This window comes from Harpegnathos saltator, unplaced genomic scaffold, assembly GCF_003227715.2.
Source record: "Harpegnathos saltator strain DR-91 unplaced genomic scaffold, Hsal_v8.6 scaffold694, whole genome shotgun sequence".
Classification (NCBI taxonomy): Eukaryota; Metazoa; Arthropoda; class Insecta; order Hymenoptera; family Formicidae; genus Harpegnathos; species Harpegnathos saltator.
The window spans coordinates 85,001-145,394 of NW_020230531.1; the positions used below are offsets into that span (position 1 = coordinate 85,001).

Consider the following 60,394-nt stretch of genomic DNA (forward strand, 5'->3'; position numbering starts at 1 on the left):
CGCGCGCGAATAATAAAGCGAAAGAAATAAATATTACCTGTCCTCCTGCGACTCCTGACCATTGTCCGCTGCATCGCCGTCGCCCATGCCGGCACCGATGCTGCCGTTACCATTGCCGCCGTTGCCATTGTCGTTGCCGCTGCAGTTTTCCGCCTCACCATTCTGCTCGAAACTTTGATCGGCGATATCTTCGCTGAAGTCCTTATTCTCTTGATCAGCCATTGTGCTATTTATCGATTTAGTACACGATGTTGAAGCACGGCGTTGCGACAAACGTTACTAGCTCGAACACACTGTGGTGCGGAGTTCGCTCCAGCAACACTCGGAGCGTACGTGTCTTTCGGCTGCCGAACAGAGAAGAGAGCGGCGCACAAAGAACGGGCTCGATCCCACCGTGTCCCAACATTGACGCGCATGCGCAACTACGCCACTTTGCCACGTGACCGAGTTCGGCAGACTCGTGCTTGGGGTGTAACGCGAGATACGCATCTTAGGGCTTGTGCACATTTCTGTTTATTTCGCTGCTACTGGTGCCAATGACATGTAACATGTGTCCGTGTCGTTGAAGAGATCGTTGAATTTCCCCATCCATATGCGATATGTATGCGATATGTGTGCAGTATTACCGAAAATTGCAATATTTACTCGATAGTTAAATCCACCTCTAGCACTTGTCTCAACATTTGCCGCTCCTTCGTCTTAAGGGGTCTAACAATACCTACTATTAGTGTGAAGTATGTACGCGATTGGAACTGCTAACGTTTCTCTTACAGCGCATGCGAAGAACTTTTCTATCATCCTTCCTATTTCCATTTCACAGGATTCCGATCGGCTCTTTCGCGCGTGCAGGCAAAACGCATAGCGACTGTAAAAGTCGCCATATGTCGTAATTTTATTTAAACATGATAATTCTACACACACAAGATTCTACACGCGAGACATTTTGACAAAACTTGTGCGAATGCAAATTGTAAAATATACATTTGTATTGTATCAAAATTAAGTATCGCACTCTGAGTATACATTGTACACGCATACATGCTTATACATATGAAAATAAACGATTTTCATTAGAAAATTCACTTTTTCAATCATTTCTTCCAATTGTCTTGAACGCATCACTCCCCGCAATCAATTCTTGCCTCGATGTAAATTTTTGCATCATTTTGTACCTAAGATTAAATTTTCCCAGTCTATAATTTTTCCGATACGATCAATAACGTCATCAATATATCACACAACATCGAAGAAATCACACAACATCGAAAGGCAGACACACACAGAGACAGACAGAGAGAGAGAGAGAGAGAGAGAGAGAGAGAGAGAGAGAGAGAGAGAGAGGGAGAGAGAGAGAGAGAGAGAAAGAGAAAGAGAGAGAGGGAGAGAGAGAGAATGAGAGAGAGAGAGAGAGAATGAGAGAGAGAGAGAGAGAGAGAGAGAATGAGAGAGAGAGAAAGAGAGAGTGAGAGCGAGAGAGAGAGAGAGAGAGAGAGAGAGAAAGAGAGAGTGAGAGAGAGAGAGAGAGAGAAAGAGAGAGTGAGAGTGAGAGAGAGAGAGAGAGGTGGGGAGGGAGAGAGGGAGAGAAGGTTTCCTTTTCTGTACGCACACACACACACACACACATTTTTCTTTCTTCCGAAAGAAAAATATGCTAGAAATTTGACTCTTCGCTGAACTAAATCGCACTTTTGGCTTTAAGGCGAAATAAGTGGTTTGTTCTTTTTAGCTGCACTGCTAAACTAGTGCAATAAGTTAGAGTGAGACAACTATATTTTTTCTCACTCTAATTTATTGCACCGGTTGAGCAGTGCAGCTAAAAAGAATAGACCCAAGTACCTGACATTGGCTGCGTTCCGAAATTCACTGCCAGTACTGAAAATATACAGTTTGTGTCACGTATACTATAGAATTTCAGTGCTGGCAGTGAATATCGGAACGCAGCCATTGGTTGCACTCAGTGGGTTCTTTATAGCTACACTGCTGAACTAGTGCAATAAGTTTGAGTGAGAAAAAATATAGTTGTCTCATTTTAACTTATTGCACCAGTATTGCAGCAGTGCAGCTATAAAGAACAAACCTAGTATTACACCGCTCACTGAGCGCTAAGTAAGCTCTTGCATCTAATTAGCGTATATTTTTAAATGCAAAGGATTTGGACCAATCAAATGTAAAAGCTCACTGAGCGCTGCTTGCACCCATTGAAAGAAAAAAGAACGAAAAGTCCCAGTTAACGTAATTGGTCCAAATTTAGGGATCTAACAGTACAGACTAAAGCCAGCGGCACATGCTTGTTACATTTCCGGTACATTTCCGAAGATGGATGGAAATGCACCAATCAGAACGCAGTATTTTCATCATTTCAGCAAGCAATCCAGCACGAAAACAAGCACCGTGTGCCGCTGGCTTAATAAACCGCGGAGCTCACTGATCGCGTTGTACCACTAAACACAGCCAGTGCATCTGAAATAACGGACGATCCGCTAGATCTGTTAAAACGTGACAGTCTGTTTAGCGCCATCTGACGGTATTATAGATATACTCGTTGCACCACAATGGATTTGCGTCTCGACCTAGGATTTGAATCTCAGCTAAATAAACCTATTCCTATTAAACCTGTACTTTTGTTAGTTTCGAGAACTCCGCTACAAGTCGCCACCGTCTCTATCGGCATATCAAAGTCTCATAATGCGATTCAACGCGCAAGTCTCAAAGAAACTTTTATTTTCAAATAATGTGTGTGTGTGTGTGTGTGTGTGTGTGTGTGTGTGTGTAGTTCTTTGGCTGGACGATATTTTGACTCTCAAATAATACAAACTGTCAATAACAAGCAAAAAAAAGGATTTTTTCACTTTGAATCGTTTGATATATTTAATTTATTTTCAAATTATGAACTACAATGACGCATCGGAAAAATCTTCACTAGTGAATAAGTGAACAAATCTTCACTAGTGAATAAAAAAGTATAGAATTTGTTTACCTCCAAAATGCGCACAGAACGCGTATACTTTTTTTCTCACTACCATTTCTCTCAAGAGAGAAGTCAAACACCTGACACCTTCGACCCGACAATGAATTGTAGAATTAACGCTAATGTTAATTCCACCTATCGATAATATTTAAACCAATCAAGAAATTGCTCATCCACACCGATATTGATATAGTATAACTGTTATCGTATTTACATTGAAATGTTAGAAATAATGCGAGAGAGAGAGAGAGAGAGAGAGAGAGAGAGAGAGAGAGAGAGAGAGAGAGAGAGAGAGAGAGAGAGAGAGAGAGAGAGAATAGGGGATTACTACTGAAACAATACATGACCTCGGTGTCAATCACTGGTTGATAAAAAAATTTTCTTTTCTACTCTAATCCGCAACTCGTAAGCAGTTCTACGTTGTTGACGCCTCACACGTGAAATTATTGTTTAGTTCAACAACAAGAGAAAGAGAGAGATAGGGATTCTCTGACGCGTTCGATCAAGTTAATAATTTATTTTGATTGGAAAAACACCCCGTCCCCCCTTCCCACTGTCTATTTCTATTGAACGATATATTTCCCAGTCGAGACTGTTGAAACTATGGAGATTATATATATTCTCTACATGTCTAAATCAAACTTGCGACACAGCAGCAATCGCGAATAATGACGTGTCGTTAAAATAAGATGACAAGTGTGTTGAGCGCGAGTCGGCCCAACTTTCGAAAGACGACACCCCGTTTGTGATGTACTACAAGTACGTGATATGAACCAAGAGTCACGACCTCGTGCCACCCTCCTATAAACCCTGGTGGAACTTGGACTCTCGTCGTATCCAGTTACACAGAGACACACGAGCGCACGTGCGTATCGTCGTTCCTGGGTGCTTCACCTGACACGTGGCCGACGAATTTCAATTCATCCTCGGTCCTCCACGGATGTAGGTGCTTGACTTTGCGACGACTTTGCATCGGGGTCGCTCCCCGGTGCAATTCACTCGACAGCCACCATGGTCTCTCGTTTTTGATCGCCCCTGAATAAAAGCACGCAACTCCGCAAAAGACGATACACGAGTCAGAAGGTTGATTTAATTTACAAACTAACGAAATTTATAATACCGTAATAAATATCCTGTGTGTACCTGCCCGCACGCGTGCGCGCGCGCGCGCGCGCACGGAAAGAAATAGGGACATTGTGACGGGTCAAGCACACAGTATCGACCATGCGGAGGAAGTAGAGGAGGCCAGGGGGAATTTTGCAATCTATCTCCTCGGTGTCTCAATATGGACTATTCTCGTAATTATTTGTAATACTGTCCATCGCACTATTCCATCGCACGAGAGATCGGCTATATGTATAATATATCTCTCCGTCTCAGCTTTCTGCTGACCTCTGTGACAAACGTTCTTTTGTTACTCAGCCACTAATAGCTCTTCTCTCTGCCTCGGTCTCTTTAGTTTTGACGTCAGCATCGTTAACTCGCACGCCGTAATGCTCGTACGTTATTCTCGACGCTCGCGTATATATTGACGATCCCGAAGCTTCACGGATCATTCCTTGACACATGATGGCAACATAAGTGCTTTGTACACAGTTGAGAACGTTTCGCACTTTTGTTAAAATTTTGCGTGTGTGGAAAGTTGCGTGTGTTAAATTTTTCACACAGTCGTGTGTTGATTTAACGTATCGTTGTTGTTGTTGTTGTTGTTGTGTCACTTAGACTTTCTTGTGTTAAAGATTAAGATTAAATATTTTCAAGTGTTAAAATGACATTTTCAAATGTTAAAATAACACAATTTATATGTGTAAATGCATGAATTCTTGCTCTGACATATTTTATATGTCATTTTAAAGTCAACACATAAAATGTGTTAATTTCCTCATTATAACAGTTATCATGTGTTATATTAATAATATAATAAAGATTGGATTTTTAACACATAGATTATAGTCAATCTAACATTTTCATTTCATCAGATCACAGATCATTACTTTTCCCAAGTGTTGAAGTAACATTCATTGTATGTCAATTTAACACAAACTGTGATTCTTGACGGCATTCGAATGTTAAACTTTTTGTGTTAATCCTTTACATATTATGCATGTTACTTTTTAACATATTTGCTGTATGTTAAATTAACACATAAATGAGAGTGGATGATTTGAGACGCATGAAATATGTTAAATTTAACACATAATTTCTTACAGTGTAGAGTAAGTGTAAAATTTGTAAGCTCGCGGTCTCCGCTCGTGATTCGCTTTAATAATACGAGAATACCTCTGCAAAACACGGTTCTCTTGCATTACTTTATTTTAGTCTTTCCATTTCAAACGCAAAGCTTCCCCGCTGACTCGAAAGTGTCATACATAATTCCCATACATAATTTTTGTCCTATACTAATATTAGAAACGACAAACAAGTGAGTGAGTAAGTAAGTATGTTATCTCGCTGAAATAAGATACGCTATCCGCTAAAAGTGCTCTCTTCTTGGAATAATAATCAGACACTGTGACCACCATGACAGACAACAAAGCCTTGGCGGTATCGTCTCTTCGATCATAATTACCGAATTATAATAATTGAAATGTTGGGCGTGTATTTATACGTACGGTACGTACGGTGTGTACGGAGTCGGTCTGCTAATACGGTGTGCCTTTCTATCTTATGGAGTCCTGTCAAACTACCACACATGCGTCCGCGCACACCTCCGCAGAATTCGCAATGTTGCTCAACGTACAAAAGCATACAAAGACGTCAGCCCTAGAGATCCGCGTCGGGTCGGGACTCGTGCCAGATCGGTACCCTTTCGGTAGTAACGGTAACTCTGCGAAATTTCACGATTGGCGAGAATTTAGCACTATTCGTGAAAATTTGCATCGGAACAATGGCCGTTTTTCTTTTTCCTCCCAATCTCGTTCCTTCCAATCTTTATTTCATGATCAGAAACTGACGACATCAGAAATACACGACATACACGGAATGCAAAATGTTCGCCAGGAAATAAGAGCGACATGAGCGACTCATTCCTCTTTTCCCGGAACTCTTCATCTCCCGGACGACCTTGGAGCAGTTTCCCCTCAAATTTCCGCTCACCCGTTTATCGTGAGAAAGAACCAGGTATAGAGGATGGAGAGAGCGAGAGCGAGAGCGAGAGCGAGAGCGAGAGCGAGAGCGAGAGAGAGAGAGAGAGAGAGAGAGAGAGAGAGAGAGAGAGAGAGAGAGAGAGAGAGAGAGAGAGAGAGAGAGAGAGAGAGAGAGAACAATCTTGCTCACAGGAACGTCGCGACGTCGGAGGCGCAGACTCGCGATAACCAGAATCAGTAGTCCACGCCCGCCGCTTCGTCCTCGGCGGCGGGGGCGTCGAGTCCACGGAAGAGCAGAGAAAGACAGGTACGAGGAGGGAGGGGGAAGGTCTCCGGGGGAGGTGAAAGAAGAAGGGGCGACGTGGGGTTGGGTGCTGCGCACCCCCGCGTCGTGACGTCACAGGGGTTGAATCAATATCACACCATCGAAAGGACGGCAGACGGTTGGCCGCCTCAGTACGAGGTAGCCTCCGCGACTGTACGGAACGTACATACCGGTAGCCGTCGTTTCGACGACGACGACGACGACGACGACGACGACGACGACGACGACGACGACGAGGACAACGACGACGACGAGGACGACGACGACGACGACGACGACGACGACGACGACGACGACGACGACGACGACGATCTCGACCGCAACTCGACGGTCGTAACCACGAGCCCACGGGAACGTCAAGGGGACGACGTGGCTCGCCCCCTCGGGGACCAGTGACTACTACGCTTTACGACTGCGTATCTGTCCGCGTCGCTGGTTAAAGTGGTACCCCGTACAATAAAGTAGTCACAACCGCTTCGGGTCTGACTGGGGAATCGTAAGAAGAGATCGGGAGAACCCTAGCTCGTTTCAAGCTCGTTTCAAATCGTGAGTATTTGCCTGTAGTGCTACCTCTTTAGAAAAAAAAGAAAAAAAAAGAGAAAAAGAAATATTAAATTTGCTGCTCTATAGATAGAGGTAATTTCTTTTACGGTGCGATGGATGGAACGCGCGATGGAAAATTCACCCTTTGATCCGTATAATGTGGATCAATAAAGTATTACTAATTACTTGGAGAACGTAGAATTTCGTCAGGATATTGCAAACGTGTGAAAAGACACGAAAGAAGAATAATTTGGAGACTGAAATTTGGAGTACTGAATGAGGAGAATACTGAATGAGGAAGAAGCTCGATGATGATTCATAAACGTAAAGTAAACGTGTGTAAAATGAGGAATTCGCGCGTAATACCGTGTGGATATACAAATAGAATTTATTATTAAATATAGAATTGAAAAAATGTGAAAAAGTGTCTCGAAAAAAAAAGATAATTCTGTAATAATTGTCGCACACGTTTGCCAGTTGACAGTTGTAGGGAAAGGGCAATCTGCGGGGGGGGGGGGGAATATAATTGCAATTTCTCTTCGATAAGAATAAGAATCGACAACGATTCCTCTCCGTCGATCGTAAAGTAAATGCGAAAAATGTACCGAGCCGAACCGAGGCCGTTTCGTTCTCTTTTGCGTTACTCCGCGTACTCCCCGCGCGGGCGCGGGCGCGGGCGCGGGCGCCCCGACTCCCGACACCCGACACCCGACACCCGGCACCCGGCACCCTGGCGGGACACGGTTCGCTCTTTCAGGTGAGAGAACGGTTCCTACACTCGGTCGCGGGCAAGAGGACGCAGGGGCAAGAGTGGGAAGGAATAAAGCGAGTAGAGAGGAAGCGGACTCGGTGAGTTGGGTGAAAATCGATGGCCATCAGCGCCCATGGGCGGCCTCGCGTTTAGAACAAGGAACAGCCCCTCCCAGAAGACCTCGCTCCGGTGGGGTGACTGCTGCCCCCCAAGTCCCAAGTCGGCGTCGTTGTCGGCCGCCTGGAAGAGCCGTCATCAGGACATGCCAGGACGGCCGGTGCCCGTGTGAGGCTGCCCCCCGCTGTTGCGTGATTGTACCTCGCGGGGATCTCAGAGGTATCCCCCCCGTCCCCCTATTTATCCCTTTTATCCTCGGGCTCCCTCCCGCAGCCAAGCGACTCGGCGACTCGACGAATTCTTGGCCTTATTTCCTTTTGCACTCTTATTACGGCGGAATCTCTCCCCCGCGTCTTGTAGACTCACCCCCGCCCACCTCCCAAGTCTCCCAAGTCTCGCAGGACTCGCTCGCTTTCTTACATTAGCCCGTACGTAATGTAATATTTCGTCCGCACACGGGAATAGCGCACACAGTGGACACAGATGATCCGAGATGTTCGAGTGGCAGTGGCAGTATTTAATCGAGATTGCATCTTTCTCGAGTCGCGCGCGACTTGCGCGCGGCGCGGCTAGGCCTCGGGGATAGACCACGCCTAACAGGATTAGAGGGTGAACTCGGTGGAGCGATTTAAATGCCCCTCGGGTAGGAGCACAATATTTGCGCTTAGCTGCACTTGTCGGCTGTGACGCGAGCGTGACAAGCACGGTGTTGATGAAGCGAAACGAACTCGATATACAACACACCCTACTGCACAAAATTGATAAATTCCTTGGTAGGACCTGGGGGCAAAGGGTCTTTTTCGCGACGTTCGTTCGAACGAACGAACGAACGAACGAACGAACGAACGAACGCGAAAGGAGTCCTCGCGTCTTTGAGTTTTCGCTGCGCTCTGCATCGAGGAAAGCTCGAGTAGCCGAGCTTGAGCTTGAGCCTGAGCTTGAGCTTGAGCAAGGAACGTGCGGGAGGGAGGATTCGTGGGGGAAGAAGATTCTCACTTCTACAGAGAGTAAAGTTGCCGGTAGGTATCCGGAGGATCCTAGAGCGCATCAATCGTCGAACTTGCCGGATCTACGTCTCCGTCAACTCGAGCTCGCGCCGGTGGACCCCTATTCCCCGAAGATGATCAACGTTGCAGGAGTGGTCTCGATCGTTCTGTTCTACCTGCTGATCTTGGGCGTGGGAATATGGGCGGCCAGGAAGAAGGAGGCTGGCAACGATTCCGAGGAGGAGGTGATGCTGGCCGGCCGCTCGATCGGGCTCTTCGTAGGGATATTCACGATGACGGCGACCTGGGTCGGCGGCGGTTACATCAACGGCACCGCCGAAGCTATCTACACGAGAGGCCTGGTCTGGTGCCAGGCGCCCTTCGGATACGCCCTCAGCCTCGTTTTCGGTGAGTTTTCGTTTTCGTTTTTTCCGAGTGCCGGCCGCGGCGCATCGGTCGAGATCGAGATCGAGAGAGAGAGATTCTCAAGTCTCGAGTATATAAATACGATCATTGATATGATCCGCGCGCTTGGCGTGCTCGCGGCTCAACTGCGCTCCGTTGAGTGAGACCAAGCGAGGCCGAGCGACCTCGACCTCGAGAGGAATAAACCTACAAGTACCTATAAGTTGACCGGATACGGGCATGATGGAGCGCGCTCGACCTGGCGCTCGGCGTGTCGTGACGCCAATGACAGGTCCGCTCGATCCCCCCCCCCCCCGCCCCCCAGCTTCCCTCCCCAAGATGTCTCGTTGATTCTGCCGCAGGTGGTATTTTCTTCGCGAACAAGATGCGACAGCAGGGGTACATAACAATGTTGGATCCGCTTCAAGACGCATTCGGCGAGCGGATGGGCGGCCTCCTCTTTCTGCCCGCACTCTGCGGCGAGGTGTTTTGGGCAGCGGGCATCCTCGCGGCTCTCGGCGCCACGCTGGCGGTCATCATCGACATGGATCAGAGCACCTCCGTCATTCTGAGCGCCTGCATCGCAGTTTTCTACACTCTCTTCGGCGGTCTCTATTCCGTCGCTTATACCGACGTCATTCAGCTCTTTTGCATATTTATTGGTCTGGTAAGCTTTCCCCAGCAGTATTCGAAGCTCGACCCATCATACGTTGTTGTTTATTAATCTTTATCGATATTTGTTTTCGTCAATCTCTCTCTCTCTCTCTCTCTCTCTCCCTCTCTCTGTACCAAAACTACTACTACTCAACTACATGTGTCTCGACAAGATCACCAGCGGTGTTTGTTATCAGCGGTGTCACCGAGCTTGTCTTGTCCAATCACCTCTCTTTTTTCCCACCAATTCTTTTTTTCACCGCAGCATAGGCTGCACACAGTGAAACTCCAAGAAATATCGCGGCGTAAAACATGATCGCGAACGAACCTTCGTTGCGATACAACGGAGCTGATCGACATCACGCGATTCTGCCACTGCGATCATCGTTTGTATCACCGATTTTGTACTTTGTATATTGTGTATCATGTATATGCGGTGCTTGCCCGCTTGCCGAAAGAACGCCGAATCGAATTGTTATTTCCGCGAAATTTATCGAGAAGGTTTCCATTGTATTCCAGCAAGGATATCGAAAATTCCGAGTTAAAAGAAACCTCACTGCGGTGTATCGCTGGTGTATGTCGCTGGTGCATCACCGCTATTTCGAGTACTACTCTCCACAAATTAGTTACAAGTCCCTGTTGTATGCGCAATTCTTTCATTCGGCGCTCGTGCCCTTCCTTTTCCAATCCAAATTCTCGGATTCTCGGCAAAACTCGGAAAAGAGGAAGACTGTCTCCTTCTCTCTCGGCCTAACGAGACCATCGTCCATTAACTGTGCTGTGATTAAGCGCGATAGAATCGGATCTCTGGAAGATATCATCAAACTGCTAAAACGAATCCTCTATCTGAAAGAAAAATCCGCGACCGCGGCCACTATGCGGCATCTTGCGACCACCAGTCGATCGACCGGTGTGATCGACTGCGTCGTCTTATGCAAAGTGTTGCGAGAGATATACATGAATTTTCATCAAATTAATTGATCATTCTAATTAATTAATTCTTATTGCTTCGTTTCGAGTTCATATCTTTCGTTCGTCTTAATCCGTTAATCGTGTAAAGTCCCCTGCGCGATTATTAGTCTTGTGCAGCTTAGTGAAAAACTGAAGAAAGCTGAAAATTACGCCGTTGATCAAAGGCAAAGGGCAGTGCGATTTCAATATCTTTTGTCCACAGTGGATGTGCATTCCTTTCGCTTGGACCAATCCGAAGGTACAATCTCTTAGTTCTATGGACGTCGATTGGATCGGCAAAGTAAAACCCGAAGAATATTGGTTTTACATGGATTACGGTTTACTCTTGATATTCGGCGGCATACCTTGGCAAGTGTACTTTCAACGCGTCCTCTCGTCGAAAACCGCGGGGAGAGCTCAGATATTGAGTTATGTAGCCGCTTTGGGTTGCATTCTCATGGCCATCCCTCCCGTTCTGATTGGAGCGATCGCCAAAGCGACTCGTGAGTATCACATATTTCATTCATTAGCTGCACTTTACGCGTTTCTCCAGTTGTGAGATGCGAGAACCTAGAGACTGCACCTCTTGGACTCACACTTTTGTAAATGTATATATCTGAGTAAAACGCATCGAGATCCGATATGTGGCTGCGTATTCTCTCTCATTATCTCGGAAGAGAGAAAGCGGGAAAGAAGCGGCAAAAGTTGGGGATACCCAACTTGAATGATGATTAATAACGAAACGACGCGACGTGGCGTCTATCGCTTCGTTCTCAGCCCTCTCGTCCTCGTCCTCGTCCTCGTCCTCGTCCTCGTCCGCTCGCTCTCGCTCTCGAGGGTGCACCCGTTGCGCCCTCTCTTACCCTCTGCTCGATAGGAGCTCGAATTAAGGACCAGGTTACCCAGGTCGTCCCACGTTTCTCGTCGTCGTGTTGCAAGACTACTTGACATTTGGTGGCACGACAGAGAGAGAGAGAGAGAGAGAGAGAGAGAGAGAGAGAGAGAGAGAGAGAGAGAGAGAGAGGGAGGGAGGGAGAGAGAGAGAGAGAGGGAGAGAGAGAGAGAGAGAGAGGGGGGAGAGAGAGAGAGAGAACTCTACTGGTATTTACAAGCGGCCCAACGAACAGAGATGGTGGGGTGGGATGGCGCGGAGGGTGCCGAGGACGGGGGTGGATGATCGAGGGGTGTTGTCCCGGTGCTTCGCGACGTGCACAATAGCGTGGGACTTGGCCATGTGGCGATGCCTGCACGAAAACGAGGGTAACGCAAAACTCGCCCGCTATAATGCGCGAGAATGCGCGACAATTCCGTTGCCGGCATTCAAATTCGGCATACCGTGGCGATACGTTCCGTGGCGGTGTGTTGAGAAAGAATTCGCCAGCAGCAAAGCCTGGCAGAGGGAGCAAACGGGAAGAGTTGAGAAGGTTACGGAGCGGGGGGAGGTGAATGGGCGAGAACATGCGAGAGATCGTAGATAAATAGGGGTGGGCTTCGCATCATGTAATCAGTCAAGAATCGCGCTGGAATAGAGACTGAATGAATAGACGGACGGGAAAGAGAGTAAACTCTTGCTCTTCTCCCCATCTCTCATACTCTTTGCTTCGGTCATACCTCCTCCCCCCCCCCGCCCCCCTCCCCTTCCCCCCAACATTCACATCCGCAAAGAGAGTGAGAAAGGAGCTCTCAGACACGCGCAATCTCCGCACTTTGACATTACCGCGATTCTTTTATCCGCCGGATCGACTCGAGGGCGGCGGGGCAGTGGCGAGAGGGATCCCTTCAACATCCCGGGCTCTTTGTTCTCGTTGAGAAAATAGACGAGATCCAAAAGGGCTGTCCGTCGTTATCGTCCGAAACGTGACTTTGCATGTTGCAGCCTGGAACGAGACGGGCTACACCGGCGTTTATCCGTTCACGGAGACGGAGACTAGTATGATCCTGCCACTGGTCCTGCAGTACTTGACACCAGACTTTGTTTCCTTTTTCGGGCTGGGTGCGGTATCGGCGGCGGTGATGTCTTCTGCGGATAGCAGCATCCTCTCTGCTAGTTCGATGTTTGCTAGAAATGTTTACAAATTGATCTTCCGCCAGCGGGTGAGTTTCCGCGCGGAGATATATGTCGCTTGCGCGGCCGCGATCGCTCGCGTGAGTGCGAAAGCACTCACTCGACTCGCGCGAGGCGGGCTCGAGCGGGCTCGAGCGGGCTCGAGCGGGCTCGAGCGGGTCGCTCACGACGCGGACGTGTCGATGCATACGGGCCGTGCCACGGGGCCGTGTTTCTGATTCCCACTCGCGCGATGTGAACTCTCTCGATGAGCCTCTCGAGCAACCTTCCAAGCAACCTCTTCCACGGAAGGTTCCTCCGCTCCTCGAGGAGTATCCCGAGGAACCCGACTTATAGAAGCGACTTATCGCTCACTCCTGACGGGACTGACGGGACTGACGGGAGAATTCGACGCCGTTACCCTTCCCTTTCGAGAAGAGCAGATTGCAGATCGCTCTCTTCTCGCTGACTCGTCTGACTGTTTTGTTTCATTAGACCGCGCTGCGACATCAGCAGATTCGATGGAATCAGATCGATGAAACTCTCTGAGCGCCGCCGTGGGCGCGCGCGATCTCCGCGCGCGTGCGTCTCGTTGCAGGCCTCGGAGATGGAGATCATCTGGGTGATGCGAGCAGGGATCGGTGTGGTCGGCGTGCTCAGCACCGTGATGGCTCTCACGATACCGTCGATCTACGGCCTCTGGTCTATGTGCTCGGATCTCATCTACGTGATCCTGTTCCCGCAGCTGCTGATGGTGGTGCACTTCAAGGATTACTGCAACACTTACGGCAGTCTGTCCGCGTACATAATCGCCTTTCTGGTGCGCATCAGCGGCGGCGAGCCGATGATGGGCCTGCCGGCATTGATCCGCTATCCGGGCTACGACGAGGAGTCAGCTACGCAGATGTTCCCCTTCAGAACAATGGCGATGCTGCTGTCGCTCGTTACTCTCGTTGGCGTGTCATGCGGCACGCAGTATGCCTTCCTGACCGGTCGGCTGGCGCCGGGCTACGACGTCTTCAGGTGCGTGGTCAATATCCCGGAGGACGTCGAGCGGGTCGGCCCGGATCCTGCCGAGGGGGAGCAGATGGCGGTCCTAGCTGCGGGCGTCGGCAAGCTCTACGGCAGCAAGGACGAATCGAACGGCCGAGTGAATCCTGCGCTCGAGCCGGACTACGACATGGAGCCGGGATGTACGATGGTCGGAGTACAGGATGGTGTAGTCGCTGGTGGTGGCGGCGGCGGCGGCGGCGTAGGAAGCGCCGGAGGACACCTGGTACCCGGCGCACCCCGACAACCACAATCCAGCACCGCGTTCTAACTCCTGGTTCCGTGATCGGATGCTGTGACCAACAATAAGTGCGGCGGTGCGGACCTCTCAATTTTTCGTTCTGTCCTCCTCCTTCAACTCCTCCGGCCAGCCTCTTCTTCTGCCGTTCTACGATGCGAGTGTTTCCCCCTCCCCCCCGTCCCGGATTTCTTTCGACTTCACTTCGAAATCATATTGGTTATTGTGATTAAACTCCCGCTCCATATCGATTTGAGATTTCTTCGCTTTCTAACTCCTCCCTGAGATGACGCGCGCGCGCGCGCGTGCGATAGTATAAATTTCTCACGATACGATCGGGCGTCTCGTTTTCGTTTACGCGCGCGTAAAACATGACACAATTTAAATTATTATTTAAATTAAACGCGACAACTTTTTCTCTCGCTCTCGGATCTTTGCGGCATAACCGCCACACCCACGCCTGAGAGATCCTTAAACTTTTTGTCGTCTAAATGTCGTCTTAATCGACCTCTTCGCATCATTACGTCACTCAATCGCGCAGATGCGTGACAAAGATAACAACCGGAGCAACTTTCAGTAATGGCGTTAGCCGTAAATTATCCCGCTTGAAATTCTCCTGATCGACGTGGAACCGTTTTTGACATTTCCCGATCGTTGCGGAAACATACCCTCGGAATATCACCCCACTCGCTGTCCAAGTCCGTTTCTCCTTTTTCTATCCGCCCTACAACCTCGGAGCTCCAAGACGAGCCAATGCGGTAGCCTGCGGTAAGTCCGACAGAAAGTTTCTTTCGTACTTTTGTGCGCGTGTGTATTTATGATTGCGTGTATGTATGCCTGTTGTCTGCATGTGTAAGCGCACGCTGCTGGTGCCCATGTAATGACCTGTACCTGCCCGCGTCTGCTCGCGCTCGTGTTTTCGACGTTGCCCCAAAGTGACCGATAAATACATAAAAGTATGAAAAAAGTAGATGGAGGGAGAGAGAGAGAGAGAGAGAGAGAGAGAGAGAGAGAGAGAGAGAGAGAGAGATCATAGGGATGAAAAGTATACACGAAACGAGCAACAAGGGGATAAGGGTAACGTTTTCAAACTGAAAGTCGGAGCTTCGGACGTACTCGGGCTGGGCATCCCTATTCCGCACCGCCAACTAGGCCTAGTGTGTGATTTCCTTGTTTTTTTTGAAGAAGTATATATATAAGCATATATATATATAAAGATATTACATATACACACATATATATATATATATTTACAGTTTATTACAAAACTGCTTAAGAGAGTTTCAAAATACGAGCGATCTGTCCAACCTGACACAGAAGAGAGAGAGAGAGAGAGAGAGAGAGAGAGAGAGAGAGAGAGAGAGAGAGAGAGAGAGAGAGAGAGAGAGAGAGAGAGAGAGAGAGAGAGAGAGAGAGCAGATCAAAATTGCGAGATTTTTCTCCACAACTCGATTGACATACAGCTTGTTCGTTAAAAATCAACCAAACAGAACGGCGAACATGTTAACGTTTATACAGAATTATGTGTACGATGTTATATAAGTGTACCCGGCATTCTTCCTCTCTCGATTCTGAATACATTAAACACCGGGCGAAAAGAAATCAATTGCTGTCCAAAATCATTGTCCGAAGTCAATTGAAATTTTCAATTTTTCTATAGACGATGCAACTTTTATTTTTGTTTGTGTCGGAAAGTGTTTAATAACTGAAAGTATTAATAACTAAAAGTTGAAACTTTGTTATAGACATTTTAGAATTAGAATTTAGTAGAGTTAGAAGAGTTTTAATATAAAAGATGATGAGGAAAAATAAGCCAACACAAAACACGTTTCTAAGAAAGAAAAGAATGAGTTGAATGAGTGAGTGAGTGAGTGAGTAAGTGAGTGAGTGAGTGAGTGAGTGAGTGAGTGAGTGAGTGAGTGAGTGAGTGAGTGAGTGAGTGAGTGAGTGAGTGAGTGAGTGAGAGAGAGAGAGAGAGAGAGAGAGAGAGAGAGAGAGAGAGAGAGAGAGAGAGAGAGAGAGAGAACACAGATAAGAATCAGAAGAACTCTGAGAAGAACGTTACATGTTGAGAAATTATTAATATTGACGTTACGCATAAAATCTTCTGATCAAGATTTTTAGTATTCATATTTTAATATTAATATTTTTCATATCGACGATTCATGAATATTTTTCACTAGACATTCAGTGATATTTTTATGTTGATATATCGACAATGAATATCAACTATATACGCACATACGCATACCCGATTACTCTTTCAAGACTTACTAGAAGAGAAAAATCTTATTCACCCCTCCTCCTGCCCGCGGTATGCCATCCTTCCATCGCACCTCTCGCTGTAATTAATTCTCGCTATAATTAGTTACAGTGCATCATAATGTCGAACGTCCATATTGATGTTAGGAAAAGTAAAACGGAGCTTTTGTACTTGCGATCGATCGTTCTTCCCTCGCTTCGCTCAGTCGAACGTACAGGTGCACACAAGATACGCGTCATATAAAAGCATATACACATACCAATGATAAATGTACAAGCGTACAAATGCACGTGTGTAGATATAATGTTAGAACAGCGTGGACGATAATCTAGTACGATCGCTCGTTGTAGAAGAAATATGATTTGACTTTGCGACTCAAGTGTGATCTCGCCATAATGAAACTAAATACCCATCTAATCGTCCCCACCCATTGCTGATGACTTCAATTTTTATCGTTTCCGAAATTTTAAAGACACTTATAGTTTTACGTTTACGGTAAAAAGCGCTATCGATATAAAAAAGAAAATAAAATAAAAATGAAGAAATATCACCGATTATTTAATCATTAAATGTGTTGTATTACTTTATCGCATAGTTCACCAATGACAGTATTGTCATTCATTCGAGTATCAGACATGAGTCGCAGAATCGTATTAGACAGATCGCTCGTAGTCCAGAGAGAGATTCGTTGTGTTTATCATATAGTATATATGTATATATATATATATATATATATATATAAAAACATGCGACATAATCATGAGCAGTTGATGTGGTAACAATGAGCAAAGTGAGAGATGAATGACACAAATATACACACACACACACACACACACACACACATGTACTCTCTCTCTCTCTCTCTCTCTCTCTCTCTCTCTCTCTCTCTCTCTCTCTCTCTCTCTCTCTCTACACACATACGCAAAAAGACTAAATCCATAGATATTAATATCGCAGATACGAATTATCGTCGTTATTGTTAATTTCAAGAGTTGGTTGTTGTCACATTGTTGACGTATATTGCGCCGACCGACCGAGAAAGTTATGCAATAAACGCTTAGGAAAGTAATATTACACTTGTTACATATCCGATTGCTCATATATCGTATCATTGTTTACCGCCAAAAAAGCCGTAGCGCCGTGCTTCGAGAGCAACGTTGTCGTTGCGCCAAGACTAGAGCCGGAAATTGATAATTCTCGGACAGTTTCGCCAAGAATACGATGATGCAACAAGATTATTCAGAGAGGGAGAGGGAGAGGGAAAGGGGGGGAGAGAGAGAGAGAGAGAGAGAGAGAGAGAGAGAGAGAGAGAGAGAGAGAGAGAGAGAGAGAAATGATGCGATACGTTGTATAATTTTGTTTTAAACTTGACAAGTGTTGAAATTTATTTGACAAAACCTTTCTCGCCCGACCTATTGCGAACCCGAAACTTGAGTTTTGTCAATTTTTTAATACAGATTGTATCTATGTGTGTGTGTGTGTGTGTGTGTGTGTGGAAGGGGAGTAGGAGGAGGGAGGGGAGAGGGGCAGGAAACCCAACATTTTCTGTTTTGAAACAATATTAAGCGCACCCCCGAGAATTTTATTCTCGAATCTCGAAGTGCGACGCCACATAACGCGATAAAATGAGATACTTATAGGTAATTTCATAGATTGTACAATATTTTTCTACTTAGTTCTTAATCACTCGATGAATTGTGATAAGCATCTGACTTTGTAATTTTACGCTCTCTGATTTTCCTCACGAATGGCAAACAACACTAGTGAATTGATCAAACCGTCTTATCGTTTCCGTCATTTGTTTCTGCAAGTGTCCGAGTTCAATTGATCGTTTCTTGCTGAGAAAGCCGTGAAAGCGTTGTCACTTTCGTTTCTTTTTTCTTTCGTTTGAAAAACACTTTATTACAGGAAGGATTTCACAAGTTTTAAAGATGCTAAGCTAAATTACCTTTGCGTTTGCTTCGCCCTGAGAAGCGAATCGCGAATATAGTGCTCCTCGTTCGTCCTCGAGCTTCTTCTCTCTAGCAAGGTGATTCAATGAAATCGGAATCGGAATCGGAATCGGAAGCGGAATATCGACCAAGCCGAATCGACCGAACGAGAGAGCTCCTCGCTAATAAATACGTACGCCGTACGCCATACCGCGCATCGTATAAGCTGCCCAAGTTGAGCTGCCCAAGCTGCCGCTCCGGATGAAATTACGAGCGCGTTACTTACGATGCGGCGTTGGCGAGTAAAGCGAAAGATGCGGCGCGGAAAGAAGAAGCTGAGAGAGAGAGAGAGAGAGAGAGAGCATGTCCCGTCGGCGTCGTAGCATGCATTTACCGTGTACTTCCGTCTGTCCGTCGGTCATTCAGCGGTAGACTTTCACTCGGATATTAGAGACGATGACGAGCGAGACGGCTGAGATCCTCCTAGAATAACTCGTGAACAAGCGCTAATAATTCACACGCTAAAATTTGCCTCTTTGTTATATTTCTCTTGTTATAGTACGAAAATAAGTTACGAGTATGAGTTACTTTTGCACACACGGTGCACCGTGAAGGTGACCTTCCGATCGTTTGTGTTTGTGATGTCCTTCCGACTAATTTTTTGGTCAGGTCGTGTTTGTCTTGACCCGTTCACGGCTTATACGTATCTCTCTACAACGTTTGCTCTATCGAGTGTATCCAGTTTCTCTCTTCAAGTGAACGATGGTAATATGTACGACACGATAGCGCATCGTATACACAGTAGATTCGAACGTGACGAGAATCTAGCGTTTTTAAGTATAGCCCTATACGCGCGCCGCCAGCCGTGATTACGCCGTCATCACATATTTTACAATTTTCGAATTATCTGACTTTGCCTCCTCGCCTTTACTCAAGGCTTTCTTGTCGGCTTTCAACCACCCCGTTCTCTGCGTTCTATCGCAGTTTACTTTTCGACAAAAACTTTTACTTTACGTACAACCAATCGCAAAGACAATATATGTTCTCGTAAGGATTTTTTATTCGCAATCGGCGGTACAGATTTGTGATATCGATTCTCTTTTGTTCTCCTTTCAACAATTGGTCATGGGTTGCTGGCGCATGCGATATATCCAATATATTTTTTCCCAACTGATATCTGCATATTTTTTTGGCGAAAAGAGATTAATATCGAACGTTAGATAGATAGGTTCTCACGCTACTTGTACAGATACGAATCTGAGAAAGGAGGAGGAGCCGTAAGTTGAAGCGGTAAACGTTATAGCTTATGAGAGAGATTCTCATAAGACGGCCACATATCATCTACATATCAATCGATCAACGTACGTACGTTGTGATCGACGACGCAACGAGAAACCTATACATATCATAAAGTGTGCTCTATTTAATACTACTAGATGATTAGTTTAAGACATGGAGAGCAAAGTGCGTAATAGAATAAGACTATGAATTAATGTACATATAGCGTGTACCCCCCTTTTTTTCTTTCTCCTTTTTTCCCTTTTTCTTTTTTTTCTTTTTTGTCTTCTTGAGGAGCGAACGCGTTCGTCGATATCTCTGTTAAAATTGAGACGAAAGAAACCGCGCGGGCACGTATGCGCGCGTATCTTCTCCTCTTCTCTTCTTTTCAACCACGAAGCAGCGAGCGTGCGTGCGTGCGTCTTTTTGTTCATAATCTAGTGCGCAACTTTGTGTATATTTATTTGGTCATTTATTATTTGGGCGAAAGTGTTTTGGCCAATTTTCGATGGTACGTTAACACAGGCATGTGTTCGATCATCGATCTGTATTTGAACACGCCGCAAAATTCGCATCGCGAAACAAACGTTGCTTGTACGTATACTGTATGATCGTAAAACTTACACATTTAGCGAATATCTAGTTGACATTTCAGCTAATTAGCAATGAGAAAGTCATTTTCTCGTTATTCATTTTATATCATTCCTCTTTTTCTTATTCAAAAATGCAATCCCATGTAAAAGAAACGTTGCTCATTCGAAATTTTATTGATTCACGCGGAGCGACGTGAGATCACAGAGAGCGAAAGAGAGAGGGAATGATGGAGGAGAAGAGAGAGAGAGAGAGAGAGAGAGAGAGAGAGAGAGAGAGAGAGAGAGAGAGAGAAGGAACGAAACGAAACGAAACGAAAACCGAAGATGGAAATCGATAGACTCTTGGTGAAAAACAATTTCCATCGTCTTCGAATAAAACGGTCGATTACTTTCCCACTTGGAGACCAACGACGACGAACTTGATGTTACGTGTCCCAAACGCACGGGATGACTAATTAATGTAGAATATCATTAATAATGTATAAAACAAGTCCCTACGCGCGCGGAGGATTAATCTCCCCATCAATCCCCTTATCCCGCTCAGAAGAGTATATCCATGTATATGTATTGCAGAAATGTTATTGTATTATATGATATTATACGTGTATAATTGACAAACGAAAGGGATGTTGATTGTAAATGTTACAAATAAACAATGTACAAAAATACCGGACGATTCTTATTACGGGCGTACCTCGGCGTGCCTGCACGGCGTGACGATTTTCGAGGCTTTCATTGAGTTTGTAGTTGCGTGATGAAAAATCCTATAAGATAACTATCCAAGTGCCGTCTAAACTTATCTCCCTCGGAGCTCGATCTAGAGCGAGCTTATTTACCTACTCTGCTTTGCACGTCCAACTTCTCTCTCGGGTGTAATCACTAAACTATAAATACCATTCCGACATTCGACATTCTTTTGCATTTTTCGCCATTTAGAGGATACGAGTTGAGCTCTGTTTTACTCGAAACATTGAACAATTTCATAGCTTTAACATGTAGAAATTACGGATTAATCACACAATCAGGACAAAAGAGACAGGATTTCGAATGAAAAATATGTATAAACTTTGATGTAATCTTGCGTCGTAAGGTGCGCTCATGAGCAGCATTGTATTGACAACATATATGTGCACACGCATATTCAAAGGTAATTCGAAGGTATATGCATATATATATATATATATATATATATATATATATATATATACACGATTCATTCAGCCTCACGATACAAATTATGACGTAAAACGTCTCCAGCAGTCTGAAAACTGTGGGAATTGTCCAGCATTTTCATCCTCGAGTCTGTTTCAATGGGAGTCTGCGATCCAAGCAAACGCGGTCACAGGCACGCGGCGGCACACACACACACACACACACACACTCGAATCGAGCCGGCCGAGACGAAGGCCGGGGAGCTTTTGACATCGATGCGCGCTTTTAGATACGGCAGGAATAGAAAGAGAGCTCTTATTTATTCATACTTTACTGATATCCAAGCCGTGGGGATCGATAGATCGACCCGGGCCGACCGCGCGTCGACCGACTAACCTTACTGCTGCAAGCTCCACGACCTCGCTTCGAGTAGTCGTCATCGTCCGGGTGTTGAGGAAAGAGCCTTAAGAGCTTAAGAGCTCGACGCCAATGTGCCATTGGACATCGAGATAACTAATCGGCGATAAATAAGGCGAAGAAGCTAATCCCTTTATCGAATTAAGAGAGAACGGTGAATAGTTGCGACAGTTGAAAGAAAATAAAAAAAAAGAAAGAAAAAGGAAAGAGCAGGAGAGAGAGAGAGAGAGAGAGAGAGAGAGAACGACCGACGAAATATTGCCTCGTATTTTCTTCTCCTTTCTCCTTTCTCCCAAAACTTGTGCGAGACGACGGCCGCCTGAATATTTGACCGTCTGTTGTACAGATGTCTGAGAAACAACATTTCTTATTAGCGTATAGCGGCTTTATTATTAGTATAAAAAGCGTCTTTACAAAATAAATAAGTTACAGGGTCCAGATATAGAATCTCATTCATATATTCTCCGGCTTCATCCTTCTTCGCTGGCACACGTCTTTCGATGTCGAACGGAAGACTCCGTGAACAAACACTCTTTTTAGGAAGCGCGTGAAAGTAATAATAATAGCTGAAAGAAAAGAAAGGACAGGAGGAGAGGAAGGGGGAGGGGATAGGGAGAGAAGAAATTTATGCTTCATTTTTTTGGTTGTTCACGGATGCACGATCGCCTCGATGAGGAATAAGGGATTTTGTCACTCGTAACTTTTCCATTCGAGAAACCGTCGTTGCGAAACATTTAACAGAAATGTTTCGTAGATTTATGACGCGACGAACCGTCCGTCTTTGTACTCTGTTCCTGTCGGCTGCCGGACAGGAACCTTCCCACGAAGGACGCATCCGCACGAGATTATTCTCACAGTTATCAAAGATTTTATACTCGCGATTACGACAACGACAACGAGACGTGCTTATGTAGTCGCGGCGTAAAGGTCTCTTCGGTTGCTCCTCCAGCACCGAACGGTATCGGGATTTACTCGAGATTATTAACCATGTACAGCTGCCTTCTCGAAGCGAGGATCAGAGGATGCGTTTTACGACACGACGACCTGATTAGTTAAACCGATCGAGTCGAATGTCGTAATCAGAGAGAGAGAGAGAGAGAGAGAGAGAGAGAGAGAGAGAGAGAGGGAGAGAGAGAGAGGGAGAGAGAGAGAGAGGATAGATATCGTGCAATCCGTAAGGCCGCTGGAAGCCGACGAAGCGATCGAGCACAGAGATGTTCGTCTCGCGTGAGCGAACACGTGTCTGGTAATTAATATTGGTATCCTCCGTTGCTAGCGTAACTTTGTCCACCCCCACCTCCGCTGCCAAAGCTCGGCGCGCCGTAGCTCGAGGATGGTCTGCCGCCTCCACCGCCACCGCCTCCGGAATATCCGCCGGAGCTGAGAACAACAACGCAACGAAGCACGATGAGGAAAAATGATTTCACAGTTTAATCGTTAAAACAGACCCCTCTCGCGCCCCCCCCCCTCTTTTTCGCCCTTACCCGCCGCTAAAACCGCCGCTGCCGGAATATCCGCCCCCACCTCCCGAGGACGGTGCTCCGTAAGTGGAGGACGGTGGCGCTCCACCGCCACCGCCGGAATAGCCACCGCCGCCGCCGCCGCCGCCGCCGCCACCACCGGAGTATCCACCGCCACCGCCACTCGAATATCCACCGCCACCGCCGGTATTAGGTGTTCCGTAGCTAGTCGAGGGTCTGCCACCACCGCCATGCGACGGAGCTCCGTAGCTCGTGGAAGGTGGTGCACCGTAGCTCGATGAGGGAGCTCCTCCACCGAAACCACCTCCGAAACTGCCACCGCCGGACGGCGCGCCGTAAGTTGAGGAAGGCCTGCTTCCTCCGTTGGAAGGTGCTCCATAGGTCGACGATGGTTTACCACCGCCGAAACCACCGCCACCGCCGAAACCGCCGCCACCGCCGAAACCGCCGCCACCGCCGAAACCTCCGCCTCCATTGGAAGGCGCTCCGTATGTAGAAGACGGACGTCCTCCGGAAGGCGCTCCATAGCTGCCGGAGGGAGCACCACCACCACCACCGCCGCCGCCGCCGCCGCGAGACGGGGCACCGTAGCTGGGAGAAGGTGCTCCGTAACTGCTAGAAGGAGCACCTCCTCCGCCGCCAAAACTACCGCCGAAACTACCGCCTCCTCCACCGCCGCTGGAGGACGGTGCCCCGTAGTTCGTAGAAGGAGGCGCTCCGTAGCTCGAGGAAGGTCGACCACCTCCGAAACCACCGCCACCACCGCTATATCCACCGCCACCGCCACCACCGCTATATCCACCGCCACCGCCACCGCCGGAAGGTGCACCGTAGTTTGTTGATATTCCTCCTCCTCCTCCCCCGCCGCCTCCTCCTCCTCCTCCTCCTCCTCCTAAGTTAGGTGTGCCATAGTTGGTAGACGGTGGTAAGTAGCTACCCGAGACAGGTGCTGAAAATATCGCGCGATGCGTATCACTCGGGATGCGTAATCTCGCATTCATGTTCAACTGAATCAATCCTCAATTGAAATATTCCTTTCACCACGCCGCCCGCGCCGATGCGTTTCCACCAGCATCCTGTTTCGCGGATCTCGGATCCTCCGTCCGAGAAACGCGATATTATCCGTTCAAACTTTTATCACTTAGGCAGCAACGGAGTAAATAATAGTCGTTACGCGCGAAAGAGATACCCCCCCCCCCCCCCGGTCTGTCTTCTTTACAAATTATTATTATCCTTCAAATCCTCGAATCCGCTCTTGGCGCGCGCAATGCAACGGTTCTCACTTTCTTGCGCACATAGTTGTGACGGCCTATCACCGTCCGGTTTGCATTGTTCCGGTGAAATTACCCCGTCGTTAATGAATAAACCCCGTTGTTTATCGGTAATTTTGCGGTGACGTGACGTTAGCGATGAGACAGTGAATAATGAATGCCGCGGTGGCAATATCTCGCGTCTTTTCAGCAATTTCGCGACTCTGAAAGCGGAAGTCTAAAGCAATTTGAAAAGCAACTCGAATCTCTCCTCCAACGTGTAATTCTTATTAGATAGAAATGTCCAGACTCTCGCAGCCGATCGAAAATCGCTCGCATTATGATCAGTGTGAAACTCTCGCGCGAAATTATCGCGCAAATTCGCGTCTCAAATTGTCCGAAATCAGTGTACAATTCCGAAACATGGTAGCGGTTAACAGTGACCGTGACGATTTCCTATCGCGAAATCTCATGCCTGCTCGGCGTGATCATTGGCCGAAATTTCAAGTCGCCACCGAATAACATTCGGTCATTTGATCTCTCTGAGGTCTCTGAGGTCGTTCTGATACATTCACGACGATGTACATAATAGCGAATCTATCGAATTTTCAACAAGCATCAACGTCACCGTCGTCGTGCTCGCCGTCGAGTCATGCGCGTGGATGTACCGGAATAGTGCGCAAACAGCGCGTCCGATTTGGATTTATCGCGCGAACGTGATGCGCGAACGGGACGAAGGAGCCGCGAGAGAGAAATATCGGGAACCGTCGACATCAAACGTAAGAGATAACGTAAATGACGAGAAACTCGTCGAGCAGACAAAGAAGGACGCGGAATCAAATGTATCAAGAGCGTATAAAGCGTAACAGGACAATAAAAAGATCAATCAGTCAAACGATGAAAAGTCTGTCCAGACTCGGTTCTTCATCCGAACGTACTTGAACCAGGGAACATTGAACCGAGTTAAATAATGACCGTTTCTCGTGTCTCCGACTCGAGATGTTGCACGATAACTAAAACATAAATCGCACGCACGTCACTCGAAACAATAGAGACTAGAAGCAGGAAGCGACGGAGCACGCGGTTTATGTGCGTCTAACGACATCGAAACAATCGGCATATATATACAAGTCGCGGGCATCGTATTATGACATTAATAAAATTACGGCTTGAGCTAAAATGCGCGAAGATTGCACGAGTAATTTGTCTTGAAGACAACTCACGTCTCTCTCTCTCTCTCTCTCTCTCTCTCTCTCTCTCTCTCTCTCTCTCTCTCTCTCTCTCTCTCTCTCTCGTCGTAATATCTATTCTAATTCTATTTCAGGTCCGCCACGCTCGATTTCTCGATTTCTCTTCATGCATCCTGATATCAAAGGTATTACACACACACACACACACACACACACACTTGTATACTACGTTGGAGATAAAATGAGATGAAATATTTACGGTAGACTGAAGGTCGAATAAAGTGTGAAAAATCGTTCAGAGTTAACTCGTTATGCGAAATATTAATAGCGAGAACACAAATCGTCTGTCGTTTGTCAACGATAACAGGCCGATACGATAACGATACGTGAAACTAGCAAAGCAGTATGTCGAGTAGTACGCTAACAAGCAAAACTCCCCCCCGCCTCCCCTCTGAAAAACCTCATCTCTGAGACTTGTATATGTGTGGCCGAGACACGATGGGTTTTGTGAAACCCGACGCTCTCGGGTTAGGTTGATTAGAACGCGGACGTACATCCGAACGCGGAGACTCTAATAAAGAAAAACGTCGAGGCAGCAACGGAGACAGACAGAGGGGAGGAGGGATCTGACCGGCGGAACTTAACGATTAGAAATTGCACATCGCGTCATGCACTCTCGCTTTGCACAGTCATGTGGTGTAGTGTGTGCCGGTAGTGTGCCTACCGGAAAAAAAAAATCCAACGCGAGACACGAGACGCGGTTGTGTTGCCGAAGCTCAGTGTCTCGACGAACTTTCTAGCGACTTCGCTGTCGATACTCTGACTACAAATTGCACGACGTGCGGCACACGACGACATACATTAATTACTCTTTTATTCTTTAATAAAGAAAGTTGCTGTGTCAGATGCGATCTCTTTGAACCCTCTTTCTCTCTCTCTCACCGTCCGCATGGATAGGCCTCAGCAATAAGGCCGTCGCGGCCAGCACGGTTACTGCCAGAGGTGCCCGACTTCTCACGGATCTCATGGTATACCCCGTGACGTGGTCGAGATCTGCTCCAGTGGCCAAAGCTGCTCCGGAGTCCTTCGGTCCTCTCTCGCCAAGTCACATGCACGACCGTGTATTTGCGTGTGTTCGCGTTCCTCGCGCTCGACTGAACCTCGACCTTCGGCAGGTGCCGCGGCAGATACTGCAAGCAAGATACTTGTCCGCGTACGAGCGAAGAATCGAAACGTAGCGACGAGAGAAAGAGAGAGAAAGAGCACGTGGCCTGCTCGACGTGGCACTCGAGCGGTACGATTTTCGTCTAACGTGCTTCAAACAGCGTGCATCTCGCTTATATATAGTTGGCCGTCTTTCGGAGAAAGTCCTCGACTTGCGGGAGTGCAGGAGGATGCTACCGCGGTGAGCCAGGTGAGCGAGGCTCCCGCAGACGTGGGAGGCAGCGGTTGCCAGAGACTTGTGAGCGAGAGGCGACGAGGGGGAAATCGCTCGCTCGCACGCGCGCTGGCCAGGGGCGATCGGACGCTCTGTTTGTCGGCTGATTGACCCTGGTCGGCCCTTTTCTTTTCGCTGTGAGAGAAATCGCAGTCTGTCGGCCTTGCTGTCGTCTAATATCGCGGGGATAACGGCTCGGGGGTTGGAAGCGGCGAACGGAACGGATTCCACGATTATTCGCGCGAACGCGGTGTGAATAGCGTGAATAAAATGAGTGAAACGGGGTGTCCTTGTCGAGTTCTTTGGAAAATTGGAGAACGCACGGTCCTCGCGCATCGGTTCTCGTCCGATCGCGAGCGTGTCTAATGTCTGTCTCGTTTTGAGGAAAATTCATCGGGCAAAGGTCGAATTTGCTTCATGCCGCAATTCGCGAGATACAGGCGAGCGGTGTCAGCTGCTGATAAGGGATCGCTGAAAGCGGCATGAAAGCGGCGCGTGTGTGACATTTCGACAAAGCACGTGAAAAAGTCCTTTCTCCGAAGTTAAGTCTGGCCGCGAATCGATCGGCAGGCGGGAGACGTGCGCTCGAAAATTGCTCGTTCGTTTATTCGTCGCACGTTCCCGACTCGCGTCGCGCCGCGCCGCGCGCGCGCGCGTTCCGTGCTAGGATAGATAGCTCGAATCGACCACCAAGGATCGAGACCGAGGCATATCCGGCTGACACGGTCGCGGAATATCCGTCGCGAGAGAAACGCGATCGATTCGGCGATTCCATTCTTTCGGACAAGAGACAAAAGTCGCAAAGAGGCCGCGGTAAGGATTAATTAATCGTCGCGAGAGGAAGAAATCCGTCTCTCGACGAGCGCAAACCTCACCGAGTGTGTGGTCCCTACACACCTACGACAGTCTCTCTCTCTCTCTCTCTCTCTCTCTCTCTCTCAGCGATTGCTGAAAGAACGTCGTTGCTAAATCGACGATTTATTATTGCACGTGTAGCAATAAGGCGAGCGTGCGGCTGAGATGTGTCGAGTATGACAACGTTGCGCTAATACACGGATCACTGGCCCGATTTCGAGTGTCAGTCGATCGCTGCAGGTCGTTACGACACAATCACGACAGTGGTGCGACGGTCGCGCCACTGTCGTGAAAAATCATCTCTTCCGATGGCATCCCTTACGATGTTCGACCACGTTCGGCCTCGATTCGACGACGCATGGACCGGTGCGAGTAGATACGAGTAGATTTCGTACTGCGATGGCGTGAGCATTTTCGCGCCGACACTCTTCGCCGCTTATCAGCGTGGAATTGCGTGTCCAAATGAACGTGACTCTAAATTGCGCTTTCCTCTTTCGCAATCTCTTTATCCTTGATCGCGCTTCGCAATTCCGATCGATCGTGACGGGGAGGTTAGGATGGTCGCAGGAAGATCCGCGTCCGCGTCCGCGTTCGCGTTCGCGTCCGCGTCCGCGTCGAGCGACGATCCCGCACGAAGGCGCGCGCTTTTATCCGGCACGGTCTGCAATTTGCATTCGGACTCGGCGGCGAGCAGTTTTTACGGCTACGCGAAATTATAGAACGGCTATTCGATGCGTTCGAGGAAAGTGCCGATGTTTTCGCGTCGGAAAGAAAAAATGAAAATGGGAGGAAGAGAGTGAGAGAGAGAGAGAGAGAGAGAGAGAGAGAGAAATGAAAGCCACGTCGCGTGGCTTTGCGCGGTCACGCGCGGTCGAACGGTGAGTCAAATCCTTCGCCGAGGACCTATCACTTGCGTTTGAACGACAGCGAAATCTTTCCTGACTCTCTGCAAGTCCAAACGACCAAACACCGATAAATTTAAGACTCGTCTCGACGTCGACGTCGACGTCGACGTGCGAGATGTCTCCTGCGGTCTGCGGATGACTCCTGTGATCTCTGTTCGAGCGACGACGTGAAAATCTCCACCTAGACTAGACTCGACGTTAGAAAAAACGACTCGTTGGGACTCGAATTTTCTCGAGTGTGTCGAGAGCTCGGAAAGAAAGTGGGTCGCGGCGAATCGCGCGACGAGTGGCGCGTGTGGCGTCATGTTGCTCGCCTCTAGTGACAAAAGTACGAAGGAATGCGTCGGGAGACGCAAATGCATCTTTCGGCATAATCGAGCGGGCAAGCGCGAGCGCTTCCTTGTTAGCACAAGTGTTTCGCAAGTGTGTCTCTCGCTCTCGCAAGAGGAAAGCGTCGTCTTTCCAGCGGCGGTGCGCAGTTTTTCCAGTGTTTAGGCATGCCTCGCAACCGAGCGAATGCAACAATCGCGCGCGCGCGGCCGCTGATAGACACGGACGAGTATAGTAGGAAAAGCGAAAGTCACGCCGGCGGGCCTCGATCGTCGAGCGCATTGTGAGCGCATCTCTGCCCTAGATAATTAATATCCGTGGTCGAGTAACCGTCATTTTCTCGTCAGCGCCCGCTGCAGCGCACCGCGACGGCGCATTCGTCTCGCGTGCGCTGCGGCGCGGTTACCTCATTTCTCGCCGTCGAGCCATCTAATTGATCAAAGGGATCATCGGGTGGGTTGTTACGTGGCGACGGCGGCGGCGGCGGCGATGAGAGCAATTGTCTCGTCCATCGCTATCGTCGCGTCGATGACAACCGAGCCGACCGAGTCATTTCGCAATGACGAATCGGCACGGCACGGCACGGCACGGCAAGGCACCTGCGGTGTGTACCGATCGACTGGACCCTCCGACTCGGTCGACTTCCAACAACTTCCGGAATCTGCTGTGTGTTGTATTATACATGACGAAAACTATAAGAAAGCACGAGAGAATACGCTCTCCGCTCTCCCGTGTTCTATTTGCATAATTGAAGCTCTTCGACGAGCGAGTCGAGGGGGAAGAAATTTTTCTCCAAGCGAGCTCTACGTGCGTGTATATATACACGTGTAATAATGATTCATACGTGCGTAATAATAACGTGCGTAATTAAAACGCAATCCCCGATGAACAAAGTACGCTTCGCGGTGGCGCAATATTTTTACTCTTGAGGAAGTAGCACGTAGAAAGCAGCATTTAGTAGAGGCGAGCATCTTCCGCGATTCGAATCACTGTAATTATTATTCAATTATCTCGACTAAAAGCTATAAAAGTGTTGGACAATATCTCTGCGCGCGCGCTTTGTGCGCGCTCGATGTTTTCCGTGAGTGCGCCGCGCCATAATGTTTGACACTGTACATATATTACATGTACATGCGACCATGCAGACGCTTGTTGCTAGAGCCTAACATCGGAACGATAAAAAAGCGTTCACGTTTCATCCAAGTTCCTTTGTTGTCGAAAGGGAAAGTCATACCCCCCGTATGTCCGTGTGCACGTTTCGCGTATGTAATGTACGTCTTTGCGTATACGAATAATACGTCGTTTTCGTACACGTATTGATGGCTTTATCCTTGCGGCCTTGCGCCGCAGTTGAAGCACCGAGTGACAAATGGCGATCGTTCATCCAGAGACCTTCGCGGTTATCCATAGTCTATCCATAGCCCATATTCATTACATCCGTTACATCGGAATCATTGCTGCGATGTGCAATTCTTAAGCGTCTCGAGCGAGCTTCGTTACGAGCGAGAGATCCTCTCGCAGGAGGGCAGGAGGGAGCAGTGCATCGTAAGCGTATGAACGCTTACAGAACGAACAGAACGTGAAAGATTGCTTCGAAGGATCGTTGTGTCCGAAATTGATCAAGGCCACCTTTTACTCGGTAGAGTAACCTCGTTCGCGACTGTAACTGTCCGAGGACGCAAGAACGCGAGAGAAGAGAGCCTCGAGAGGTTCAAGGACCCCCCCTTCCCCCCTTTCCCCCCGTTCAGAGTCAACAATCCGCGAGGAACCGTAATAGAGAGAACCTCTCGCACGCCCTCGCGCTCTTGCGCCGTCTTGTACCGTCGTACATGAGCTAATAAGTTATATTCAAACATCTCTGAAGTATTTCACGCCCTCGCTCTCGCATATACGGTAGCGTATTGCTAGCTACGAGCGTATATAAGTGTGCGTAAAACACACACACTGCTAAAGTAGCTGTGCTCGTGCTCACAGCCACAGCTTTACATCGTCGAGCTTACGAAAACACGTTCGTAATTTGAATTCTCCCGCGCATCCGCAAGTTTCTTTCTCACAGCGCGCGCTCCTTCTCCTGTCAGCTCGAGTGCTCAAAGCTAGTTCTTTGAGTACGATTTCGCAACGGTTTGACGGTTGCGGCACGACAAGGCCTCGTCGCGAGCAATTAATGCGAAAGGTCAGCCTCCCTCGGTCATAATAGCGACGTAGCCGTCGCTGGAACGAATCTATCATTTATTCAGCCGGATGAGCGAAGCGACTCGAAATAGCTCGATGTACGTCGACCTTCCTCTACACCCGCTTCCCGCTTCGCGGACTCTCTCCTAGTCTTATTCGAAACGTAGTTGATCCGCATGGAACACCTCAATCGGCTTACCTCATCGGCAACGCATCGCAGCTTCGCAATTGACCGACGTCTCCTGTCCGCGATACGCGACCATGTCGCGTCGATCGCGGACAGGAGCGGTATTCATCGCGATCCGATGAAGCGAGCGCGGAGGACGCGCGCTCCACCTTTTTCTCTTTCTTCTATGACGACAGTTTAGCGAGAAAAGATGGTCGGATATATATATATATATATATATATATATATATGTCGCCGCTTGATTACGATGCGACAAAGTCGCTGTGTCTAGAAAAGTCCCGATGCAACTCCAGTTTGACAAGCAAGGATAGCCTCTAGATCGCGCTAATATCGGAAGCGCATGTACTAGCAAACTCGCTGCGAAGGCAATCGCTCGTCACGCGTGGTCGTTGGTCACGTCGGTGACATTGCGATATTGTCACGCAGGAGAGAAAAGTCGTAATTACGATTGTCCGCTACGACCGCTACGAGATTTCACGGTTACCACGTCCGTCGCACGTCTGCGTCTACGCGGTCTGCGTAATCGCTGCGGATGAGATTGTGCGGCGTGCGAATGCGGCGTTCTCCTCGTGTCCTAACTGACAGAAAGCTTGTCGGAGAGAGACGCGGCGAATCGATGAGATCTCGCGACGCATGAGATCGCACGTGCGAGTCGGGGAATCAAATTTGTTGAAATGTTCGCTGGAATTCGCAGGTTGGATTTCTATGCTTCGTCTTATGAAAGAAAAAGTAGGAATGTCCTACGTGAAACGTTTCCAAAACCACCAATTAATTGGTAATGGAAAAACAGCCAATTACTACTCGACTACTAACTACTACTACTACTACTACTGCTACTACTACTACTACTACTTTACTTTGTCACTCGATTGTAAATGCGAAAGGTCGTTCCTACGGTTCCTACGGTTCCTACGGTTCCTACGGTTGCACTCGCCTGTTATAATCGTTGTTACCGTTAACGAGCATCGCGGAATCCAAGTCGATATTCCGCGGCACGCTTCGTGTATAGTATACGCGAGAGCGCAGGAGAAAGGAAATTTCCCTCGAACATCGTCGCTGCATCTTCTTCAACTGGTGCACCTCGCTGTCACGTTCCAGATACGCACGCACACGTGCTGATTCTCAAATAATTGAATAGTCACGAGCAAGCTACAACAGGAGAATCGAGCAAACAATTTACTGTACTGTAGAGAATTCCCAAAGCTTCTTGAGAATATCGATTGTGCAATCAGTTCTTTTCGTGCAATTACTTCGTTTCGAAACGGTTATAACATCTTTTTTACTCTTACATATCGTAATAACCAAGTCGTTTCTCATGAAGAAATCAACGCGCGACGTTTGAAGCGCGTTATTCCTCACTAGAATATCGTGTCTAGACAAACGTAATAAACGTACAAAGAAAAACAACATTTACAACATTTACAACATTTACAAGAGGCAGAGAATTGAAAAATTCAGCTGTCGGAAAATTTGCGTGCTTGGCCGCAAGATGCCATGTATGCTGTGTATAGAAAAGAAAACGAGAGAGAGAGAGAGAGAGAGAGAGAGAGAGAGAGAGAGAGAGAGAGAGAGAGAGAGAGAGGAAAAGGATAAACGCGGCCCGGCACAATACGCGACGTAATAATACACGCGAAAACGTCGGGCTTAACGCGCAGATACAGCCGTAAAACTCGTGACGAACGAACGGACTTGTGCTTTCACTCGCGCAAGGCGTCTTGCGAGCAAATGTTAGTTACTTTCTTTCGCTAACGTAAGTAATACAAAAGCACGTCCGCGCATAGGATTGCCAAAGGCAGAGGTCGAGAAGCGAAGCTCGAAGGCGAGGCGATTTCGACCGAAAAGGTCTAGAGATTGAAAGCCAACTTCCGTAACTCACCTTGCGGAAAAGTTAACATGCGTGAACATGCAACAGTGAAGATATCTTGCGCTAAACTAATATTTTAATTAATATTTTCACACGCGTAAAAAGTAAGGGCGAGCAGACAATTTGTCCGAGCGTGGATTATGGTATACGATATCGCGCAGCCAAGTCTGCTAACAGGCGCGAATTTCCCCGCCTCTAAACCGGGATTTCACATTTATACCTTCCAAATCTCATATAAGCTAAAAGGATCTCGCGGATTCGTGGTATTACGTTGGAAAGCTGACTTTCGTCAATGGCATGCTGGAGAAGCGTCTTGTCTAGGTCTAGGGATCTCTTGATCGCGCTACTTTTGATCGTGCCTGCGATACATCGATGATGAAAATATCGCATTGAGCAATTTAAATAGAAACGATCCAAATAATACATATATATATATCATGTATTTTGCAGCAGACAGCGCAAAAGCAATCGCAAAAGCTTCTATGATACAGAGAGCGCAGATATTTTACGTTACGAGTTTTTGGACACGATGTAAAACAACAGAACGTAGCGGACAAAATAGATCGAATACCTTTATATTTCTGCTATCCCCTGTCGTCTTTCGCATCCTTCCGTGCCGAGTTTGTCCAGGCTAGAAAGAAACCATTATGCCAGGAGCCGACTATCTACCAATCGCAAGATCTGTGTTACTTTCTCCGGTAAAGACGTCGATACCCGAAGATCGATCAGTGAAAGCACACGATAATTGATCACAAACACACAAAGAGGACCGTGAGAGGAACGATGGCAGGGACCGAGGAAATGCCGATGCAACAGTTTCTTTCTGGAAAACGCAAAGGCAACAGTTTCTTCCTTTCTCTGAAGGATACAAAGCGCTCATATCAAAATGCACAGCGACATTTCCGTTTGTTTTTCAGCACGGTAACACACACACACACACACACACACTCGTCAATCGAATGATCAGCAACCCCCGCACCGTCGATTATTTATCCCCGACGTTGCATCGAGTTAGCCGGCAGCACGGCATAGAGAAAAATGGTTTGTTTACGTATTAATATTTGAAACGTTGTAATCGATAGAAGATGACGAACGCGCGTTATAACGCGCGTTATAACGCGCGAGTTGTGACCGTCGGTTGACGCAAACCTCCGCGGAATGGCATTGTCGAAAGAGTGACAAGTCTTGACATTATTTGGCAGCATATTGCATGAAAAGAATCATTTTCATTCGTGATTAATGATTCCGTCCGGATGAATTAATCGTCACTTTAGACGTCACAAGTACCATGCAACGGTTAACCTTTATTATTACAACTAATAAAATATACACATACGAGAACGAGAGAGCGGGAGAGCGGGAGAGAGAGGGAGAGGGAGAGGGAGGGAGGGAGGGAGGGAGAGAGAGAGAGAGAGAGAGAGAGAGAGAGAAAGAGAGAGAGAGAGAGAGAGACAGAGAGAGGGGAGGGGGGAGGGAGGGGGAGAGAGAGACGTCATTTTTCAAAGTTTCGAAAGGGCCAAGCTTCGAAAGGGACTGCGAGAAAAGCGATAGAGGATAAAGTGGCAATATGACGATTCGAGTCGCACAGACGATACGAGATCGTATCGCGCGAAAAAATGGCACAACAGGCTAGACACTGATAAAAATAGACAGGTAACATCAATTACAAAAGGGTGACGCGCGCATAACCGATTCCCGTCTATGGGACAGCATTACGTATGACAGCGTAACTTGCGCGACGCCCGAGTTTCACTCCATGACGATATAAATAGCGCGCGACTTTTCATGTATAACCACGACGCACGACGCGGCGTTCTCGCGTACCCACTGACGTGGAAACTGACGGGAAATATGCGCTTGCTAACTCTGTTTCGCCCTGCGCGTTTCTAAGAATAGAGATATACCTGCGATCCTCGGGCGCGCACATTTCACTAGGGGCTCGCGACGAAAGGCTCCTTCCTCCTTTTCCTCGGTAAGAGAGAAAGAGAGAGAGATTGCCTGAGATGATTGATTTCTCTGAAAATATCGAAAAGTTGTGCAACGCGGACGAAAAGTTGTACAAGAAGAAGACGGTATGGATATAATATCGACTCGTCGTGAGTCAAAAGGTGTAATTCCTCCAACTCGTCGTTGGCGCGAGTTGGTGCGAGGCTCGTCGTCAATCGTCGGTGTAACTGTCGGCCGAGTTGGCGCGCGCGCGCGCGCGCGCGGGGTGAATATCATAACCGCTTCGCTTCGCTCCGCTTCGCTTCGCTTCGCGACGGCGCGGGGATGTGTCCGGGTCCGGGTCCGGGTCCGAGTCCGAGTCCGGGACAGCGGTGGGTGCACTTGGCGCGAATTCCGGCTAGAGAAGAGACGCGAGAGACGGGGGCGTGGGCGTGGCGTACGAGGATGAAAAGGCGTGGTTACGCGCGATCAATAAAATCACCCTCCTCTCCCTTCCCCTCTGACCTCTCGTGCTCTTCGAGCACGCGATATCGGCAATGTCGGTGGAAAAGTGGGTGCAGCCGGCGCGGGCGGGGGCAGGTGCGGAAAGACGACGCGCGATGTACCTCCGAAAAGCGAGTTTGCTGGCCAGAGACCGCGTCCTGTGGGCGCAGAGGGGTGCATAGTGTGTGTGTGTCGGCCACATGGCCGAACACACCACACCACATCGATCCCTCTGAACCTCCCTCACCCTCGCGCGCGCCCTCGTCAACTCGAGCTCTCGCGCGCGCGTCGTCACCACCTAGCACCATGGCCTCTGCTGTTACGCGGGAGACTTCATTCGCGAGACGTCCGCGTACAACCGGACCCCATGCAGCCCCGCGCACGCTGGATCACGCGAAGATCGGATCACGGAAGATACATTCGGCTCTGGAAACGGAACGAAAAATTCATTTCATCATTCTTCGATCTTCGAAGATGACCGGCAGAGAGACCGTCGCGAAATATGCAAGACAATTTTGTCACAAAGATTTCGGGGTCACACTTCCATCCAGAATACGTCGGACATCGCGACTCTCCATGGTCTTTATCCAGCAGAATCCACAGCAATTGCCTATCGTATCGTACACATAACTGTCCATTAACCGCTACAGACTGGAAGAAGAGTGTATTACGTGATTAATATGTCCATAGATGTTGGAAGGAGATTGGTGGACAAAATTTCTACTCGATAAAGCAGTCACGCAAGGAGATGGGAGGGTGATTTACGATCCGTCTCTCGTACACAAAATGAGCACGAAAATAGCGTTGACACAGGGTGACATCGATTTACATGCGTTTCAACGTCTCAAATTGAAACTGCGACATTGCGTTTCTCCTCCGCTCGCAATTGCGCTCATGACGCAATATCGCTCAACATGTTACCTTTTAAGCCGACTCCGGTCAAATCGTCGTTGTCGTTGTCAAATTGTCGTACCTTTCGTTATATTTGTTAAGAAAGCTATATAAGCGATACAAGATACACAGATTCCGGGCCAAGTTCAACTAGCGAAGATACACCCACGTGGTAGCAAGACGAATTAGTCGAACAAGTCGAACAAAGAAATTCGACGATTACAAAAAGCATTACATAAATCGGACATCTCACAAATTTTCTCTTTCGCAAGATGCATCCGCGTATGCGGATTTCGCAAGAATCTGCTCGAACCACCGTTACTGTTCTTTTCACCAAAGACGTAAAACAGTCGTCTCTCTTTTTTACGGCATAATCAGGAGCCTCTCACCGAGCATACGCAAGGTGACCTTTACGATCCTCGACGATACATCTCTCAGGTATAATAAAAGTCTTTCAGTTTTTAGAAAAGATCTTGGACGTACATTCAACTGAGGTTATAAGTACTTCCGACTAACAATCTCGCGACATACTCGATCCTACGTCACATTACAATACGACAAACTTTCTACAGCAATACTCGCGATGAGCGCCATCCATATCTGTAGCCCGGTCAAAAACGCCAAAAGTCATCCGAATAGCGATTACGCGCGCGCGCGTGCAAGTCGTATCATCTGCAATATTGAGAGAGAGAGAGAGAGAGAGAGAGAGAGAGAGAGAGAGAGAGAGAAAGAGTGAAAGAAAGCGATAAAGACGCGCGTGTGAAATCTCTTCCTCAAAAATAAAATTTATAAATAATAAAGAGCAAGGAGAGATACCGTGGAAAAATTCCTGGAAAAATTTAATACAAAATGTAAATTCCTGAAAAATTTGAGAACGTACAATCTCGACGAATAATCAATAATTATATGCCGCGTGTCAGATGATCTACTCATTTTCCACGTTAGGTCTCAGCGCATACGTGGTATCTTCCGTTTACGATACTTGTGCAACGTACGCTCGGAAACCGAGTCTCTATGGGATTAAAGTTAATGACTCATTTCGATGGCCGCTTTCTCCTACGTGCGGCCAAATAAAGTGCACGGTGTTTAATTAACCACGCGTGTTCAGCTTCGCGCACTAGATGGGAGAAAAAATGAAGGGGAGGAGCTATCGAGGAGATTAAGACGAAATGTGAAAATGAGGAAATACACGCGTCGTGTTGAAATATATATATAGCAAGTGATTACAACTAATCGCGAGTCAACAATGAGCTCACCGTAATACTTGTGCTGATCATATTTCTTTTCTTTTTCTTTTTAATTGACTGGCGGCACCGGAACACCGGAAATACAAGGGAGAGACCCGCGCCTTTAGCAGTTCCTTTCGAGCACGATTACGATTAGGTGTGAAATCTCAACTGAAGCAACGTGCACTGCCCTGTCCGTGTGTTGAATCAGACCCACCTACTTTGACTGTAGACTGCAGATTGTTCGATTCAACTCGTGCTAAATCATTGGACTTTGTCATCGTATCGCAACAGCAGTTCTTCAACATCGTGGCGACCGACATCTTTTTCCCGAGTTTGTCGTCTCTCGAGTCGAGTCGTTTCTGAGGCATCGCGAAGATTACCTGTGCAAGCACATTTTAAAACTTTATTCTTATCTATTCGCATATGTCTCTCTTACATTCTCTTTATACACATTTCTGTGTGTGTGTGTGTGTGTGTGTGTGTGTGTGTGTCGAGAAACAGATCGATCGACGAAACGGGATCGCGTTATTCTTAAGCGCGAAATGTTACCTTGTTTTAAGGCCAGAGCTAATCGATTGCGCGCAGGCCATGGTCACTTCGATTTACATCGCGCGTACTCTACGACTTATATCTCGACCATCAACTATGCACCGGCTGTCTTCGGCGACTACGACGCTCGTATCTTGGACGACTTGGACACTTGGATTACAGCTACGACGTGTAAAGTGTTGTAAAACGAGCGAATAAACGTGAGATTGCGAGCAATCGATAAGACGCAGGCAACAACAAGGAATCGTCTGGTGGATAGAATGAACGATTGAACGATTGTTTAATGGAACCAACAATTATTTTTACACACACGCATGGTTTGCGTTTACGTTTGTTTCTGTCAAAAAAATGTCAAAATCGCCGGGGTTAGCGGAAGAGGGGGGGGGTGGGCATTTCAAGACGAATGTTTTCACAGCTCGCGCAATTTATTCTCACACGCTTATCCATTTGGAGAATCCTCAAAGTCTTACACACCGGTGGGAACCGATACCTTGACGTCACGCGCTTCTACGTCTCACTTTCCCCGGCCCGGCGCGGCGGTTGACGTCTCGTTCGTACCTTCGTACGTCGAGTGAATCGCTTGTTTGCATGAGAAGCAGATGTTTACACGGTGCTGACAAACGCACTTACGTAAACACCATTTACGCGCTACGCGGACAGTGATTATGATTCCGCCTGGAGGACGAGCGCGCGATGCAACGCGCTGCATTTTCTACTTTGGCGCCGGGCGGAGCAGAGAACGACGTAATTGCGTCGACAATCGCATTTCCCCTGCATCGATTTTGCCTGCAGTGAGTGAGAGTTTCAAGTCTCATGTCGATGTTTGCAAGACACTGCCCACCGGCGATTTGCTTATCAGCAATACATTCACACATTATCTTGGTTTCGTTTGCGTCTCGCGAATCTGAGGAACGAAAGGTAAAATCAGGTGCCTGGATCATCCTTGCACGAAAAGTCTCGAAGCAGCAAGGAGAGACAAGAGAGATAATCTCGCCTGCGATAAGCAGCAATTGTGATAAACGTCGTGAAACGTGCACATTGAAATAACGCGACGAACATGGAAATGACGCAACGGAGGAATAAGAGGGTGGTCGATCGCCGGAGATTTCAATTCGGGGGCGAACAAACAAATAGTCCTTTTCTCTCTCTCTCTCTCTCTCTCTCTCTCTCTCTCTCTCTCTCTCTCTCCCTCTCTCTCTCTCCCTCTCTCTCTCTCTCCCTCCCTCTCTCTCTCTCTCTCTCTCTCTCTCTCTCTCTCTCTCCGATTATTCCTCTCTTGTTCTCTCTCGTTCTCCCGCTTTCCATCCTCTCGAAGCGAAGAAGAAGGGCACAAACAATTGTTGAATAAATAATTTCGCGATAATATGAAATTGGAACGAGAGAATCGTGTCGCGTTCGTTCGGGGAAGATCGTTTCGCGTCTGAATTTTTCTGTCGTTGAAACGGCAGCGGGGAGTTAATACGTACCTGCCACAGCCAGCGTGTTTCCCACCCACCCACGAGGAGACCAAAAATAAATTATTGTTCCGGGGTTTCGCTCTTGTTTCTGCTCCGGGGTGCCGTCGGTCCGGTCGCCCTTCCCATCGTCTCCCTTTGTTCACCCCTCGTACAGCCCTCATCGGGACTATACCCGTCGCCGCCGGCCGCCCACGACGACGCGCGACGGTGCATCCACCACCTCCGTCGTCATCCGCAACGGCGTACCTAATATAATATTCCAGGCAATTACAATGTTTGCGGATCAAACAGAGAGACTCGTTTCGTCCGTGGCGTGCGATGGCCTACCCTTCGCGGTGGCTGCTGGTACACAACTTCTTCTCCCTGCCCCCTCGCGGCTGGCGCGGCTGGCAGCGCAATGAGGGGACCGTCCGCTATTCTTTTAATGAGCTCGATAGAGCAAGAGGCTGGTATTCCTTGAGACGGGCCAAACGACGGGCTATCGAGAGAAAACTCGAAGAAGAAGAGCTCGAGTGCGCGCTCCATGTTGAATCGCCCGATTCGCAGAGAGAACGTGACGGAGACGAGCACTCTCGGCGCGGTCTATTGCGCGATTTATATTCTTTTGTGTTGCGCCCATCTCTGACTTGTCCGTCTCTTGCGCGAATCTTGCCTCACCTGGTTCCCAAGTAAGCGTCCTCTCTCTCTCACATGCAGCTGCTCGCGCTGCTGCTAGCTCGCGATTGTCGTTGGACCTCAACCTCTGGACGAGCAGGAAGGCGCCAACGTCGGCGTCCGGCCGGACTGCGACGTTGGCGGAGGAAGAAATGTTTGCGTAAATTAGAAAATTTGTCCCGAAAACTTGCGTTTTCATTCGCAATATCTTAACGCGCGCGGCGCGGTATCCCTCTCGCGACACGATGCAACGCGAGATCGTTATAAATTCTCAGAGAACACGCAGAGAGAGGGAGGGGGAGGGGGAAAGGGGGAGAGGGAGAGAGAGAGAGAGGGGGGGGAGAGAGAGAGAGAGAGAGAGAGAGAGAGACACTGGCGCTCTCTTACACAATACCCGGCGCGAAGTTGTTGAAATCCGACAAGATTTTATTTCCCGCGACTCTTTTGTCTCTAACGAGATTTCGCGAGAGATTTGGCGCTTGGCCGCCCTAGCTGAGCCGACAGCGCGTTAGTCGGTGAACTCGATCGTACGAAACCGAATTACACGGATCGTTCGCTTGATATTCCAGTCGCCGCAGTCTTCCTCATCGGGCATTCCACCTTCCGCCACGCGCTCTTCTCTCTTTCACCGACCGACTGTTCCGTCGAGCTGCTTCAACCTGGCGACCTGGTGTACACGCACGTTCCTACATGCGTACGCATTTTCGTCATTGCAGATGAACACGTCTCTCGTTGTAGTCTTTGCTCGACACGTGACGCGAGAGATCCGTCATCCGTCTCTCTCTCTCTCTCTCTCTCTCTCTCTCTCTCTCTCTCTCATCTCTACATTTTTTCTTGTTTTTCCCTCCTGTATATATGTATGTAACACACATGTTTGTACATGTGAACACACGTATGCGTATTTCTATACTTGTATAGCATCTCATTATATTTTTCTGTCTAATTTCACACACTCCAATTTCTTTTGTATTTCAATGTTTCTACATTCCTGTTCTCAATAAGCGCAAGTAGCGTCGTCACGTGCTGCCGTGTCTCACACTCTCCCGAGCCATTTGTATTCCTTCGTCTCTGCTACTAGCCCTACCACCTAAATTACTCGGCGTACCTGCGCAACTTTGCGAACTGTCGTGACTCGTAAGTCGCGCGCGCTTACGTAAGCTACGTGTGTGTGTACGTACGTTTACCACCTCTATCGGCTATCGAAGCCCCCGCGAGTATTTGCAGAAAAGTATCGCGAAACTCGCGACACTCGCGAAGTGGTGTTTTACGGTCTCGAGACGAAATCGGAGATTAATCAACGAAACCGAGACGACAAAGAGCGCTCGCGAGAACAAAAGGGACAACGCTAGATGCTCGATTCTACCTGTCTCATCTGATGCGACACGTACGCTGCATCCTGCTGCTGCCGTTCTCACGGTTGCACAGAAGCTCGTGTAGAGTCGTGAGCGCCGATCCCACCCAAGCCGTGTTCCGATTCGGAAAAGTCGAGCTGTCGGATAAACCCACGTTGGCGTCCCCTTCACGCTCTCTCGAAGAACGTTAATAGGACGGTGATCAGCCGGAGATCGTTTCGATTTCAGCATCAAGAATGCCAGCCGCCAGAATGGAAGCCGCGCTCGTGCAAAAGTCGACAATAATGGGAAAACGTGACAGGTCCGTACGATCACAGCCGCAGGTAACGCGAGTAGCTTGGATCCTCTCTGCGACGGCGACGGCGCCGTCGCCGTCGCCGTCGCTTGACGGAGGTACGAATGCACGAATTCTCTGTTAACGTTACCCTTGCTGGGTCAACAGCTGGGTCAACCGCAGATCGATATCAACGAGTATTTTCGCTCGCCGAGAACAGAAATACGCGAGCATGGTGAGTTGTTGCTGTTGTTGTTGTTGTTGTTGTTCTGCGGTGCGAGAAATACCAAAATCAAACACGATACAACAGAGCCGCGGAGGACAGAACGAAAAGAGAGGATAAAAGGAAATCAATACTCTGTGGCTCTGCGGCTCGATTGATTTCTCTTCTCTCTGAGATTTCACCCCTTGCATGCTTGTATCCAAGCAACCTTTGCATTCTCTGCAGAGTAATGTCGCAATCTTTCTTGTAAATTTTGGAATCTGAAAATAGCATTCGTTTCGACTGAGACGTAGAGAGATGATTCAACAATCTCATGTTCGTTCAATCTTGTTCATTATAAAACGTAGTATGAAACGTCTAAAACTGTAGATTGATGCAGATTGATGCCGACACACATCTCGAGACGTAGAAAAGAAAAGAAGGCACGCTTCTTTACTTATTAATTCGCTTGTCGCTTATCGTAAATAAGAGTCTCAGAAACGCACGACATAACTGGAAAGAAATGTCGTCGAATGAAGCAACGTCCCGGCTCGACGTCAGAAACAGCCTTAATTTGGCATTGGATCGTTTAACGGGCGATGACGCGTGCGACTGGCGACACGAAGGGCTAAGGGTAAAGGTTCAGTATCTCGCGGCATTAACTGCTGTCTAGGGTGAATTTCCACAATCACAATATTTCATCCGATATAGACGGTTTATCACATCTATCTATAAAAATATTCTCACGTCGTCCCACGTTAAATACTGTACGTCACGTCTGCCACCAATGGCAAAGAGAGAGAGAGAGAGAGATTTCGTACATCGCGAGGAAACAGATAAAGACAGAGGCTAACAGATAAAGACAATTTTACACACGAGAATAGCAAAAGTCAAGTCAGTCTCACATAATAAACTCTCTACATAATGAAATCTCTGATTGCGATGTTAAAGAAAGTGGGAGAGACCTTTGATCTTACTTATGCGATTATCGAAAATGACGGTCAAACAACTGACAGACGCACGACCAACCCCTGTCGCGCAACCTCGGTCAAATGACTTTTGACCTCTGGCAAGTCACTCATGGTACGTTATCAACTCCGAATTGCGCTTGTGCGCAAGCGAACTCGCAGCGGCTGCTATTGACGCGATCGTGTCCTCTCGATCAACACGACCGAGAGGGAAGGAATGAGAATGTAACTTTGAACCGATATGGAGCTACCTGCGCGCAAGTTGTCTGCTCTATCCTACTTTTGCTACTACTCGTAGTATACTCGATAACTGTGACGGCACGTGTCAATGCACGTGTCGTCATCAAATGCCAATGATCAACAATTATCGTCGAGTCCCTCGAGTCCAACGAAGCAAGATGGAAGGAACGCAGCGCGATGGCAATGTCTCCTGGTAAAGCAAAGGTGCTCACGACTCCGAGCCGGCGCCTCGAAACAGGGTTTCGCAATCGCACCCCACGCAACCTTTAACGCGAGACCAGGTGATGGTGGCGAAGAGACTCTCGGGTGGAACTGGCGATCCGCCAGTTGAAGAGCACTGCCGGTCAGCGCTAACACGTTCGAGAACCCCTTTGGGGTTCTCGGTGAGGGCGGCAGGGAGAGCCCACCACAGTCACCTCACACAGGTGAGGCCGTATCGACCTGACGCCAGAAATACCGCGCAGCATCGACCGTCGCCGTTATACCTGGTCTCGCCTTCTTCCGTACCTCTTCGTCTCCCTCACCCAGCGCCCCCGTCGTCCGGAGGACGCGGAGGGTGCCGTGCACACTCGATGGTGGAGGGTTTGGGGGCTGACGCACGGTCTCGCTGCCGCCAATCCCTGGATCCTGGTGGCTGCGGCTGCGCCCTTCCGCACCCTCCGCACGGGGAACCGGCGATCGCCACCACCGACGCTGCCGCCGCCGCCGCCGCCGCCGCCGCCGCCGCCGCTGCCGCTGCTGCCGCCGCCGTTGCCGCCGTTGCCGCCGCCGCCGTTTGCCGCCGCCGTCGCCGCCGCCGCCGCCGCTGCCGCCGCTGCCACCACCACCGCCGCTGCCACCGCTGCCACCGCCGCCGCCGCCATCGCCGCCATCGCCGCCACCGCCGCCACCGCCACCGCCGCCGCCGCCGCCGTCGCCGCCGCCGCCGCCGCCGCCGCCGCCGCCACCACAACGACAAGAGAGGGCGCCGTACGACTCGGTGGCGGGGAGGACTCTGAGGGCAGACGTTCCAAAGCCACCCCGACGGAGAGACACGCCGCGAGACGCCCCAGCCATTGGGAGCCCTTCGTTCTTAGTAAGTATCCTGGCCGATCTTGTTCCACGTTCCCTGTCCCCTGTTCCGTCGTACTCGTACATTTTCCTCTCGCTTGTCTGGCGCTGTCGACGCCGTCTTCTCTTCGCGCGCCCAGGCACGAATGGGGTGTGCGTGCGCGCATTCGCACGATCAACTTTTACGCGAGGACTCTCAATCTCTGCACTCACCAACTCGTTTCACAAGAATGGATATTTTTCGCTGTGATCACGCTCGAATCGGAGTGTGTTTCTCCCAATGTTTCCTCTTTCTTTTGGCTTTGCATTCGTTGCACTCAACAACAACAACTCTCAAAGTGTTGTCTTCTTTGAGACAAGCTGAAAGTCGACGAGCTCGAAAAGGATCGATCGGAATGGTGGTGGTAATCGTTGCGTCGTTACTACTTCTCGTAGCGCCGCGTGCACAACTGCTCCCTTAGCAATTTCTCATTTATAAAGAGACTGCATAATAGGAGCACTATCAAGATGTGCTTGTTATAATTTCAGTGCATTTCACGCCACGCAGCGACACGAAATTTTACGAAAGTCCTGAACAATTTATCTTCGCGCTTCTTCTCTTCCCGACTCGCTTTGGTTCGAAGCGGCGAATCCGAGAAAAGGGTAGATCGAGCCATTGGTGGTACATACGTTTTTACATGTCACATTTACATTCGCGTTTCGATTCGTTGTAAGCTTCATCTGGTCTCACTGAACACAGCAACATTTGTTCGTCGAGAGGAATGATTACATCACCATGCTCCTACAAAACTTGTATGGTGACTGCCAAGTTTCCTTCTCTCTCTCTCTCTCTCTCTCTCTGTCTCTCTCTCTCTCTCTCTCTCTCTCTCTCTCTCTCTCTCTCTCTCTCTCTCTCTCTCTCTCTCTCTCTCTCTCTCTCTCTCTCTCTCTCTCTCTGACGAGATTAAGAATCGGAACAATCGGTCTCTGTGTCAACTCGGAAAAAAGTCACGTAATCCCCAGCAATGTCCCGAGCAAGAGCTGAGAGAATTCTTCAGTTGAAATTTGTGATTAGGAGAGCGATGAAGGAGAGGAAGGGAGGAAGGGGGGGGAGGTGAAATAACAAGGGATATCGCTACCCTTCCTGCAAACAATGGAGCACAAAATAACACGTGGCTGTCAAATAACTATATCGCGATGAAGCGAGAGGGTAAAAATTACCTTGGGAAGTTACGCACGTGTGTAATGCCCGGTCTTCTTCAAATGCATATAGTACAGCACTCGAATGTTATAGATAGACACAGAAACGCTATATTTAACTTGCGCCCATTGGTAACGCGCGTACATAAGATAATAGAAATGTTGGTAAAAATTGTGTCGACCGTACGAGAAGACGTGAATATGTAGAGTACAAACGTTGCACAGTGCACCCTTACTCTTAGTGGTGCGTGCGCGCGCGCGCGCACAATTGCGCAGGTTAAAAATATAATGATAAATTTCAACTCGAAGGTCAACGTACCCTTCCCCATCCTCCCGTGGATAATGTGCACAATCTCGGAACATTCTCTACGCAAGGAACAAATTTTGTGCTGTTGTTGTACTTACTTAACGCCTTCGCTCGTGTTAGTTTGTACGTTGCGATATTAATTGCACAAGATACACAGATGATGATCTATTGCAATCGATTGCGTCATCATCATTATCATTTTCATCGGACCCATCCATCGTTAGCGCTTGATACCGAAATCGAAGAGAATCGATTCGAGCATTGAGAGGGTCGAAGGGGTCGGAGTCGGGGTCGGGGTCGAAGGTCGAAAGATAACGCTTGCTTCGAACAGGTCGGGTTTATTATAATTTGCAAATATGCGGCTTGCGGAATTCCGTCGGTTTGCGCACGCACGCACGCGCGCGCGCGCGCAATGTTTCTGCGGCGAACTCATTCCGTCCCTCTTCAGTCCCAAGAGGGATGGAAGCGAATCGATCGTTATTGTTGCCGAGTGTCCGCGTTTGACTTTAACCGATTGGGAAATATCACGCTGTTGCAGATTCACGCGGTTGTGAATTCAGCTGAAAAGGTGGAGGGCCCGGGGACGCGAGGAACCAAGGAGTCGGTCAACGACTCGAAGGACGAAGACGGATCGGACGTCGCTTCGACTCTGAGCGGCCTGCTAGCCGGTCTTCCGACCTTGGCGGGCCCCCAACGCCTCGCCAATTCTCTCAGGCAAAAGTTTGCCAGTAACTCGGGTGAGTCGTTGAATGCTCGAAAGAGTCTCGTTGACGTCTTTCGCGACGTAGTCGGTATATCACCCGCGTGTACCGATCGCGTGCGTCGCATCGTTAGCGAGAGAACCACGACTTTGCAAACGCGAGAAGAGTTTTTCTAACATTCAGCACAACGATTGTCGTCGTTTCGAATGTCGTCTGAATTTCGATAGTGATTTACACTAGATTAGACGAGGTTGACGTCAAGGCAAACTTGGTTGCAACCAAGTTGCATTTGATCTGCCTCTATATAAAAGTATGTGGCGATTGAAATAATATCGATAAACTAAATAAACGATGATTTGAGATGAAGTTGTCCGATGGGCAGATGAACGAAGGTTTCGTTTCTAGAGGGAAGTAAGCGAAACTAGACAGATTTTTCAATGCCAGATTCGACGTAGAATCGACAGATTGTCGGAAAAATTGCACTCGGCAACTTTTTCCACAGAGTCGCGCTCGCGAGAGAGAGAGAGAGAGAGAGAGAGAGAGAGAGATACGCACTGTTTCACCGTTTTACAGTGATTAATTACGTGAGGTACTTGACCTTGTTTCAATATATACTCGCGTGTACAAGTCGGTGATAGAAAACAATTATTAATAACAGTCTTTTGTCCCCAACAACAAGCGACACTGTTGATTATATTGATTATCGTTATAGTTGTCCCAATAATCGACACACACTTGGCAAACAACTCGGACGCCAATATCACTGATGATGGTTCCGCAACACTTTTGTATCACTTACACTCATAAAGTGATTAGCAGCGAGAACACTAACAATATTTCGCACGCGCTTCGAACCGCGCCCCTTGTTTTCTCAGCATTTTTCCGTGCTGTTTTTATACGGCTGTAATACTATACACGATATACCGAGCTAAGATGTAGAGTCGATTTCGCGACGCCTTATCGAGGGGGAGCCCCCAACCGGTGTCGTGTTCTCTTTGACTTGCGGAAGGAGAGATGAGGGGAGAGAGAGAGAAACAGAGAGAGAGAGAGAGAGAGAGAGAGAGAGAGAGAGAGAGAGAGAGAGAGAGAGAGAGAGAGAGGGAGAGAGGGAGAGAGGGAGAGAGGGAGAGAGGAGAGAGAGAGAGAGGGAGAGAGAGAGAGAGAGAGAGAGAGAGAGAGAGAGAGAGAGAGAGAGAGAGAGAGAGAGAGAGAGAGAGAGAGAGAGAGAGAGAGAGAGAGAGAGAGAGAGAGAGAGAGAGAGGAGAGAGAGAGAAAGAGAGAGAGAGAGAGAGAGAGAGAAGAAAAGGGCAAGAGCGAGAATGAAAGCGCACTTTCTCGCAAGGTAGAACCCGCAGCTGAAACGTATTTCGCGATCGGGGTTGGGTGTCTATTCGCGCTGACCAGGCCGGGTCAGGGCTCCCCTTGTTTCTTCCCTTGAATAGCTTTCCTCGAGTCTCGTTCTTCGCTTCTCCAGTCGCTGTTTTCTCGGGTATCCGTCGCGGTTGACCGTCGATCAGCGTGGAGAAGGTGCGCGTGGCGCGTGGCGCTGGCGCGGGTGCGGGTGCGGGTGCGGGTGCGGGTGCGGGTGCGGGCGCGGGCGCGCGGGCGCGCGCGCGCGCGCGCGCGTATTTCATTATTCCGCGAGCTAATCGTGCCAACTCGGTGATCTGTTGTAGGTTACCCCCGGCCCGGCCTGATGCGCGCCGCCCCAATCGCGACGATCGCGCTTGGTCACGCTCGCTTGCCGAGGTCGCAACGAGGTGACCGCGGTTAGTTGCTCCCTCTAGACAAACAGGGAAACCGGGAAGCGACCGGGAGCGAGATCGGTCTCGCGAGCGAGACTAGAGCAGCTAGCTAGAGTCTCGAGCCGCCATGACGACGATACCGATACTCAACATGGAGTTCGGCGAGCTCAAAGAGATCGTCTGGACGAAGCTTCAGGAGCCAAAGGCGCAGCGCAAGCTGATCCTGGTGATCGTGTCGGTGGCGCTGTTGCTGGACAATATGCTGTACATGGTGATCGTACCGATCATACCCGACTATCTGCAGTACGTCGGTGCGTTCGGGCCCGTAGAGGAGAACACGGAGAACACAACCGGACCGCCCGCTCATCATGGCCAGGATTCCGCCACAGGGGTGCTGTTCGCGTCGAAGGCGATCGTGCAGCTAATGGTGAACCCGTTTTCCGGTGCGCTCATCGACAAGATCGGCTACGACATCCCCATGATGATCGGGCTGTGCATAATGTTCCTGTCGACCAGCGTGTTCGCGTGCGGCAAGAGCTACGGCGTGCTCTTCTTCGCCAGGAGCCTCCAAGGCGTCGGCTCCGCGTTCGCCGACACCGCCGGCCTCGCCATGATCGCCGATCGCTTCACAGAGGAAGCGGAACGCTCCAAGGCTCTCGGCATCGCGCTGGCCTTCATCAGTTTCGGCTGCCTGGTGGCACCGCCGTTCGGCGGCGCTCTCTACCAGTTCGCCGGCAAGGAGGTGCCGTTCCTCATACTGGCGTTCGTCAGCCTGGCCGACGGTTTCATGCTGCTGCTGGTGATGAAGCCGATAAAGGAGCAGCTGCGCGACAGGAACAGGGAGGAAAAGTCGACGATACCGATCTGGCGGCTGCTCATGGACCCGTACATCGCCGTGTGCGCGGGCGCCCTGATGATGTCGAACGTCGCGCTGGCTTTCCTCGAGCCGACCATCTCGCTGTGGATGGAGGACACGATGACGCACGACAACTGGAAGATCGGTATGGTCTGGCTGCCGGCCTTCTTCCCGCACGTGATGGGCGTGATGATCACGGTGAAGATGGCCAAGCAGTACCCGCAGTACCAGTGGCTGATGGCGGCCTGTGGCCTCGCGCTCGAGGGCTTCTGCTGTTTCATCGTACCCTTCTGCAGCACGTACAAGATGCTGATGATCCCGGTGTGCGGCATCTGCTTCGGCATCGCGCTCATCGACACCGCCCTGCTGCCGACCCTCGGCTACCTGGTGGACGTGAGATACGTGTCGGTCTACGGTAGCATCTATGCGATCGCCGATATATCGTATAGCTTGGCATACGCGGTAGGCCCGATCATAGCCGGTGGCGTCGTCGAGGCGATCGGCTTCACCGCCCTCAACGTCGGCATCGCATTTTCCAACTTGCTCTACGCCCCGGTGCTTTACTATCTCAGGCATATCTACGACTTCAAGCCGTTCCAGGACGAGGCGAACGTACTGATGCAGGATCCGCCCGACAAGGAGTACCAGACGTACGTTCTTCAGGAGCAGCGGCCGATCACCGGCGAAATTGGCAACCATTTGAATCAGACACGCATGGAGACTAATGTCGACCAAAGCTATGTCGATCGAAACTACCAAGCGACGCAACCCAACTACGATCAAGCTGCTGGCTACGGGATGCAGAGTGCGAACACGATCGGCTACAATCAGGTCGCTCACGAGCAACCGCCGCTCTACAATCAGGCTACGGCCGGTTACGGCCAACACGGCGAATACGGCCAGCAGAGGAATTATGCGCTGGAGCAGCAGGAGCAGCAGAGGGGCGGCGCGCAGGTGGACGTGAACCCCTTCAGAAGACCGGCCGATGCGGATCAACGGCCAACTGGGGACAGTAACCCTTTCAGACAAGGAATGTATTAAATTCCGCGACGACCGCCGCGATGTCTCGTGCCGTCGATTCATCGATAATAGAGCGGCCGACCTTTGACCTCGAGAGTGACAGTGTTTGAAAGAATGGAAGAGAGAGAGAGAGGGGGGGAGAGAGAGAGAGAGAGAGAGAGAGAGAGAGAGAGAGAGAGAGAGAGAGAGAGAGAGAGAGAGAGAGAGAGAGAGAGTCTTTGAGACAGGCTTCCACTTATCGGCGGAGAAGCAAGCGCGCTCGCTGAATCTCGATCGTACTCCGAGTATCGTCAACCTTGGTCGGGAATGAGAGGCAACGACTTCCAAATAGTCATTCTGCCAGCAGTGAATCCTGACGGTCCTGGAATCTTGAGATTCGAGCTTCTACTTGAGATTTCGCTAGCTGCACGAATCGCGATGCGAGAAGAAATAAGGAGAGACAAGGCGAGCGCTGAACTGCGACTTGGCGCATCGTCATTTACGGCAAAATATGTGACACTGAAACTACAAGACTGAAGTGGAAGTAATAACATGCGTTGGTACGATAAGCTCGTAAAAAAAGAGAGAGAGAGAGAGAGAGAGAGAGACCCTTTTCGTCGCAAAGAAAAATAATGGAAAGTGAATAATAGTCGCAACGCAACATCGAAATAAATTTAGAGTGAGAGGAAACGAACGTGTGTCGCTATTGCGAAGAAAGAGAAGGGATTTGCGTCTTTTGTCGTGAAATATGCACGATTTAGGACGCAAGTTGTAGTTGCGTAAGAAAATCGGAAGAGAAAGAGCGAGGATTCGCAACCGCGACAAAAGCTTTCCGTCAGCGAAGATGTTCGCTCGCTCGTTGCTGAGCAAGTTGTTTTGAGTTTTTACGGCTTTTCTTGAAAATCGTTCTATCGCTGGACGGAAATATCATATCGTTAATTAAGGCGTCAGAAATTTAGGAAATAAGGTTTTAAGTTAAGTAGGTAAATGTATAGAGAGTTGCGACAAAGATAGACAAAACTCGACGTTTAAAGTTCGCTCTACAATGGCAAAGTATTCGTCTCAATTCCGATTTTTGGACGAGTCTTGTGTTACTCCTGTTATGCTAATTATTGAAAAATATCATCGAGAGATACTACTTGAAAGATAAAATTTGGATTCACTAAGCATGTTTTTGGTTAACGAAATCTACAATGTTCGTTACACATACGCATACACACACATGTATGTGTATGTAAATTCCTTGTCATGATTAATTGTTATGGACGTTAATAAAGCTAAATAAAACCTCTTTTTCTCTCTCGTTCAAAATGCGTGTGAAATTCTGTCGAAATTTTCTTCTTTTTGAAATTTTCGATATTATATGTTACGTTACGTTTCATACGCATTTATTTCCATATCTTTAGAATACCGACAGAAATAACTTTTCCAATCGGTACAAAATGAGGAACGATCTCGTTAAAAATCCAAATAAATAAAAGATTAATGTCTGGTTAAAAGAGATACGATTGAGATAAAGCGACATTTCTCCCTGCGCAACGTCTTATTGTCCCTTCGTTATACCTTTGGGTATCGATCGGGTACTTTGCCGCGATAACAGAGCAATACCAGTACCAAGGCGCGAGCGCGTCAAAGTAAACATATCTGTATTTTTATGAGATTACTTTCCCAATTGAAGAGATATCTCGTTTGAACCTCGTCGATTTGGTTCATCGTGAAAAACTGTGCGATATTTAGAAGAAATATATATGTATATATGTGTGTGTGTATATATATATATACAGACGCGCGCGCGCGCATACACACACACCACGCGCGCACACACACACACACACGGCGCGCGCGCACACACACACACACACACACACACACACACACACACACACGCACACACACACACACACACACACACACACACACACATACACACATACACACTCACACACATATATATATATAGACGCATTTCTATATACTATATATGTATATAATTACATGAAATTTTTTTATCATGTGTCACAGTGACTCGGCTGCAAGGTTACGCTGCAGCGATTATCGCGAAGAGTGTTTCGATCGTCTAAAATGCACGTATAATACGCAGCACATGTACCAAATTGAATTTCAACTTACGACATATCCGATACAAATCTGTGTGCAATATATCGAGTGCTTAAGATTGAACTCTCGTGGTATTCTTTGATCGTACGTTTCCACGTGTAACATTTCCTCCACGAGAAAAGCATATCTCAATATCAACTCGCGGCGGAAAGAAACGAATTACGGGGTCGAGAAGACAACCGACCGATCGTAGACATGTCTTCGCTACTTTTGTCGTCGGCACCTGCCAAGCCTTACGACCGAGCGCACTGCATTCGTGCATTAGTACGTTCGTATCTACTCGTCGATACTAAGAGACGGAAAGTTGCGGAAAGCAACAAATGAACAAAGGATCAATCAGCGCTAGTACCGATAACGATAGCGAAGCATCGACACGACGATTATCGGCGGCGATTAAAGGGCGCGAGAAGAGGATTCCTCGATCGTCAGGAAGGGATCCGCTTTGCTCGCGATCGAACCTCGGAAGCACTCGCGGCCGCACCGCGCGGATCCACGAGGCTCGTCGCGAGTTAACTTTGAGTTAACAGTGCCTGAACTTTTTGCGGTTTTTATCCCTGTTGTCGCGAGACTCGTAGTACGAACGAATATCGTCAACTCTCCCGTTGCATCCAAGCAAGTGTGTACCCGATAACGTAACGTGTAACGTAGATAGACACTATTTATTAGACCGCAATATATATATATATATATGTACATATATATATATATATATATATATATACACACGAGCATGTACCTAAACATAGGCTACGTATTTTCTTTTATAGCTGAAAGAGAAAAAGCGTTCTACCTTTCGCGTTGTGGCGTTTCATTTCTATGAGCTGGCCTCTACTTAACTTAAGGATTTTATCGTAACGACGACGTGTGACTCGCCGATAATACTTGCCGCGATTCCGCTGGTAGATCGAGACCGAATTAACGCGATGGTAAGGCTAACACTCGCAAGGAATCCCCGAGTTAACGTGACTTTCGACCGACCCTGCTTTATTAATTTTTTTAGCGACCTACATTTAAGATGATTAGGACGATCGTGCGTTCGTTAGACAAATTACGTTTACATAAGGTGCTCTCTCGCGCGTTCCTTCTCGATTCGAGACCAGTGAAGTCGTCAAGCTATCGCGTACCGAGAGTACCGAGACTTCATTATCGGCAAGGCGTTGCATCGATTGCACTATGGTTATACATACACATATTACACGTATATCGCATAAAAACTACTTGTAGCTTCTTTTGTCTCTTGTAAATATACGTATATACACACACACGCACACACACACACACACACATTATGCGTGCGCGATAAAAGAAGAGAAAGTGATTTCCTACGCGTGCGGAAAAGTCGCACACACAAGATAGTTCACAATTAACGCCACTCCAATCAGCTACAGATCCTACATAATTTGTTGCTGAAATTTTCCGTTCCAAATTTAGTCGTTTACTCGTTCGCTTGAACTTATTTCGTAAAATACATTTTCTTGTAGCTCACGACACACCTCTTGACCGGAACGAGAATCTCTCCCATTACCTTGCCTTTATAACTTGTCATTTTAAATAATGACAATTTTGGGCAATTTTAGATCTGACCTACATGTGTTGTATTGATTGCGAGCCCTGTGTAAGCGACGATATATAAGTATGACATTCTTTTTCTCCTACGTCGAAATCTAATCGAATCTAACTTGGTTTGTTCAAATGTTGCGAGACATAGTACAGAGTGACTGACACCGGTGATCTCCACTTTATTATGACAGAGTACGAAATGCGCGCGCATACTCACATGTACTCACATATCATAAACCGGGAATATGTATAGTCGCTGGTATTATATATTTAATTATTCGTGTATAATATGCATATTATACCGTGCGCGACAAACAGTCTATCGTGCATCTCGAAATTATCATAAACGTAGCATCCTACCTGCAATACATCCGCACTTTACGTGTACACACATACACACACACACACACACATGTATGTATGTATATTTAATTGATGAACAACCAGGTAATTCGAGATACGTATATAATTGAAATCCTATGACACTGTAATGTTGTTGAACCGGTTATTAAAGATATCATTGTTACCGAAGAATACAACGTGTTACACTTTGTATTGTGTGTGTCGACATACCTCATTATTGATCTCTCAAGTCTGTATCTGAATATTTCGACGAGTACGCGAATGAAACAAGTTTTGTAAGATTGGTCGAAGAAACAATTTCTTTCGAAAATGTTTCCTCTCCTGTTTGTTCGCAATTCGATGCGCGATCGGTCGGTCGGTCGGTCGGTCGGTCGGTCAGTCGGTCGGTCGGTCGGTCGATCGGTCGAGAGAGAGAGAGAGAGAGAGAGAGAGAGAGAGAGAGAGAGAGAGAGAGAGAGAGAGAGAGATATCGAATCGACATCGATATCGTAGCACAAGATACCGCGTAAAGGGTGATAGGTCGAAGGAAGGGCTTAGGCTCTTATGTCGCGCAGAATTCGGACCTGATGAAAAAGCGAGCGTGAAAAAACGAGCGAAAGCGATGACGACACGAGATATTCATGGAATGTCTGTGGGGCTCTAGTGTCACCCTAACCCTATCAAAGTGTAATAATATTTATATTAGGGCGCAGCTGAAAGAGGGTAGGGCCGTAGGGCTGGGGTAAGCGAAATGCTTCGGGGCTGTCCCCCTATACCGGCTATACGGGGGGGGGGCTGTCTCCTGGTAACAATCGGCCGGCCGATATCGATCGCAACCTCATAACGAGTACGCGACATCGATAATCCGTCCCGGTCTGTTCCGCCCGGTTATCGCTTGATCGAGCGAATTACAATTTACGAATATATATACATATAGTCGCGGCTACATAATGTTGCCAGCTTTCGGATATTCTGTCTCTCGGTCTTATTCTATGTCTCTCTTGGTAACGACACGTCTTTCAGACAGAAAATAGAATTGGTCCTGGACCAATTGTTTCATAGTTTCTCTCGCTACGATATATATATATCCACTCTGCTCTAGTCTCTAAAGATATATAATTCGTTTGTTTTGAGAATTATCCGACATGCTACATGTACGCGCGAATAGATTGTGCATCGTATATCTCCACGTGTCCCCACGTGATTCGTCCAAGATTGTCCAAGATTACAAATGACGAGCGCACTCGGTGTGCACTTCTTCAGACGCGGATTATCGATTCCCTTCTATTTTTGCTGGCCGTAATAGCGCGCGTCTAAAAGTCTCTAGGTATCTCCTTAGGAGATAGATTAGAAAAATTGCAAAAAGCCCAAGTGGGTCGTTCTCAGAGAAATTTGCAGAGAAGTTGCTTGCAAAGTCACGAAGCATGAAACTGCTGCGATAAAATTTCGATCAAGATCAGAGCGATCAGGGGCGACAAATGTGCAGAGATGTGCAGCATCGAGAGCGAGACTCCTCGGAGACTTCAACGAAATCTCCGAAGACTTCAACGAACCATAACAGATGAGGTCCTCATCTGAAATACGACATTACAAAAAGATTATAAAGAGAACAATGTGTTACATCAAACTAACGAATTATAAATGAGAATCATCGAGAAGAACGAGATTTACACGATGTGTGTGTTTGGGACGAGGAATCGTTCACCCAGCAACCGAAGAATGTTAACCGAGCGTGGATCTGCAGAGAAACTGTTCGAATTTCAGCCAATAATATATCCCCGAAATGGCTCCAAAGCGGCAAACGAGCCGACAAATCGGATTCGGACGGGATGCTGGACGTTACGTTGGACGTAGCCAAAGCAGAGCGTGACGCGGGGTGGTCCGCACCGCCCGAACTCTGATTAGGTTATTCCGACGCCTCTCTCCGTTCTTGCCCTTTACTCCTTATCCGAGCTCGCGACCCTTCAAGATTGGCCAGGCACGATTAATTGACGGTAGTCCCTCCGAGACTTCTCGACGTGATTCGAAACGACAGCTACGAATTCCAGGAGGGTGCGAAGAAGAAAGGCACAAGGGTGTACACGTACTCGACGTGGATCCGTGTCGGGTGTCAGTACTTTAAGATTAAGTCATTGGGCGAAACTTGTTGATCGTGACTTGTCTCGAGACGCTGAGAGAGAACATCGCCAATTTTTGCGACGAACCAATGTGATTTCTCGCATCGCACAAACGTATCACATATAGCTCCTATCGACGCTTTGGCGAACACCTTAATCATATTACGGATTATGTTTTATTCGCATACCTGCGAATTCACAAACAAGCGTGCATCAAGGACAAAGAGACATTCCAAACCGTACATTCCATGACCGTAATCATGTTCGTCACGTTCATGCGAATCGCCAACGACACTCGCCGTCGTTACGTATCTCCCACACGGTACGCGAACCATTATTAATCATCGATCATCATCGGTACGTACGTGTACTGTTTGTTAATGAGCGAACATGTTGATATTCGCTAACTGTAGCGATCGCTACAGCCGAAATTCAGGACGGGATCCCAAAGGAGAATGGTCCGCGACCATTTGTCTTTAGGGTCTTTACCTCGAGATGCTTGTGTGATGCTGTGGGAAATAAACGAACGACTACATACGGATAGGCGGACTCTACATGCGCGGTATACATGATCTCTATTCGTCGTGTCACGTCCGATTGCATCCGGTGACTTTGAAAGAAAATACGAAGAAAATTTATTTTATACGTCAAATTATTTATAGATCGTTTTATACCTCCTTCGGAAATAACAGACGTTGCGAAGAAGGAAAAGACGTGTGCAATTTATTTAATTGATAAAAAATAAAATAATACAATACGTAGACTTGGCAGCGCAGTTTGCCAATTTACTCGTATCGGAACGAGCGCAGTAAAGACCCAGTGACATTTAACTGGTTTCTGGAACGCGATCCATATTCGGAGGAAGCTAATTTGGGAAATATGGCAAACCCGCGCGTGTCAGTGCTGATTCGGACAATCAGATTAGAACTTGAAAGAGTATGCCTGTGAGATTTTTCAAAAGGCCACACACGTTAGACAAACGGTCAGTTTTAGAAGAAGAAACAGGAGGGCACACAAAAGACGAGTCGCGAGCGATTCCACGCAACGGCGGAAGAATCATCGATTAAATGATACTGAAAATCGGCTACGCTAATATTGTTGAGTGACGAACAATCGGATTTAGGGATTATACCAAGGGCTATCCTCGTGTCGAGTAGCGCATTGTTGCGCGACTATCGTCGGGAATGATTAGAGCGAGATGAACATAGCGAGCTAGCGAGCTACAAGGCGTTACAAGGCCGTCATTGCCGTGTATGTTCGGACAATAATCATAAACTGATTGGCTCAATCGAGAGAGAAGAGACAGAGAGACAGAGAGACAGAGAGACAGAGAGACAGAGAGACAGAGAGAGAGAGAGAGAGAGAGAGAGAGAGAGACAATTGATTTGACTCGCGCGACTTTACCGCGCGCTCTTTAAAGCGCGTACTTTGGCTCTAGCTTCCTTATTCCCATTGAGCACAAACTCTCGAATCAACAACGTGTGTTTCACGCACATTTTATGTTAAACCCTCTTATCACGCTGACATATTTCTTCCTCGAGCGGCACGTTCGAACGTGCGTTCTCTCCTCCAGCCCGTACTCCAGGGACGTGCTCTCTCCACCCCCTAGGAGTGGTGACCCTATCGAGTGACCCTATACCGAATCGCGACATTCGCGCGTCTTTGCCGTGGAAAAAAAAAACGTCCAAACGGGGGGGGGAGGGGGATGTTGCACGGTGTGATCGATAATGTGATATAACGCTAGTTTATCGCGTGATTTATCAAGCGCGATCGTATCGGCGACCTTCTCCACGATCCCTCGAAACATGGAGAATCGGTGGTAGTAGCAGCGGGGAGACCGCAACGGTGACAAATTGTCGGTCCGCAAGAAGGGTGAAAGAAACACGTCGGTCTACGCCTACATCTGTTTCCGCGCTAATACCTCATATAACTCTTACGACGCCGTGACTCGGGGGACAGCCACGCGGGAAAACGTAATCGGAAAGAGAGCGGGAGAGAGTGAAACCACGACGGCGATGGACGGCGAGACGGCGAGACGGGGGTGGACTGTGTTATCTACACCCCGAAGATATATCGCGACCGACGTGTCTTCGCACATTCTCGCCCGGCATACGGCGACATAAATAATACATCTGCGCCTGTCGCTTTGTGGACCCGCGCGAGACCGCGGACGATCGTCTCGATAGAGAATTTCTACGCTTGTTTCCACGAGAAAGTTGAAAGAAGCCGGTGCATTTTGTTACATACATTCATCCTGATTCTGATTTAATCATATGTTTGCTTTCACGCAAGCTCTATACACGCACACTCCAAAATATGCGGTGAGAAAATTCGATAAACTCGCGTATCCCTGTGCTTCCCCCGTGGAGAAGGAGGGAGGAGAGGCAAGGCGATAACAAACCGTCTTGTTCGTCAAAAGTCCTTCTTGTTCGAAACGTCTAGGCAAACTCTCTCTCTCTCTCTCTCTCTCTCTCTCTCTCTCTCTCTCTCTCTCTCTCTCTCTCTCTCTCTCTCTCTCTCTCCCTCTCTCTCTCTCTCTCGCTCTCCATGAAATAGTGCGCTTGACATGCCAATCTAAAATTGGCAAAAATGCTCTGTCGTCGTCGGGGATGGTAGCGCCCTACTCGGTCTAGCCCGAGAGAGAACGTTAGCTCTGAAGAGCGAATCCACTTATAGTCGGATGCGGCCTGTCCAAGTATCCCCTTGAACGGCACGATTCGCGTGCTCTATCTGCCGTCGGTCGGCCGGAGGCCGACCACCCTGTACCAGACCAGCCGGCGGCGAGGAAGGCGGCGACGCGGGACGGGACTCCGCGTAACAAACGCGGATCGTGTAAGGGGTCGAGGAGATAAAATGAGATCGTGTCTCGGGGTTGGCTAGGGGAACGGTTGGAAGATTGAGAAGAAAAGAAATTGGTACATCGCGCGCGCGTCCGGGAAGAATGAGCCGGTCGGTCACTGCCGATGCGATGCGAAAAGGAGGCGAAAAGGAGGATTGGCCATGTCGCGCGGGATACGACCAAATCGCCTCCCCACCCCCCCGCCCCGCGCTACTAACGGCAAGGCCTGCCGCTCTTCTTCTTGCTGCAAACCGCGGGAACCCCGCGGGAATTGAACAATCAACCGCAAACACACGCTGCAACTTATCGCGATATTCTGCGATTTTATTGTATCTCATCGCGTGTTTACCGACGAAAATTTCCCAAAATGTACACTTATGCATCTTGAGATTCTTTCTCTCCGTGATATACTTGAAAGCGAGTCGAGATCGCGCGAGGAAACGCGAGTTCAACGCTGCGTACACATTATGAGATATACTAACAATATATGATGAGCCTGCCCTGGAGTTATTATACGTTCGTCGAATGATCGATAATTCATTGGGATGACAGCAATCGCTCGCTAAACGAACGGCTGAAATAGTGCAGGAAATGCGCGACGGTGTGGATCGCTCGGGAAGCGCCAAACGACCGCACTTCCGGTTCGTGCGGCAAAGTGTTTCCTGTGACCTCTGCGCGCGAGGGGCGGCAACCCCTTCTTGTACTTGTGGGCGGTCGCGGAGGGTAAAGGGCAACAATGCCGCGAGCAACCACTCGAGCGCCGCAGCCTTTGTCTGAAAATCTCACTCGAGTTCTCTTTTCCGCTCCAACCCTCTACTCAAGTCCCTGCAGCCCCCCTTTGCCTCCTTTAACGATGGAGTACGCGCACGTGTGTGTGTGTGTGTGTGTGTGGTTGCTGTCCCTTTGAATTT

The 60,394-nt window shown here is 48.4% G+C and overlaps 4 protein-coding genes and 1 long non-coding RNA gene across 16 annotated transcripts in view; 2 read left to right on the top strand and 3 right to left on the bottom strand.

Moving 5' to 3' along the window:
- The window catches only part of sqd (RNA-binding protein squid), a 17,688-nt gene extending 17,302 nt beyond the window's left edge, over positions 1-386 (bottom strand). For all 7 annotated transcript variants that reach the window (XM_025305373.1, XM_011153759.2, XM_025305372.1 and 4 more), the window contains exon 1: positions 38-386. In XM_025305373.1, coding sequence (XP_025161158.1) covers positions 38-222 — 185 coding nt within the window. In that variant the 5' untranslated portion in view covers positions 223-386. The remainder of the gene's footprint in view (positions 1-37) is intronic.
- A 6,089-nt stretch (positions 387-6,475) lies between these two features.
- On the top strand, positions 6,476-15,459 carry ChT (choline transporter). Of its 5 annotated transcripts, none has more exons than XM_025305394.1 (7): positions 6,476-6,925; positions 7,680-8,009; positions 8,795-9,184; positions 9,544-9,848; positions 11,010-11,289; positions 12,663-12,880; positions 13,429-14,151. In XM_025305394.1, exons 3-7 carry the CDS (start codon positions 8,911-8,913, stop codon positions 14,149-14,151), a joined length of 1,800 nt encoding a protein of 599 aa, XP_025161179.1. In that variant the 5' UTR covers positions 6,476-6,925; positions 7,680-8,009; positions 8,795-8,910. The 5 variants fall into 5 exon arrangements, with proteins under 5 accessions (XP_025161179.1, XP_025161180.1, XP_019700476.2 ...); XM_025305395.1 differs by having other exon boundaries at positions 8,804-9,184; XM_025305396.1 differs by having other exon boundaries at positions 6,477-6,925; positions 8,814-9,184; positions 13,429-15,459.
- Positions 15,460-21,406: 5,947 nt separating this feature from the next.
- On the bottom strand, positions 21,407-27,961 carry LOC105190827 (loricrin). Its single transcript, XM_025305360.1, has 3 exons — positions 26,616-27,961; positions 23,237-24,182; positions 21,407-23,132 (listed from the first exon to the last, which is right to left on the bottom strand). Exons 1-3 carry the CDS (start codon positions 26,698-26,700, stop codon positions 23,003-23,005), a joined length of 1,161 nt encoding a protein of 386 aa, XP_025161145.1. The 5' UTR covers positions 26,701-27,961; the 3' UTR covers positions 21,407-23,002.
- A 9,698-nt stretch (positions 27,962-37,659) lies between these two features.
- Positions 37,660-42,741, bottom strand: LOC112590024 (uncharacterized). Of its 2 annotated transcripts, none has more exons than XR_003113940.1 (3): positions 41,998-42,741; positions 39,990-40,763; positions 37,660-38,354 (listed from the first exon to the last, which is right to left on the bottom strand). It is a non-coding gene; the product is annotated as an uncharacterized LOC112590024 (long non-coding RNA). The 2 variants fall into 2 exon arrangements; XR_003113941.1 differs by lacking the exon at positions 41,998-42,741 and having other exon boundaries at positions 39,990-40,226; positions 40,308-40,910.
- Positions 42,742-46,771: 4,030 nt separating this feature from the next.
- On the top strand, positions 46,772-51,798 carry VAChT (Vesicular acetylcholine transporter). The gene is made up of 2 exons (XM_011153782.3): positions 46,772-46,943; positions 48,584-51,798. The coding sequence occupies exon 2, from the start codon at positions 48,780-48,782 to the stop codon at positions 50,547-50,549; it is 1,770 nt and encodes a 589-aa protein (XP_011152084.2). The 5' UTR covers positions 46,772-46,943; positions 48,584-48,779; the 3' UTR covers positions 50,550-51,798.
- Positions 51,799-60,394: the final 8,596 nt, after the last annotated feature.

Excerpts from the sequence above, each read along its gene's own strand:
- ChT (XM_025305394.1), top strand. The coding sequence starts at position 8,911 with ATGATCAACGTTGCAGGAGTGGTCTCGATCGTTCTGTTCTACCTGCTG. Across the intron at positions 9,185-9,543 it reads CGCCCTCAGCCTCGTTTTCG|GTGGTATTTTCTTCGCGAAC; the intron begins GTGAGTTTTCGT and ends ATTCTGCCGCAG. Across the intron at positions 11,290-12,662 it reads AGCGATCGCCAAAGCGACTC|CCTGGAACGAGACGGGCTAC; the intron begins GTGAGTATCACA and ends TGCATGTTGCAG.
- LOC105190827 (XM_025305360.1), bottom strand. The coding sequence starts at position 26,700 with ATGAGATCCGTGAGAAGTCGGGCACCTCTGGCAGTAACCGTGCTGGCC. Across the intron at positions 24,183-26,615 it reads GAGGCCTATCCATGCGGACG|CACCTGTCTCGGGTAGCTAC; the intron begins GTGAGAGAGAGA and ends CGATATTTTCAG. Across the intron at positions 23,133-23,236 it reads AGCGGCGGTTTTAGCGGCGG|CTCCGGCGGATATTCCGGAG; the intron begins GTAAGGGCGAAA and ends TGTTGTTCTCAG.
- VAChT (XM_011153782.3), top strand. The coding sequence starts at position 48,780 with ATGACGACGATACCGATACTCAACATGGAGTTCGGCGAGCTCAAAGAG.